The sequence below is a fragment of the Nannobrachium achirus genome (genome assembly GCF_963921795.1).
Source record: "Nannobrachium achirus genome assembly, chromosome: 6".
NCBI lineage: Eukaryota > Metazoa > Chordata > Actinopteri > Myctophiformes > Myctophidae > Nannobrachium > Nannobrachium achirus.
Window position 1 is genome coordinate 8,803,208 of NC_137815.1, and position 72,089 is coordinate 8,875,296.

The following is a 72,089-nucleotide window of genomic DNA, read 5'->3' on the forward strand; positions in this document are numbered from 1 at the left end:
GAAACCAGCTGATCGTCATGGAAACAGCGCTGGTCTCAGGAGAGAGCTGACAGGGGAGGGTGGCATTTTCACCTGTTTTACCCTGAACATAGCTTTTAGAATTAGTGGTGAGTTGAAAGTCACCTGTTGGAGTAAATAAAATGATTAGTGAAACTATTAGTGTTCATTTCAACATTTCAATTAACCTCTTAAGACATTACATACAAAAAATTAAGCGCACACACACACACACACACACACACACACACACACACACACACACACACACACACACACGCGCGCGCAAACACACACACACACACACACACACACACACACACACACATAGAACGCAGAACCTACTGTTTTTTGCAGCCAGCGCCAGGCGCGTAGCCAGCGTTAGGCAGCCCAGGCGACCACCTATATTTAAATTCTATATTTATAAGGTCAAGTATTATACTTAATACTTGGGACTAATTAAGAACCATTATCATAGTTACAATAGACCTACATTTACAGTAGTTTAGGCATTTTGGTTTGACAAGGTTGTGGGCAGAGCAATTTGTCCTTGTTTGTTATTTGACTATTTTTACTTTAATTATAATTAAAGACACTTCATAGTGAATTAGTGATTATAATAAATAGCCTATGTCATGATTGCTAGATCAGATTGTGTTTATAATATAACGCCGGCGTGCCTCCGTCATCTCCACCGAAAACAAGCGCTCCCCCCTTGTTCCATTGTCAAAACCGGGGTGCTGTTTTGATTCACGCGCCACAAACCACTTGAGTTTATCAGCTGGCAGCCATAGTTTGTTGTGACCTAATGACTGTAGAGGTCTTCGGACCTGCCCGAGATCCGAAATTACCCGCGATCCGAACCGCCCCGAGCCGGGTAACGGGGCCGTTTTCGAGCTTTTACCGCGGGGCGGGCCGGGGCCGGGGCCGTCTGCCCCGGTTCCCCGGGTATCTCCTGTTACCCGAGTGGAGCCGAGACAGGCCGAGATTGAAGTGAAAGCGAACGCAACAACTGCACCAAATAGATAACGCCACACGATGGCACTAAAGATGCAGCATGTAATCTGTTGCATTGGTTGTGAGAACTGAGAAGTATAACTCACTCAGTCACAACAACACTGACTGTATCAGTTGGATAAGGATTGTTATTATTATCAAAGATATTAACGTAACGTTTTGGTTAACGGTTTACAATGGAGTTGTCATTGCGTGTTGTCATGCTCTGCAGAGCAAAATGGACACTCAAAGCAGAAAGATATAATGAACAACACATGCGACAGAAAACGATAGCATTAGCATTGGCTAGCCAAAAAGAAGGAATAAAAACATGGATTTATTTGTATTTACAAACTGTCCGCATTGACTTACTGGTCTGGGAAAAGATCATCTTTTGGCGAGAGGCACAGCGCCGCTGACAGCAACAGCAGCACCGTGGCGACGTTAGGTAAGAAATATGTCTGATACAACTCTTAATATAATAACGTTGGCATTCTTTCATTTCGGGGCGACAGGTTCGGGTCTCGGATCTCCCGTTCTGCTCGGGTTTCGGATCCAATTTTTCTAATAACAGGCGGGGCCGTTCGGATCGGATCCATCACGTCTCGGGGCTGATCGGGTAACGGTTCTCAAATTCCAAATGATAGACGGGGCCATATGGGTCCGGGTCCATTTCCCCCGGGTCCTTTTGGGTTCGGGTAGTTCAAATTGGACCCGTGAAGACCTCTAAATGACTGTTCAAACAGTAGTTGTAGTTGTTTTTTTCTTTTTGAGTGAAAACTGCAATTTCTATAACTTTTATTGTTGTATTGTTTCTGTCACAAATGGACAGAATGCTGTTTTAATACTGTTTAAAGGAGCTATAGTCAACTTTTTCTTGAAAAACGGATGCTAAAATAAAAATAATGTTTCGAAAATATTTTATAAAAAATAAGCTTAAGCATATATGTGTTTCTATTCAAAAATTACATAAAATAATGATAAAATAATCATTTTGGTCATTGTCAGACCGACACTTTGTTTACATTCTAGTCTATAGACTAGGATGTAAAAAAAAGTGTCAGCCCTACAATGAAAAAGTTGACTATAGCCTATTTAACTTTAACACGGCTGCGTTCCAAATCTATGGCATGCATTCATGACATTCTTGTCAGATGAAATCTTTCACAGCAGGAACTCATGTTGTCTGTCTTTACTTCCTTCTCACAAAGCAGTTTAACTACATTCACCCAGAGCCTTGTATTAGAGAGTTACGCCAACCCGGGGGCAGAAAACAGTGCTGGTCACATGGTTCATGGAACAGGAAATAGTGACCAACACTCATAGGCCAAATTCCAAACCGTTGACTTAATGACTCACTGACTTAGCCAAAGTCAACGTGCGCGTTCACGTTGGGGCATAAGGGCTTGAGGGTTGTTCCAATGTATAATCGGTAAGTCCGTGAGGGTGCGGGAACGCCCCTTTTTGTTGACTTTCCTTAAGTCCGTACATTTGCAGCCTTTGGCAAAGGAATTACCCACAGTTCATAGCGTTACTAGAGGAATCAGCTGGATCCTCCAAATGTCAATCATTTAAATGTGGAGATGAGTCATGAATCGCGGTTAGAACGTCAACAAGGCAAGCAGTAGTGCTTTCTCACTGTTCTCAAAGGGAGACAGGATGGAAGATAGCCTATATATTTAGTTAGAAATAAGGGGGCACATGATAAGACATATGCAAGGTAAATGCAGAATATGGAAATACAATTTAAAACGAATAACATTATAACCCATAAACAGAAATTAAAATGAATAGATTAATGTATCTAGCCTATTATAATAATAATCAACAATCACATACTTTAAACCAAATACTGTAAATAAGGACAGTAAAGATTTTTAAATGTGATGTAAAGTGTCATCAATAAAACACTCATCTAGCAGTGGTTCTTTCTTTTTTTTTTTTTTTGAATGTTTATCCCACAATTTTGTAACCCATTTTCACCCAGTGCCAATTGCCTCTGTAATCCTAGGCTCTGCTCTCCCTCTGCCGCGCCTGGGGAGACAACGGACTGACCTCATGCTTCCTTCAATGCATGAGTAGTCCAAGTTGTTTCTTTTCACCTGACAGGGGGGATTTCCCCGGGATGGACGTAGCGCGTGGAAGGAACACGTTATTCCAACCAGTTCCTTTCCCCTCCATCAGGCGCCCCGGCTGGCCATTATTGAGACCAGGATTACTGCATGTTTTTGTGAGGGTATCAACCCTAGGAGACACGGGGAGAACATGCAAACTCCACACAGAAAGGCCCTATCACCGACCCCAGCTAAGGGCGTGGGCGCTGAAACCCCGGAGGGAGGAACACGCCCCCAGCACCCACAGCGTCCCCCGGCGGGAATCGAACCCAGGACCTTCTAGTTGTGAGGCGAAAGCAGTGGTTCTTTCTTAACCTTTTCAGGCAACAACCCCCAAAAGAATCATATTTGAACTGGTCAGGAAGCTTTGTATAACACGGTTCTATTGGGAAAATAGCAGATCTACATGCTCACAGCGCCTAACGTTGCGAGGTGTTGTGAGCATGTAGATCTGCTATTTCCACAATTTCTGCCTCTGATATATTTGGACAATGTTTTTAGAAACGTGCAGATACCCTATACACTTCATGTTGGTTTGTTTACTGTTGAGAAAACAATGTCACACATAATCACCTGGGGACCCCTATAAAACCCCCTATAAGACCCCCTATAAAATAATTTACGGACCCCAGGGGGTCCCAACCCACAGGTTGAGAACCAGCTGTACCCTCTAGCTGAGTCCACAGAAGTTCCTTTGCTCACCACTAGGGGGGTGTACCCTCAAGCCCTTACCATGTTGAGTCACCTTAAGTCTGTGAGTTAACAGTCAACAGGGTTTAGGGAGGAGATTGGAATTTGGCGACTCCATGCATTCAGTGAACTTCTGCTTCAGTGCTTTGTCACTGATCACCAATAGAAGGCTATGTAGAAGACCTGACCTGATGAAGTCAATGGAGGTGACGCAACTCTCCTAAAATTTCTATAAGTGACCTGCTTGACTAGTCATTGTGTATGGGTGTCTCTAGATTTACATATAACCTGTATTTGTATTTTTATTGTACATAACATGTTCATGCTTTGTGATATGTAAATGCAACCCAATCGTACCCCGATTAGGTTGCATGTGATGATTGTTTTAACCTATTGTTCATGTGTATGGCTCTTGAATTGATGTAATTGTATTCTATTGGTTTATTAACTAATTGATTGATGACACCCACGGAATATGGCCTATTTAAAGGCTCCAATGCCACTCACATGTAACTTGAGAAAGTTTCGCCTGCTGGGCGAAACATTGTTTTTTGGTTAAATAAAAAGAAAAGACAGGAGAGCATTATATCGTGTGTGGACATTGCCCTTTGTTCATTCATACATTTGGTAATGTGAAATAAGGCTGGGTTTTGTTCAGACCAGACACCTGACTAAAGACCATGGATATTAAATATTGATGATGATAGTTAAATTAAATCATTTAAATGCAATGCAAATGTACGTGACTTTGTTATGGTCTGACCGAAAGTTCCAAGACTACCTGGCTGCAGCCACTAGGGTCCTGTTGAGGTCCACGGGAGACAGGAACCTCAACAAGTGGCAGGAAGTGACCTCACACCTCTTTCTTGCTCTACCCCATGGAGGTTAAGTTTAGGGTTAGGGGTAGAGTTGGGTAGTCTAAAAGATAACATGTACACATAGCGACAATGCGGCTCAAAGGGACTGTAGTGCCTTGGATTGCAAGGCAAAGACGTCACGTGACCTCCACAAGCATGAAGTCACTTGCGCACTGTGAGGTCACTTCCTGCCACTTGTTGAGGTTCCTGTCTCCCGTGGACCTCAACAGGACCCTAGTGTCTGCAGCCAGGTGCTGCTCGAAAGTTCAGGAGATATAGTCTGTCCTTGGGTGCAGGGACGTGCTGGGCCCCTGATTCAGCCCGGGAAAAAAGAGTTGGAGAGGCCCTCATCGCTCTCTATAGCGCTGCTGCTACTCAATGATTTGCCATTTCAGATGATGACAAGTGACAAGCCAGTGGGCCAATTACTGTACATGAGTGTTATGTCGTCGTTGTCGGGTGGAAACCTTGTATGTCCAAAACCGTTTGTTTTGTATTTATCATTTAATTAAACTAGTCAATTAATTAAACTAGTGAAAACAGCCGATCTACAAGCACACAACGCCTCGCACCGCGAGGCGTTGTGTGCTTGTAGATCTGCTGTTTTCACTACTTTTGTGCGACGGCCTTGTATGATGAAGCAGGGCTTTGCTTTGCTTTTTTTCCCCTAATGGCCGGCCTGGACCGGCCGGGAATGAACCGGCCGTTCGGGAGTTGTCCCGCTTTTCCCAATGGCCAGAACTTCCCTGCTTGGGTGTTTATTTTATAATGTGGCCTCCTTTTGAAACATGTTTGGACACCCCTGTACTAGAACAACATTTATTCAACAAATACAATGCTATTTCTCTGTTAACAATCTGAGTTAACAAGTGAGAGAGAGTCACTAAACAGCCACAGCACTGACACAAATGACAGATCATTGGATGAAAGAGATTGACAGGAGCAGGATTATTATTAGATTATATATCGGTGTCTTTGATGTGATCAATCAGAGAATTTGACTCGACAAACTGGAGTGTTATGGTTTTACCCCAAAGGTGATGTCATGGCTATAAAGCTGTCTATATAGCAGAACTCATATATATTTTAATGTCAGTACCTCCAATGCTAGATGTGTTGAAAAAGCACACAAGTGTCCATGTACAAGGATAACAAGACAATAATAAGTTTGTGTGTGATGTACGTTTTAAATTATTTTGATGTGCAGAATACTATTGTTAATTAGCCTATATTGCCTACATTTGAACATACTGTATATTACACAATAGTAGCCAGCTATACTATTTTCAAATGTGTTATACATCAGGCTATGTTTATGTGTTTAGTTTATTCTATAACATACCACTTAATACATGGAAGAAACAATGTACAGTAGACTTTAAGTTAATAGCCTAATGTTTAGGCTCATCAAAGCCAGACCAGAGAGACATCATGTCGCATCACAGCCTCATCCTGATCAGTGGCGTTAGTTCAGCAAAAGCTAGGGTATGGCAAAGTCCTCATGGAAAATAGGCATTACATTTTGTATAACACGGTTCTATTGTGAAAATAGCAGATCTACATGCTAGATCGGCTATTTTCACAATGTCTGAAAAAAACTAGTATTTTCAGTTTTTTTACCCAGGTTTCTACGGTTTCTTGGGCTGGATATGGCAGCCTGGAACGGTTGTTCAAGTGCAGCTAAACTTAGCATGTTAGTAAACGTGCCACAATTAACAATAATGCATTGCACCTGTGCAGCTGACCTGCAGAACCTGGGAATGTACCATTTTGTCAAGCTGGGAAGAATACAAGTCTGGGGAATATAATAATAATACCTTGTTAAAATGACCATTTTGTTAAATTTTGCATTTGTAGTTATTTTACTGTAATTTAACAACATAATAACCAGCACAGATAGACAAAGAGACATTCATGGATTTATATTTAAAAGTAACTTTTATTTTCCCCCCTGGACCCAGGGTATGGCAGCTGCATACCCCTGCCATACCCAATTGACGCCCCTGATCCTGATCAACTGTAACGGGTATGTTAATGGTCCAGTCAGTGCTCCCAGACCCCCCAACAAGACAAAGGCTTCTCAGTTCTCTCAGGTATGAAGTATGCAAACGGATACAGCATAGGTGGACAATAGGAACATCTGCACCGCGATTGGCTATTTTACATGTTAAATGAAATAATTTGAATATTGGTCTTAATGTAAAGCAATACTACTACTAGTAATAATAAAGTATTTATATAGTGCTTTTTAAGAACAAAGTCACAAAGTGCTTGGCAGAAGAATATAGTCCTAAGTAGGCCTACTACATGATGTGAACATGCACAATACATGTAGGCCTATATCATTATCAAACTTTATTTTATCCTTCAACTTCTTGTTTATGCACCCAATGACTGGGAAGAGAAAACAGTGACTGATAATTTTGCCTAAATACATTTATTTTAAGATGATCGATCTGATTAATGTCACATGTCGGTTTCAGACAATGGAGAGATATGGGCATTATAAATAAATAAAAACATGCATTTGGAGTTAATTGTTATCCAATCGGGCAGTAGCCTATAATAGGCTACATTATTTATTAAATGAATACCAAGTGGCATGCTACAACTACAAGCCAGGATATAAAATGATCGTTTTCAGACTCACACGTTTATATAATATTATGTTGTACAAATGAACGTTTTATGCCTACCTATTTTATACTGTTTATACAAAAATGCAGATTTACACGCTAATAGTGCGTCGCATTATGACCCGTTGTAAGCTACTGTAGATCTGCTCTGAGCTTATCCACGGTGGACGAGCTGAGGTCGTTATGTCACTGAGTACCCCCCCCCCCCCCCCCCTCTCCGACCTGAAGTAGGCCTACTTTGCGCATGCCCAAAGTTCTATTCCGAATGAATCCTTTGGTCATGTAAACGACAGTGGAATGAGGGATACTTGTATTCAGGTCCCATGTAAACGTTTGGGTATGAAGCTCTATTCAGAATAAGTTCATTCTGAATGCCATTCTGAAAGAGCATATAAACGCACCCAATGTGTTGCTGATACAACAGCTTGTGGGCTTGTAGATTATCTGAGGTTTTCCACGCGACACCACCATACAATGAAGAATAAATCAGCTTCATTCACACTGAGCTCAGACAGAGTAGACACACAGTGCAGACACACAGAGTAGACACACAGTGCAGACACACAGAGTAGACACACAGTGCAGACACAGAGTAGACACACAGAGCAGACACACAGTGCTTCAGAGTCTGCTTGTCATTAGTTTTACACCAAGCTGTGATGTTGTAATGTAAACAATATGCATGTCAAGCTCTCCTGGATATCACTGCTTGTCTTCTAGAGAAACATGAATGTGCTGAAACATCCTAGCTGTCTGTTTAATCAATTTACACCTACTGTAGCTCTAACATACATATCAGACGAGACACGCCACAAGAGGGTGCTATCAAGTCTCTAAAGCCAGAACAGGGTCGATGAAACACACAGTGTTGTAGAGAGCCATGGTAGAGTTCTCAAATTCTGCCCGAACACGACCATACGTCACCCGATATTTTATAAAACTAGCCCTTACCCGTTCAAAGATATGAGCTCCAAAATGATGTGCAGTGTGTGGGTTATGGGATGTGCACTGTGCACACAGTATATGAGGGATGGAAAGTAACTTTAACTGGTGCTTGCATGATGTAGGAGCATCAATGTAAGAAACCCGTTTCGTTTAATGGCTACAGAGATACTGTTACCCCCCCCCCCCCAGCCCGCCCGCCCACCCGCCTGCACACACACCCGCCTGCCTGCACACACACACACACACACACACACACACACACACAGAGCTGGTTAAACATTTTGCCTCATGCTAGATGCAGAATAGATGTGCCTCATGCTAGATGCAGAATAGATAATAGATACACCATAAAAATGCTAATATACAGCATACGATTTGTGAAAGTGACAAACGGGCTTCACAGTTATGTCAGGTGTGTTCATATGCTAATGGTGATGCGATTTCAGATCAATTGCTCCAGCCACCGAGGAGAAACGCTGTTACAGACAGACAGACACTCAGACATTCGCAAAATTATAGTAGATGTATGCTAAATGGTAGGGCTGGGCCGGGCCTCGGGCTCAATGAAAAAAGAAAAAAATATATATTTTATTATTTTATTGCTTTTACTCTGTGATAGAGTTCTGAAATTCTTCCCAAACCCGACCATACCCGACCTGACGTTTTCGGGCCGGGTAGGGCCTAAAATCTGTGCTAATTACTAGTCGGGTCGGGGCCTCGGGCATGCCCAGTTAGGGCCCAGTTAGGGTCCAGTTAGGCCTTAATTTTCAGGCCCGTTGAGAACTCTAAGCCATGGTTGAATGATAAAGAAAACACTGCATAAATTTTCAAAAGACAATTGAAGAGGCATCTATAAACCAAAAGGTTGTAATAATGCAAATGCATTTTTTCCACAGGTTTCTTTCCCTGTTTTGCATTTCTAATTTCTATGGACAATGGTGCGTATTTTTGCAGAAACTTGCAAATTTCAACAAACCACTCCATTCCCATTGAAAAGCAGAATCCACCTTCATAGACAGATTTAAAAGTCAGAGAAGGTCGTAAAAATAGCAAATAGCTAAAATAAGATCTACAAGATCAATGTTCTGCCAATCCCCTGAAAATCGTCACTTGCAGGACATGTGAAGTTTATAAATGTACATCTGTATCTCCCTCCACCCCAACAGTCCACGGTTCATCATGAAGTAACACACAGTGTTGTGACGCATGGTTTTGTGACTTACCTGGACGTCTGGACTGTGCCATGTTGATCACTACAGTATATAAATAAAAATATACATATTTCAGAATATCGTTTTAGCCATACATCGTATCGTTATTTGCAGTTTTTTCAATTGAAAAGAAAATTGAATTAAAATCCAACCAGACCTGTGCGGGTGTTACTGACTCTACACGACGACAGCCAAAGTTGAAGTGAAAATATTCACCTGAGAAACTCCCAGCCACTGAGGGTTGGCTCAATGCCCAGAATGTAAGGACACACCTTTGACACTTCATACATGGCAAGGGAGGAGTATAATAACTATAAAATAATGCCAACTTAATTATCTTAATAAAAAAAGAACAAACTAAACTACTTCACAAGAACGATGTTGGTGTAGTTTGGAGATTCGACAGGGAATCTATATTTTGTACACACAAATTAACAAGTAAAAAAAAAACGTTGCAATGTTTCCTGGTTTTGAGCAAAGGACATTTTAGAGGAAAGGACGTCATGTGATGCCGGGGATGCGCCATGAGCGGCCATGACACCTCACCATGCTGCGTCTCAAGTCCTTAAATCAATCCTATTTCCTATTTCCTTGCTTGTATGTTAGTCCCTCCCATTGAGGAAATAGAGAAGAGGAGACGTCCCATTGGCCATTTCTGATGACAACATCACAGGTGATAGGCCAACTCCCAGTGGGCGGGACTAACATACAAGGAAATAGGAAACAAGTGAAGGAAATAGGAATTATTTAAGGACTTGAGACGCGGTGATGGGAGCCAAAACTCTCACCGGAAGTACAATGAAACAAATGGTGGATGGACACTATTTATGAACGACTGTATTGTAACCCTATGCTACTGTTTACTGTATACACAGGGCCAGGGGTGCCTTTAGGTAGCTGGCAGGCTGCAGAGGGGTATTATGGGATGTGCTTGGTGTTGTGTTTACTTTATGTTCAGCTAGAGTGAAGTGTGGCCACGCTTTATATGAGAAGTTGTTAAGGATGCTGAAGATAAAACTCTATACGACTGAGACCAATAATATTTGAATATTGCATTATATGACATATTACATTTCATATACTCTTTGTTTAGCGTATTTTCATTTGATTATTTTCACAGAATCAAAGGTGTCATGGTCATGATTCAGCAGGATCCTGGATGGCTTGATTCTAGGCTTACAATAATTGCGACCGTGGGTCGCATTTAATTGCGACCGTAAGGTCGCAGTTTAGTATCAAAACCTCCACCGGCCGTCCGTCACGTCCGTCACGTCACACACGTCACACCTTTGCCCTGCTCATATCTGGGCTCGTTTGTGTATTGTATGACATCACGCCACATCATCGGCTGAGGACTGTGTGATGTCATCATATCTCCATATATGGAGACATAAGTTGCTCATGCCCAAATATGGGCTGGTGAGGTCAGACTTAGTGTGATGCGTAGGTTATCTCCATATATGGAAATTCAACTTCAATGAGTAACCATGGCAAATCACACCGTACACAAATGACCCTTATATAAGACCAGCATTATCTACCGACAGCTGCTATAAGCCAACCCTGGCGATAAGGTCTGAGTCGAAGAAATGCTTCTTTCCTGGCAAGAATTGCCCCTTTATACTGTAGGGCTCGTTTGTGTATTGTATGACATCACGCCACATCATCGGCTGAGGACTGTGTGATGTCATCATATCTCCATATATGGAGACATAAGTTGCTCATGCCCAAATATGGGCTGGTGAGGTCAGACTTAGTGTGATGCGTAGGTTATCTCCATTTATGGAGATTCAACTTCAATGAGTAACCATGGCAAATCACACCGTACACAAATGACCCTTATATAAGACCGGCATTATCTACCGACAGCTGCTATAAGCCAACCCTGGCGATAAGGTCTGAGTCGAAGAAATGCTTCTTTCCTGGCAAGAATTGCCCCTTTATACTGTAGGGCTCGTTTGTGTATTGTATGACATCACGCCACATCATCGGCTGAGGACTGTGTGATGTCATCATATCTCCATATATGGAGACATAAGTTGCTCATGCCCAAATATGGGCTGGTGAGGTCAGACTTAGTGTGATGCGTAGGTTATCTCCATATATGGAGATTCAACTTCAATGAGTAACCATGGCAAACTGTCAACTGCCCGTATGTCTTGATAATTGGTAAAACAAACTTTTGGCCTATTTGTGGAGATAAGCGACCAACGGTCGCTTATCTCCCGATTAGGGAGTCTTACTGGTATGAAAACCTCCAAATCCTGTGCGTCACAGTGCGTGACACCTCATGCGTCACAGTGCGTGACACCTCATGTGTCACAGTGTGACACCTCATGTGTCACAGTGCGTGTCACCTCATGCGTCACAGTGCGTGACACCTCATGCGTCACAGTGCGTGACACCTCATGCGTCACAGTGCGTGACACCTCATGCGTCACAGTGCGTGACACCTCATGCGTCACAGTGCGTGACACCTCATGCGTCACAGTGCGTGACACCTCATGCGTCACAGTGCGTGACACCTCATGCGTCACAGTGCGTGTCACCTCATGCGTCACAGTGCGTGTCACCTCATGCGTCACAGTGCGTGACACCTCATGCGTCACAGTGCGTGACACCTCATGCGTCACAGTGCGTGTCACCTCATGCGTCACAGTGCGTGACACCTCATGCGTCACAGTGCGTGACACCTCATGCGTCACAGTGCGTGACACCTCATGCGTCACAGTGCGTGACACCTCATGCGTCACAGTGCGTGACACCTCCTGTGTCACAGTGCGTGACACCTCATGTGTCATGCGTCACAGTGTGTGACACCTCATGTGTCACAGTGACACCTCATGTGTCACAGTGCGTGACACCTCATCCCAGCTCAGCAGAAGGATATAACTGACCATGTTCTGACATCACAATGATCCAACTTAAACAACCAATCAGGTCCGTGCATCGTTTTGGTCAAAGTTGATCCCATGGCAAAGCGCCAGCGCTCACCCAGCAGTCTGCTGTCACCCATGGCGGATGCGTGCACGCGCCCATGTGCACACGCACATGTGCACAGTGCATACGCTCATGTGCGCGACCTTGCCCTTAGGTCGCTTCTCCCCCTTAGGTGTCTGACTGGCCTTTTTTTTGGCTCTGCTCTGCCCTCTCCCCCACTGTTCTCTAAGCAGCATTCACTACTGTACATGCTTGTTTGTTTTTAATTAGAAGCTGATATGAAACTTGTGAAACTGCATACTTTCATCATAACTTAATTCATAACTTGTATCACTGACACAGGTCTGACCTCTCCCCGGTCCCCAGCCTGATGGGGTCCACAATCACCATCAGACCCATGCGCGCAGGGGGTAGGGGGGGATTAACACCTCCACTTTTTTTGGGTGGGGGGGATATCCCCTCCAGTGTTCAGGTCCAAGAAAAAGCCGCAAATATGATCGATTATACTGTACACACTGAGTAGTTCTCATTTCAAGGCGTATTACTGCCCTCTAGAGGCACAGTCCCACCAGTGCAGTCACAGTGCAGTCGGCAGCTCAGCTCAGCTGTTCTGAATGAGTTTAATTAATGCAACGCGATAGTGACAAGCAGGCAGGCAGTGGCAGAAGGAGACCGTCATTGCAGGTGCTGGACCTGCTGCTGGTGTGTGTAGGCTAGTCTCACATCATTCTCAGTCAAAATGAAACGGTCAAAAAACCAAAAAACGATAACGTCGTTCTTTAAATCAAGCAACAATGTAAGTACCTTTGAACAGATGCATAATGGAAATGCAATTTCGTTTGTCAACACATTTAAGTTACGTTTCCTCTTGTTACTGTGGTTCAATAAAAAGATCTAATATAGACTTAATGAATTCATGTGTATTTCATTTTAAAAATGCCTTGAAATCTGCGTAAAACAACTGTGTAATTCAGCTCAAGTGGAGGGGATATGTCCCCCCCTCCTCGGGGCAAAAGTGGGGGGGATATCACCAAAAGTGGGGGGGATACCCCAAAATTTTTTGCGCGCGCGAATACCTCCCAGATGTGTCCCCTTCACTTTTAAAATGCCTCCTGCGCCCCTGATCAGACCTCAGTTTGCTCTCCTCTGACTAATATAAAGTTTGGAGGCCTTGTGTAACGATGGGGATTCTAACTCAGGTCTCCCACGTGAAAAGTCTAATTGCTACCGTCAGGTCGCAGTTACTATCGAAACCTCCACTGCCTGTCTGTCCGTCAATCAGTCTGTCTGTCACGTCACATCACACTTTTGCCCTACTCATATCTCCGTCATCGTTGCCCCTATCCATGTTAAATTGTCCACACACACTCCTTGTCTGCCAATCCACAACCTCCACCCTTCCAGGGACCCCTGCAGCTCCAGGGACCCCCAGGGACCCCCGCCAAAAAGCAAAAAAACGACCAAATGACACCCCCAAATCGCCTGCTCACCGCATTGCTCTGCCACAGACAAAGAGATGTCTACACACATCTCATCAACATGGATCTCTTCTTTTCTCACATGCCCCTCTTCTATAGCGCCACCATGAGGCCGGTTCTTGCAAAACACATTTACGGACACAGCTCCTACAGATTTTTGCCCTAAAATCACGCAAATCTGTACACGGTATGTCTACACTCATGTCTTCAACATGGATCTGTCCCATATATAGCGCCACCTTCAGGCCGATTTTTTTAAACAAATTTTTGGACACTGCTCCTACACATTTTGTCCTAAAATCACACAAATCGCTACACAGTATGTCTACACTCATCTCATCAACATGGATCTGTCCCATATAGTGCCACCACCAGCGCCACCATTTTTTTAACACATTTATGGACCTAATATCACGCTGCGACCTGACGGTCGCTTATCTCCCGATTAGGGAGTCTTACTGGTATCTTAACTATTATGACTTAAAGATATGTTTTGATGGACTGAGGGAGATACTAGAGTTATGACCTAAAGATATGTTTTGATGGACTGAGGGAGATACTAGAGTTATGACCTAAAGATATGTTTTTATGGACTGAGGGAGATACTAGAGTTATGACCTAAAGATATGTTTTGATGGACTGAGGGAGATACTAGAGTTATGACCTAAAGATATGTTTTATGGACTGAGGGAGATACTAGAGTTATGAGGCCAACAGGCTGTGAGTCACTCTGCTACACATGCATGAAAGAAGCTGTGATTCTGCATTCCTTTAAACCATACATGGGCAACTGGCGGCCCGGGGGCCACATGCGGCCCCTACCTTCACTTAATGCGGCCCGCAGGTTAATACTGGAATACCAATATATTATTGATTTCAGCTGTTACAATTCCAAACATGACCTGCTTTAATAGCTTCAGTCTATATTAGTAGCTTAATGACTAGTATTAAATACATTATTTCTAATGTATGTATTTGTATTTAAGTTCATAAAATTAATATGAGTATATAACTAAATGTGTTTGAAATTAATTCAAAATGTTACATTTCAGGATTCCAATTCAAAAATAACAAAAAATAATTCAGGATTCCAATTCAAAAGAAGCAAAAATAGCCGATCTACAAGCTCAAAACGCATCGCAGTAGATCTGCTATTTTTGCTTCTTTTGTATGAGATACTGAATGACAAAGTAGGACGTAGCAATATGCAATGTGGCCCTCTGAAGTGAAGTTGGAAATATAGTGGCCCTCGCCATCATCAAAGTTGCTCACCCCTGCTTTAAACTCTGTCACACCATCATCTAATCACTGATCATGAACTCATCAACCTTTCTATTATAACCTACTCAACCTTTCTATTGCCATGCTTCAACATACCTTACTTCACAACTATGCAAGGTGTGAGACTTCCTCATCACCATGGAAGATTTATCATCAAGATGTCACCGTAATGGAAAGAAACCACAAACTGTCAAAGCTGCCGTAGCAACAAATAGTTTTGGATTGTTAAGGTAGAACTGGTTGAACTGGATCTCCTTCTGTCCTCAAATGTCCTCTGAATAATAACCATATGATACACACGCACGCACGCACGCACGCGCACACACACACACACACACACACACACACACACACACACACACACACACACACACACACACACACACACACACACACACACACACACACACCCTCTCTCTCTCTCTCTCTCTCTCTACAGCCACTCACCTCTGCACCTAAACAAACCTTTGGCTCATGTAATGTGTGATGGAAGCACTAACTGTCTCTACTCATAAGACCCAATTATTGTAATCCCAAAAAACACAATAGACTTTAGCCATGCCACATGTAGGCCTCCTGGCAGTCTTACAGATGGGGTGCCATGGATTATTATCCAATAAAGTGTACAGAAAGAGTTAAAAATATGTTCACAGTGCCTGGATCGACTATTTTCATAATTTCTGGCTCTAATATTTAATTCATAATATGCTTTCCACTTTGCCCATGTGTCTGTCAACTCCACAGCCAGGTGGAAATTATGTTTGTGTTCTTATTTTAAGGTCAAATGACAGCTCATGTGTATAGTTTTAAAGATAAAGGGGGTGGTTTATATTACCCAGCGGTTCATCTTACCCGGCCGTTCTCCCCCTGTCCAAAAATGTGTTTTGCACTAATCCGCCACCTGGTGGCGCTATAACAGATCCATGTGAAGCATTGGGGGCATAGGTTCTGCTCGGGCACCCAGGCAGTGTGCCACCGTGCCAGAGATTAGCGACCTTAAGTACGGCAACGGCAGATGACAACAGTAACCGGAAATGATCCGCGCTCGATAGATAAACCTGCCGTCGCCGCAGCCGTCTCTACTACGGCAGAAGGTCCCTTCCCACGTAGCGCCTACTCTGTCTGCTGCGTGTACGCGTCGCCATGGGAACCAAAGCGTTCAGTGAAAGGGGTGGGAACCCGTCACCGCCGAGGCTTATTGCATAAAGTAGCAGGAAACCCCGCCTCTTTATTTCTTTTATGGGATTTCAGAACATGAAAATAAATCTGAAATGTAGGCGTGGTTATCTGCCGTTGTGGGAAAAATAGCAGATCTACAAGCTCAAAACGCGTCGCGAAAGCCACGCGTTGTGAGCTTGTATATCGGCTATTTAGCCGAGCTAATAGCCGTAGCAGCAGCAGCTTCTCATGTAAACACGTTGGTTTCGGCTCTGAAAGACACAACGAGATGCCAAGCTGCGTTTCCAAATAAGGCGACTCTCTTGTCAGTACAATGAAACCACGCCCCCCCTTGATACAACTTTATATTAAACAAACGTTAATATTAATTAGATATGCCTACGTCACGTTGCACAAATGGAACACAGTGAGCTAATATAAATATTTATTTTCTACCCTATAACTAGAAGTACACAGAAATAGCTACAGAGACAGCAGAAAGCTCTGAATCCCCAAGCCCATGGGCAAATTGAACCATATCACTGCTCCCTATCACAAGTGACTCATTGATATAATATATATTTATAGAAAAAGTGATTTTGTGTTTCATGGCTCTTTAACTATTTTGACCACTACGGCGATTACGTCATAGCAACCGTAGTCCGCCTGGCGTTGTCGTCCTGAAAAGCATCGAGCTCAAAGGACAACTCCGCCCTAAATCACTTCTAGGCAAAAGTATGGCAGAGTTATGTGGCACCACAGTTTCTGGGCGCATAGTTTTTTACGAATTACGTTGCCATGGTAACACGGATCGGAAAGAAAAGTAATAGCACACCATTCCCGGGCGAGCCGGACATTTTTATATATATATTGCGGGGGTAGCATAAATCGTGCGGCAGTTATTACGTGCCGAAATTTCCCCCATTCTAAGTCAATGGGGTTTTTTGGCGTCGTTTTTTGCGAATTACGTCGCCATGGTAATGCGGATCGGAAAGAAAAGTAATAGCACCCCATTCCCGGCCGAGCCGCACGTTTTGATGTATATATTGCGGGGGTGGCGTAAATTGTGCGGCAGTTATTACGCGCCGAAATTTTGTGGCGACATTACTTACTTAAGTATGGCGGATTACAATAAGTGTTTTGCCATTGCATTGCATGGCAGGCACACTTAATAAGAAAGACTGGTGTGACACATTAGTGTAGTGTATAGTAAGTGAAGGTAGGTAGGTCATTTTTTTTTTTTTTTTTCAAAATTCTGCCCCGATGGGATTCCTTGGGACTTTTTTTCCCCTCACTAAGGACATAATGAGGATACAGAATCAGTTGAGTTTGCTACTATTGCAATTTGTTTTAGGTTTTTTCATATAATGACTGGACTAGATTGTCACTCCCCATCTCTCTCTCCCCATTTCCTGGCAGTCTACTGTTCACTATCAATAAAGACAGAAAAATAAACTATGATTGTCATTGTAATGCTATGTTAAATAATGTACCGTACACTATGAAGACTAAAGTGAAAGAATAGTGATAGTTTAAAAGTAGGGTTAAGTCTAAGTTATTGTCTGTGGTTACATTAAATGTTAAATAGCTCTATATTATGACAGTACTCGTTGCTATGGAGTGTTTAATCAGTAACAGGGGCCTCCCTCCCTGCTCATTATTAAACAGAAAACATATTTTCAGGTCGGAAATACTTGTTACAGTGAATCTTTTTCATATACTTTATTCACATTTCAATACAAGGTGAATACAGTAAACATATCAGAAAAAAGTTACAAAATAGTCCGAAATCATATACAAGATAATGACAATCAACAGAGAATGGTTCACGGTTTAGCTGTTTTGTCCAGAGCTTAGAAAAGAAACAAATGAAGTGAGTGTGTGCGTTGTTCCCCACTCTTGTGTCCTGGAAATGTCTAGAATCAGTAACATGTGGGTGATAGTCTACTTCGAATAAAATGTGGTTGCATTCAAATGCAGTCAAAGTCTACAGTTTATAATGCAAGCATTGGGATTGCAATCATTTATATTATGGCCATGCATGCACTTGGGGCATTTCTCCTTTCAATAGCACGTTTCTTACTCTTTTGGTCTCACCGCTTAACGAATGTCATGCACTGATCTTAACTAGTTCACAGCCAAATCGCCTTCCATCGCCATTTTGAGGAGGGTGAGGCAGCCAGATCGCCAAACGTCGCCTTGGGGATCATTTTCTGATCATTTTGGTATTTTTTTGACATTTTTTGAGCTATAAATGACCTTTCTAGCTTAATTTTAGTCTAAAGTTACATATTCGAAGGAAGTGACATCATCGATGACGTAACCCGGAAGTCGTTCGGCCATAACATAGAATGGGCCTTTTTACAGCATTGAATGTTGACGTTTTTCTTATCAAACTTTACCATTTTTAGACCGATTTTCATTCGGAAAAAAATGGCTGGACTGACAGATTGGTCACTCAAGAGCAAAAACGAGTGTAAATGGCATGCGCACGACGTTCGGATCGTGTTTTATAGCTCCCGTTCGGCGGACCGGGAGACATAATGGCCGCCAATGGGCGCCGCCATTATGGGTCTACTGCTGTCCACTCGCTAGTCCAGACTCTAGGAGATTATCGTTGGGCACACTCTAGTGGATAGTACTAGTACTACATTCTACAACAATATGATCCCTGTTGGGTTAGATTAAAGCTAACTTGGAAATTAATAAAATTCCTGGCAGTATAGGCGCACAAGCCTATTGTAAATGGCTGGGAGAGAGTTTTAAAGGGAATGGCAGCAGATACTCTGATTGGTTTGGTTAAAGTAATACCCAAACACACTCATGACTAATTCAAGGCTGTTTTACCGTGACACACCTTGATGTACAGATTACAGCAACCATAGCAGAAAGATCGCATTGGTCACACCTCCACAAAACCTAGCATTAATTATGATGTCCATAATAGTGCTGTATGAATCCTCTGTATCTTGACCAAGCATTGCCACAAACTCTTGCTAAAGGTGTTGTCATTATAATTTATTTCAAAATGTTCATTAGATTCTATCTTTTTATTGTGATTTTTTTTTAAACTGTACAAGCAGAGTGGTTTTCTCACCCTGTATGAGACCTCATATGTACATTTATAGCTTGCATGTGATTACAGCCTTTACCAAAATCTAGACATGTAAAAGGCTTTCCCCTGTATGAGTTCTCATGTGTGCGTTTAGCTTATAGCTTGCATGTGATTACAGCCTTTACCAAAATCTAGACATGTAAAAGGCTTTCCCCTGTATGAGTTCTCATGTGTGCGTTTAGCTCATCACTTCGACAAAAGGCTTCACCACAAACTGTACAAGTAAAGGGATTGTCTCCTGCATGAGTCCTTGTGTGTTGTTTCAACGTACTACGTTGACCAAAGGCTTTCCTACAAACTGTACAAGTAAAGGGTTTTTCCCCTGTATGAGTCCTTGTGTGTTGTTTCAACGTACTACTTTGACCAAAGGCTTTACCACAAACTGTACAGGTAAAGGGTTTGTCCCCTGTATGAGTCCTCATGTGTGATTGCAGATGACTCATTGTAACAAAGGCTTTACCACAAACTTTGCAAGTAAAGGGTTTTTCCCTTGTATGAGTCCTCATGTGTACTTTTAAATTACCACTATAACCACAGCCTTTACCACATACTGTACAAGTAAAAGGCTTTTCCCCTGAATGAGTCCTTGTGTGTTCTTTTAAATCACGATTGGTACCACAGCCTTTACCACAAATTGTACATAAAAAGGGTTTCTCACCTGTATGAGTCCTTGTGTGTTCTTTTAATTGACAGTTTTGACTAAAAGCTTTGCCACAAACTGTACAATTAAAGGGTTTTTCCCCAGTATGAATCCTCATGTGTGTTTTTAGCGGACCACTTTCACCAAAGCCTTTACCACAAACCATACAAATAAAGGGCTTTTCCCCTGTATGGATTCTCATGTGTACTTTTAGCGTACCACTTCCACGAAAGGCTTTCCCACAAACTGTACAAGTAAAGGGGTTTTCTCCTGTATGAGTCCTCATGTGTACTTTTAACTCACCACTCTGAACACAGCCTTTACCACAAACTGTACAAATAAAGGGCTTTTCCCCTGTATGAGTCCTCATGTGTACTTTTAACTCACCACTATGAACACAGCCTTTACCACAAACTGTACAAATAAAGGGGTTTCCCCCTGTATGAATCCTTGTGTGTACTTTTAGCTTATGACTTTGACTACAGGCTTTCCCACAAACTGTACAAGTAAATGGTTTTTCCCCTGTATGAGTCCTTGTGTGTTCTTTCAACGTACTACTTTGACCAAAAGCTTTACCACAAACTGTACAAGTAAAGGGTTTTTCCCCTGTATGAGTCCTCATGTGTACTTTTAACTCATGCCTTTGACTACAGGCTTTATCACAAACTGTACAAGTAAAGTGCTTTTGCCCTGTATGAACAACTGTGTGCCTCTTCAGACGTGACGGGCGCTTAAAAATTTTGCCACACTCTGTACAACTAAACATTTTCTTCCCTGCGTTGCTGTTTTTGGAGTGAGTTTGTTTTGACAATGGCAGGTCCCTTGACAGGTTGTGGCCTACAGGCAATGTTTGTTCTTCCACATTTTTTGTCTTGTGTAAATCCAGCGTGTTTACAACGGACTGACCTTCTCTGGTCTCTTCCCACTCATCACAGTATTCAGTGACGTCAGATTGAGAACAGTGTGGAGAGAGGAGCTGGTCACCACGAGTTGGTTGTGATGTGCCGCAGTCCTCTACATCAGCCATGTGTTCAGCTGAGGTGCTGGCTACAGCCTCTGTCTCTCTGTTTTCATCATCACCATCACTTTCCAATGCTAGTAATGTCAACGTTGATCCATCAGCCTCCTCTTGTAGTAGCTCCTCATGTTTCTCTTTAATCTGTGGAGGTTGTGGTTCCTCCAGACTGGGACTCCTCTCCTCATGTTCAGGGATAAGCTCCTCTTTACACACAGGGAGGGAAACGAAGTCTAGGGGGGAATAAAAAGATGAAATGAGAGAAAACCCATTAGATGTTTCAATTTTACATTATTTCATGCAGCATTTACTCTTGTTTATAGCTTTGGTGTAGTTCAAACTTCAGTTGTAAAAACATTTTCCATTTCCAAACTAAAGGTCTATTCTCAACGATTGCAAAAAAATGCCATTTGCTGCAAACATTTTATTTACCAACACATGGTTGGAGCATATAGGATGTGTGTGCTCTTCTACTTGTGTTTTACAAGAATGGGCCTCATGGTGGCGCTAGAAGAGGGACATGTGAGAAATGCGGGCTGTGGTTTGGCAGGCAAGGAGTGTGTGTGCAAAGTTTGGCATGGATAGGGGCAACGGTGGCGGAGATATGAGTTGGAGAAAAGTGTGACGTGACTGACAGGCAGACAGACAGACAGCTGGTGGAGGTTTTGATAGTAAACTGCGACCTGATTTTCCTACTCTGTAACAAACCAGTAAGACTCCCTAATCGGGAGATAAGCGACCGTTGGTCAAATAGGCCAAAAATTGTTTTTTCCAAAATCGTCCTGATGGTGGCGCTAGACGTGACAGATCCATGTTGATGAGATAAGTGTAGACATACTGTGTACCGATTCGCGTGATTTTAGGGCAAAATCTGTACGAGCAGTGTCCAAAAATGTGTTTTTCCAAAATCGTCCTGATGTTTTAGGGCAAAATCTGTACGAGCAGTGTCCAAAATTTTTTGAAAAAATTGGCCTGATGGTGGTGCTATATGGGACAGATCCATGTTGATGAGATGAGTGTAGACATACTGTGTACCGATTTGCGTGATTTTAGGGCAAAAGGGCAAAATCTGTAGGAGCAGTGTCCAAAAATGTGTTTTGCAAAAATCTGCCTCATGGTGGCGCTAGAAGAGGGCCATGTGAGATTTGATGGGTGGAGGTTGTGTTTTGGCAGGCAAGGAGTGTGTGTGCAAAATGTGGCATGGATCGGGGCAACGGTTGCAGAGATATGAGCAGGGGAAAAGTGTGACATGTGACTGACTGACTGACTGACAGAGGGACGGAGTGACTTTGATTGAACAGAACTAGAAGGTTTATGAAGAAAGATACTTTTAGAGAGAAAGAAGCAAAATCGTTTTTTGCAAATTATTTTGCAAAAAATATTTTTTTTCACCTCAGTGAAAAAGTTATTTTTTTCCTTCACCTTTATTCACTGCAAGAGCAGCACAGCATTGGTATTTGATGCATCTCCCATGGTAAGCTAACAAGAACTTTTCTCTTTGAGTTTGTGAACCTGAAGGGAAAAGTAATTGTGTTGATAAGGCCTAACAAAAAAAAAACGTTTGTTGGTTTCCGGTTGGCGACCGACCCTATTAAATATGTGCGACCCAGATGATTTTATTGGCATTTGGAGTGAAAATAAAAAAATAAATAAAATAAAGTCAAAATCCGACCGAGTCAATCAAAAACGTCTTACAAAAAATATATTTGGTGCGACCACATTCGCGAAGTCAGGACCTGTCCCCGGTTCCCAAGGCTAAACTAATGTGAGTTACGTTACAACTTGTATTCCTCCAAACACACACAGACACACAAGCACACACACAATCAGGGGACGCGTTGCCACTGACTGGCAGCGGTAGCGATGCTAGCAACGTTAGCAGCCCAGCCACCAGTACAGCTGAGCCCTGTATAGCCACACAGAGAGACGTGAGTTGGAGACGAAACATTTATGACAGCGTGGGATTCATCTGAAAGACTGTACGGCAACAGCGCTTGAGTGAATGCGGACTCCCGTGCGACACTGCATGTTTGCAAGTACGACTGCGTCTCTCTCTCTCGCTCGCTCGTCGAGTTGTGTTCTTTTGTCAAATCTAAGCTGGCAAATCTAACACTTCCTGTAGCCGATCTCTTCAGAATAAGATATGTTGCGCTAGCAGCAATAAGACTTCCAGATTTCTCATTGCAATAAGACTTCCAGACGGTGGTCGACTTCTTAATCTCTTCAGAATAAGAGTATCCTAAAATAAATTGAAATATGATTTAATTTGCATGATTCATTAAAACTGTAAATTAAACATTAAAATTAAATTAAAAAATACGTTTTAAATGATTCATTAAAACTGTAAATTAAACATTCAAATTAAATAAAAAAAATATGTTTTTGTGTCAAAACCAAACCATTTTGGAACCGAAATAGGAACCGTTAGGATCCGGAACCAATAAGCAGAACCGGAATCGTAAAAATACAAACGATACCCATCTCTGATACAGCACTTTACTTTGGTACTTTACTTAGAGTTGAATTAAAACTCAAAAGTATTCAACCAGTGACAGTGTGTGGACATTCTATTCAAAGTTTTCAATTGTTTATTGTTTGTTGTTTTCAGACACTATTTTGTAAGTGCAGTGTACATGAACCATTTAATGATTTAGAAATTGGTAACTCAGGAAAACAGAATATATTAAAAAAGAACCATATCGATCATTGCCATAGGAAAAAAAAAAAAAAAAACTACCTACCCATCCTTCCCATGAGGAAATACAATAAAATTCCTTGCTACCCATCATGCCCACAAAAAAATAAAAATAAAATCAAATAAATTCCCTACCTACTCAGCCCTAAAATGACAGCCAACCGGAAACCAAAGTTTTTTAAGGTTAGGACAGGATAGTTGTTACCAGTTTGGAGCAGCTGCCGCCTGGAAGTCGCTTTTCAGGGCCTTTTTAAAGCACGTTAGGGATTTGCACTCCTTTAAGGCCTTCAGTAGGGCGTTCCACATTTTAGTGGTATAGCAGGAGAACAAATTTGACCCTTAGGACCATAATTGCTTCGTTAGGGTCCTGTCCGTGGAATAGGATGTCACTAGTAGGCCGGTGTCTGAACTGTTCACAGCCAATGATAGCATAACATAATGAGCATTAGTTAGGACCAAGTATATGAACAAAAAAGGGTGTAAATTGGTAAAGTGGTCCTTTAATATTGTAGTGTTTATTCTATAGTAGAGAACTTGCACAAAGGTAAGGCAATTAATACATTGTTGGGTCTATAGGGAAAACATAATGTAAGTGCTTCCTTGGTTAAAACATTGTTTTTATGTGCCATCATTCTTTCACATTTGATTGTTGTTTCCCCACATAACCCTTCCCTGGTAAGATAATTGGTAAATCAACTTGTGTAACAATGTATTCTGGCAATGTTCTCCCCCTTTGGGTAGATGTGAAATGTCTAATCGTTAATAAGTGCATTGTTAACAATTTGTTGATAAGACACGGTTTAGTTGTTGTTAAAGGGTTTATGAATGTTTATAGATGACTGTTCCTACTTTAAACCAAGTACCTGCAAAATGCCTATTAACGTGTTAATAACTGCACCGTTAACACTGTGTTAATGTTAATTAGACATTGTTTAGTTGTTGTTAAAGCGTTTATAAATGTTTATAGATGACGTTCACACTTTAAACCAACTACCTGCAAAATGCCTATCAACGCGTTAATAAGTGCATTGTTAACAATTTGTTAATGTTAACTCATACAGTGCCAAACGACTTTTAGATCAACATTCTTACTATGGACTTCCCTGCCAGACGACTTAAATCGACATTTACTTAGAAAAAAAACAAAAAAACAAATATTTTAATTTATTTTTGATTTTTTTGGGGACCCCATTAAATCTAGTAAACATGATTTCAATCGCGATTTTGCATGTTCCACCCCCATACAACGCCATCTTTCATACAGTCAGCCATCTTTGTTTACATAACATGTAAAACATAATGGCTATTATCTCAAGAATGCCTGAACGGATTTCCAATCTTTTTTTTTGTTTGAAAGCTGTGAATTATTAATTACAACAATTATTAACTGTTAATAAATGTTTATTAACAGGACCTTAGTTTAAAGTGCTACCAGGTGTTTTAGCATCTCTCGCAGTTCGTAGAGAGCAACATTGCATAGTTTTGGTTTAGTTACTGTAAGTTTAGGAATAAGTTTACATACCTATCCTGTACAACTTTACAACAGGTTGCATCGTTGCATCAAACAGTCCACGTCCATGGTCCGTCTCTCGCTGTTCCTCTGACAACGTTGAATATGTTTGGGCGGCCATCTCTCTAGACTCTGTTGACCTCTCCCTGTGGTGCTCTGTGGAAATCAACAGTAGAAAGAACATTTGGTTATTCAGCAATCGTATATTATCCCATGACGTAATCAAATCAAACGAACCCTTCTGAGGTGTCCTGGGCCTAATTCAACAAAACACCCAAGATGAAGGGCGCCCACCTGATGACCCAAATGAAACCCTTAACACATTGAATGCCAAGGTTTCTGGAAATCAGTCAATAGCACCAGCCACCATTGACTCCCCATTCATTTTGAGACCATACATAACTTTACTTTTTTGAAGTATTATATGAACAGCGAACACATGCAGATAAACTTTAGGGTGTATTCTTTCATGTTGCAAAGAATTGAGTTCAAAGAATGTTCTTTTTTGAATATATGTGCATGTGAAAAAAAAAAAAAAAACGCTCATAAACCTTTCCTCTCAAATGAGGTTCTGAGATAATCGCATTTTAAGTTTATTTTATGTACAGAACTGTTTGTACTGTGTCAATCTCAACCATAGACTGTAGAAAAATATGGACGGCGCGACGCCATTGCTTTCTATGCAGCGAAAATGAGTTTTTTTTCTCCCTTGTATGGGTGTCGCCATCATTGTTTGAATGGTACCCAAGGAATCATAAGGAAAGCTATTGGCTGCCAACGGTCACGTGCAACCGCAGAGATACATGGGAGAATGTGTTGAGCTCTGCCGAAAATATAGCAGACGAAGAAGAAAACGTGGACCACCCACAAGCCAGCCAGCGAAAAACAAATCCAGTATGGCTGACACAGACGGACCGCAGTGACAGTAAATGTCCGAATAACTTTTTAATTTTGCCACGGAGATTTGAGCACCGAACGTTTGTACTCTGGAGTAGCCGCTGCAGCCGCCGCTAACCAAGCCTGGGTTCCCGAGGCTACCGCTAACCTGACCGGGCCGTCTAGGACTCTGTACCCCGCATTGGAAGCCTTGTTGAGGACTCCACTTTTGAAAGTGCCTGTGCAGTTCCGCTGGGTCTTATAATAATCCAGTTGTCCACTAGCCCCATATAGAACCTCACCCGTCGCTGCATACTGTTGTGTCTCGAGGTTCTATATGGGGCTAGTTGTCCACTAGACTTTTCACAAAGCAAAGAGGCATTCGTCCAGAGAAATATGCATGTGTTTATTCATATTTATTAACAGGGATTTGTGATGTTTATAGGACTGAAGTTGCATTCATAGTTCATAGTTGCATTCATAGTTCTCAGTCACACCTCTTAACAAAAGCTGTCAACAATGTGACACCTATGTTAACAATGCGATTAATGTAGGAATGGATGCAATATGCATATGAATTGTCCATTGTGACTACAGTCTGTGATTGTGACATGCTAAGTAGCCTACAGTAGAAGAGAAGCTGGATTCATGAATGGATTCATGAACTAATTATTAGGCCTGTCACGATTTACTAAACCCACGATTCGATTCAAATCACGATTCAAGGTTGACGATTCACGATGTGAAGATTTATTCACGATTTTTTCAACAAATTTATTTTCCAGAGAAATTACCCAAAAAAATCCACAATTCTTACAATTCCAGTATTTCTTTTGCTTTTAACAATACGGTTTTCTCTTATGCTCTTTTCAATACAGTAGAACTATCAAATGACAAAAAAACAACAACAATTAGTCAATTAGATTTCAGTTCTCTTGTCTTCTCTTACAAGGAATCCTGTATATTTTTTTTTACAACACTGTGTTGTGTTCTCTTATCCTATACACGGTAGCAAATAGCAAATGAAGGAAAAGTGTAAACTTGTCAAATCCTGTTGTTTTAAACAATACTCCTAAACTCTTTTCAATACTGTATCAAAGAATGCCTTTTTCCTGTGGTACATAGCAAGCCAACTGTACTGTAAGCCACAAGCCAGGCACAAACTAAGGCATAACAACAACTCTTACCCTCTTTTCAAAATCAATACTGCATCAAAGTCAAGACCTATAGTATTTCGGAGGTAGATAAGTTGGCCAACTCAGGCATACTTACTTTCTTTATCTTAACATAAATGAAATACAAATGTAAAACAAATTCCTAATACAAAGAATAACTTAAAATATATTGTCTTAGCAAAAATAAAATGAATTTAAAAACATCCCAGATAAAATAAATAAATTATAAATAAATAAAATTAAATACAATCTCAAATAAACACAATAAACGTTAACCCCCCCCCCCCCTCCTTGCTACTTGAGTTTACAGGTCCTCTTTCTTTTTCTTTTTCTTTTCCATGTTTTTTTTTTTAGGAATACCAGCATATCTACATTCTCAGGCAACAGGCAAGATCTCTGAGCATTCACAATATCCCCTGCTGTTGAAAAGACCCTTTCACTGGGGACAGAGGTGGCTGGTATAGAGAGGAAGGCTTTTGCTACAGGGGCAAGCAGTGGGTAATGCTTTGCATTATCCTTCCACCACTTGAGTGGGCATTTGTTGAGGTCAATGCTTGCTTCATGTGTGTACTTATCCATTTCCCTGTCAATGTCACTGATGGACGGTGCTGCTGCTGGTTCAGTGTTAGTGAAAGTCCCTCCAAGGAGCTCTTCCAGGGCTGTCTTCTTGGGTGGAGGTCCTTCCCGCTCAGGTAGTGCTGCTGTGCCTGTGCGGTCTGCAGGTGTGGGGCCGCTGGTACCTGCTACCACCTCATCTGCTGCCCTGGTGGTCTGTAAATAGCAGAAAGAGGAAAAAAAGGAAGAAAAAATAGAGAAAGAAAAGAGGGTCTCATTGATTAATTGTTATAGAAACAACTTGCTACAGTTGCTAGACCTACTGTATATCAGCCAGGCATTTAGAAAAAAATAATATTAGACTAAGATCATAAACCACCAAATAACCAATGAAGAAAATAACTATATATTATATTAACATTATTTTTCAGTATTAGAAATAAATAAATTGTTGAGTTAATACCTGGGTGGAAAACTGCACAGCTTTCTCCTTCAGCCTGTGGTACACAGCCTGGCGCTCTTCTTCTGCTTCATCTAGATGAGCCAGGGTGAGGAATCTGGGGTCTAATGCAGTGTACTCCAGCAGCTTGTCATGCTCATCTCTGTATCTGCTGGACAGGTTGGTGAAGATGGCTCTCTTCATGTTGGCCATGATGGGTGAGTCTCCTTCTCTGGGAGACATGCTTTTCTCAATATTACCCTTTAAGGGTGCAATGAGAGACACAGTTGGGCTGTTTTCATCAGACATCACTTTGGTGGCTATTTTCAGAGGTTTCAGAAGCTCCACAACGTCATAGGCATCTCGTATGTCTGCGTTGCTCAACGTATCTAGATCACCAGCATTTTTTCGGACAGACTCGGTGAGGAGAGTTGCAGCGATAGCAGGTTGTTGTTCCAGGTATCTTTCAAGTATTTCCAGACTGCTGTTCCATCGCGTTGTGACGTCGATGACGAGCTTGTTTTGAGGGATACCCAGGGCTTTCTGTTTTGTTGTGAAGATGGCATTTGTATGAGGGCTGCGGTGGAAGAACGCTGCAACACGGACCCAATAAGCGGAGGGCAGCATTCACTTTCAAACCCGCCTGCGATGCCAAGTTTAAAGTGTGGGCGAAACATTTGATATGGGGAGCCAAGCCGACCTCCCTCACTGCAACGTTCATATTACTCGCGTTGTCCGTAACAATGGCAATGTTACGATTAGGCCTCTCCAGCTTCCATTCTGTCACAGCTGCACTCAGGACTTCACCTATGTTGTGACCAGTGTGCGATTCTAACATAGCGCGAAGGGTTATCTAAACCACTGAGGCGCTCGATAACTTTATCTTTTACTTCCCTGTAAAGCGCTGGCAATACTTTGTCTGTAAAGTGCGCACGGGACGGGAGGATGTATTGAGGCTCCAGCGTTTTCATCAGTAGCTTAAACCCCTCATTTTCAACAACCGAGACTGGTCTCATGTCCATGGCTATGAATATACCAATGGCCCTCCCTGGCTCTAGCACTCCCCTGGGGGAGGGGGTGTCCATAGGGTAGGGTGGTCTGCCCTTTAGGTAAACGTTTCTCTTTAGCTGTACCTGGAGGGGTTGTTGTTGACTGAAGCTTTTCTTTAAGATGGCGGGATACATGCTGGGACATGTTGCTTGTATTCTGTTTGTAGGGAACCAACTTTTTGCAATGTTTGCATATTGTGTTCTTCTTGTCAACTATCTTTTCTCCGTTATTATTTACCGTCTTAGGGAAGCCAAAATATTTCCACACATCGGACTTGAATTTGCTTGGCGCCTCCTCAATTTCAATCTCCATGAATTCAACTTCATCATCATCATCCTCCTCCTCCCAGTCACTTGGTTCACTTTCCACCTCCACCATGACTCGCGCTTTTCTTTTTCTTTTCTCGCTGTCTGTGTTCGCCTTTGCTTGTACAACTAACGCGCTTCTGTCTGAGATCTGCAACAATCAACACCGTGGCCCACAACAACGCACACATGCAGCACCCGCCTTCCTGCTGTGGCTGCGTGTGACGTAAAACGTTGAACACGCAGTGACGTGAGACGTTGAAGACAGAATGGAGTTTAAGTCGAGGGCGACCTCTAGTGGTCGAATCGCGATTCGTTTTAAAAAAAAAACGATTTTCACCGTCCCCCAATAAAATCGATTTAAATCGATTTTTTCGTAAATCGTGACAGGCCTACTAATTATTGAGCTGACATGCAGTATCGTGGGTTAATTATTCCTACATATTAAAGAGGTTATTTCAATCAGTGATCGTAAATGCGCGTGATTCATGTAATTTTTGTTTGAGTTTTTTTTTACAGTAGTACATCATTCAGCCTATTCCTCCTCTTTGATTCAGTCAATTTCATTCTGGTTTATATTTTGGAAATAAAATGTGAGATCAACCTATGTCTATTTGTGTGCGTTCCTATGCAAATTTGTGTGACATTTGTATGTGTGAGTGAATGTTGTATGTGTGAGACTGTTCTATTGACAATTATACTGTAGCCTCAGTGTTATTTTCAAATGTTTTAATTAATACCATTTGGTGAGGCTAAATGTTGAGTGTTTCTTTTTAGTTTTATATTCTATTATAGGCTATACCACTTTATATACGAGTGGTTACTTGGGAGAAATACATTATTACCTAATAGCCGTTCTAAACCTACAAAAAGCCAGATAATTGCCATAACATCACGTCGCCGAAGCCTGCTATGACCAACTTCAAATTCCAAAAGTGCTCCCGACCGAGATCTCCCATCCTGGCTCCAACAACAGGTATATGAGGTATGGCAATTATACAGGATAGCAGGACATGCAACTTCATATAAAAAGTGCTGTTTTCAGTTTCCAAAATGTTACATGAAATATTTGATAAATGGTCTGAAGTAGGCCTAATGTAAAGTAAGTCTGTGGTAGGCATATATGACAAATTATCAAGAATGCCATATGCCAATGTTAAAGAAGAGGAGTTTATAAAATAATATAGGCGTCCCTTGGCTTAGAACATAGGCTATTTTGGCTGTAAGTGGCCACTGATAATCTGTTGGCTGGTGTCGATGTGTTTATGTAGGGCTATAGCTTAATGGCATGCCATACTTGCACAAATCATGACGAGAAAAAAATAAATATGCATTGTTTTGGTGGCATTATATATATGCTTGTTACACAATCGGGCAGTAGGTAGCCTTCATAATAAATAAATACCAAGTCGTGTATTTGTTACTGATATGCCTATAAGAGTAACATTGTAGGCGTATTAACAAAAACGATGTTTTAACATTTATATAATTATAGAGAATATATGTGTGTTTATGTCCTCACTCATTTTAATAGCTCTGGATTAAGCGTCTGCTAAATGTACATTGTAACCTGGGTTTGTATAATAGTTTTATTTTGTAAAAATGTTTACACGCCATTGTACAAAGAAAACCGATCTAGCTAACAGTGCGTCGCATTACGACGAGTTGTTAGATCTGCTCTGCTCTGGGTAACTAGTTGTATTGTGCATCAGTGCATGCAGGCTGGCCGCATATCAGTTTCATCAGAAGTCGGCCCCGCCCCCACCCTGCAACTTTATCATTTATTTTAAAATACATTGGACCAAATTTCGACAAAACGCATATGATGGTGATTGAAAGGCTAGAGATAACTAGCGATAGGAACCATAAAGTATTCATGAAAATGTTAATTAAGGTTAGAACACGAAAGGGGAAAGTGAATGGGATCCAATGGAGGATAATTCTTTTTGGTACCTCGAGGGGGGAAAACAGCGCAACTAGCGGCCAATCATAGGAACGTGTTTGCTTCAGATAAAATCCTGGCAACGACACGCCTGATCTCAACATGGCACATATCTGAATAATCTGTAGGATGTTTACTTTACTGTTGAGCAAACAGTAAGTCAAAATATTATTCGCCTGTGGAGTTATGGGCATATCTATAGGGTTAGGGTTAATCAAAATAGTACTGTGTTATGTGGTACTTTCAGCATTTCAAAGGTTAAAACTCTGTTATTAGTCCATGAGCTAGACCAAATGTGAGGGACACCTAAGGTGAATAAATCTCTTTTGTATAAGTTTGTTTATAGGGTCCATATAAGTACTTTGAAACATGATAGCCTTTTCAAATAGGTAGCTTTAATAGTTTTTTGGGACAATCATTGTTTTCCCATTAACTCGCATTATAAGCAGAGTAGAATTTTGTGCAGTTTATTGTATCTGGTATATGTAACATTTAAGATCGATTCACACTTATAATCACACACACACACACACACACACACACACACACACACGGAGCACTCCCAAACCCTCATAGATCTCATCGTAACCACAGACAAATCAAAAGTCAACGCTAGCGGGGCTATTGTATGCGGTCTTAGTGATCATTACACGATCTACTGTACGCGTAAAATACACAAACCCAAGGCTAGTGGCCACAAAACAGTTGTAGCTAGAAGCCTCAAAAACTACTCCAGTGAGGCTTTAAATCACACACTAGCGAATACAGACCTTTCCTCAGAACTGCAGTGTACAGATGTCGAAGGAGCATGGTGTGGTTTTAAAAGCAAATTGACAGATGCTCTAGACGATGTGGCTCCCTTGCAAACCACCAGGGTTAAAGCCCGCCAAGAGCCATGGTATAACTCAGATATTGTCGAATCAGCTAAACTCAGAGACAAAAAGTAAGATGAAAAACTAAAGTGCTGCAAAAAGCTTAGGAAAAAATTCAACCCTGACCTCAATATCCAAATCAAGCATCTTACTGCTCAGTGCAAGAAGCTTAGAAACCAGATGACCGCCCTAATTAGATCCGCCCAAAAAAACTACATCGATGACAAAATCGACAAATACAAAAACAAACCACGAGACCTATGGAAGTTGCTTAACAACCAATTAGGCTTAAAACCTAAAACCATATGCCACAGCATAAACATCAAAACGGACGCCGCTCTCATTTCTGACAAATGTGAAGTGGCTACCCATCTTAACAAAACCTTTACCACCATGGCCCGTTCACTGGTTGAAAGACTGGTCGCCCCATCTGGGCGGTATGGTGTAAAATTTGTTAAGAAATTCTACAATAAACTGGGCGTCAGAAAAGACAGTTTTAAACTTGCCACAGAGACAACTGATGAAGTGTTTAAAAAACTGAGCGCCCTACCTCAACACAAGGCCACTGGCCTTGATAAAATTCCAGCTAGATTTCTCAGAGATTCAGCCGCCACCATTGCTCCAATCATTACCCACATAATTAACCTTTCCATCGAACAGGGTCATGTCCCACAGGACTTCAAACTAGCAAAAGTAATCCCCCTGCATAAAAAAGGTAGCAACTAGACCCTGGAAACTACCGTCCCGTTTCCATTCTTAGCTCCATATCCAAAGTCATGGAGAAAATAGTCTACGAACAGATTGCAAGATATCTCGATGAGAATAATCTGATTTACGAGTTCCAATCTGGATTCAGAAAATCTCATTCCACTGACACATGCCTTCTCTATTTGACTGACCAAATCAAACGCAAAGCGGATGACGGCAAATATAGCGGCATGGTCATGATGGACCTCCAGAAGGCATTTGACACCGTAAATCATTCTATTCTGATTGAGAAACTAAAAGCCATCGGTCTTGACAGCGCAGCAGTGAGTTGGATGTAGTCTTACCTGGTGGGGAGGGAACAGGTGGTGGAGATTAACGGTAGCCTGTCCCCCCCCCCCCCCCCCCCTCCCAGTAAGCTGTGGTGTTCCTCAAGGTAGCATACTGAGACCTCTGTTGTTCCTAATATACGTGAACGACATGGCATCTGCTTGTGACTGCAACCTGTTCCTGTTCGCGGATGACTCGGCTCTCCTAGTCTCGGGCAAGGACCACTTGCAGGTTGAAAAGACACTTAACTCTGAACTAAGTAAGATCTGCACATGGCTTAACGACAACAAATTATCAATTCACCTGAGTCCATCCTCTTTGGATCAAATCATAACCTCAAAAAAGTCGATAACTTCACAATCAAAGTGGGTGACAAGGTCATAACACGAAAAAACGAAATCTCTTACTTAGGATGCATCCTTGAAGCTAATCTTTCCAGTGAAAAGATGACTTCTAAAGTAATAAATAAAATCAACCAACAAACTCGTTTCCTACAGAGGATCGCCCCGATGGTCAATTTCAACACACTGAAGACCATAGCTGGTGCAATAATCCAGCCCCTCTTTAAAATTGCCCTGAAAAACCACTTACAGGCAGCAGCCGTTCGCAACTGGTAAAAATTAACCTAGCCCAACCCTACCCTCCCCTGCCCCTTCTTTGTATATACTGTTTGTTAAGTGTGCCTGCCATGCAACGCAATGGCAAAACACTTATTGTAATCCGCCATACTTAAGTCAGTCAGTCAGTCAGTCAGTCATGTTCTTGCAAATTTCGGCACGTAATAAGTGCCGCACAATTTACACCACCGCCACAATATATACATCAAAACGTGCGGCTCGGCCGTGAATGGGGTGCTATTACTTTTCTTTACGATCCGCGGTACCATTGCGACGTAATTCGCAAAAAACGACGCCAAAAAACCCCATTGACTTAGAATGGGGGAAATTTCTGCACGTAATAACTGCCGCACGATTTACGCCACCCCCGCAATATATACATCAAAATGTGCGGCTCGGCCGGGAATTGTGTGCTATTACTTTTCTTTCCGATCCGCGTTACCATGGCAACGTAATTCGTAAAAAACTATTTGCAAAAACCCCATTGACTTAGAATGGGGGACTCCGAAAAAACCCCAGAAACTTTGGCGCAACATAACTCTGCCATACTTTTGCCTAGCAACATGATTTAATTTAAACTTTAAAATGCACACACAACTTTGGTCTTTTTCTGGCCAATAGGGATGAGCTGTATTTGATTAAGCCCCGCCCCCTCTGTATTCCTATTGGCTGGGTTTTAAACAGCCACTACTCCAGTTCACAGCATGGTACCGTCTTGAAACTTGGTGTCTGGACTTAAACGGCCAATAGGGACTTATTACTTAAGCCCCGCCCCCTCTTAAGCCCCGCCCCTATCTTCCTATTGGCTTAGCTTTAAACAGCTTTATCTCCAGTTTGCAGCATGGTACCGTCTCGAAACTCGCTGTGTGTACTTACATGGCAAATAGGAATGATCTGTAATTGCTTAAGCCCCGCCCCCTCTGTCTTCCTATTGGCCCTTCGCCAAAGTGCCCTTCGCCAAACAGGAAGTGCCTCTACATCTCATGAACCGTTTGTCGTACAGATGCGTGGATGGTTTCATATGACTTGATTAAGAGTCCTTGACCTTAATTGGGGCCTATTTTGCCAAACAGGAAGTGCCCCTCACCAAACAGGAAGTGACCCTTTACCTCGTGAACCGTTTGTCGTACAGACGCGTGGATGGCATCAAATGACTTGATTAAGAGTCCTTAACCTTAATTGGGGCCTATTTCGCCAAACAGGAAGTGCCCCTCACCAAACAGGAAGTGACCCTTGATCTCGTGAACCGTTTGTCGTACAGACGCGCGGGTTGCGTCAAATGACAAGATTAAGAGTCCTTAACCTTAATTGGGGCCTATTTCGCCGTACAGGAAGTGCCCCTCACCAAACAGGAAGTGACCCTTGATCTCGTGAACCGTTTGTCGCACGGACGCGCGGGTTGCGTCAAATGACAAGATTAAGAGTCCTTAACCTTAATTGGGGCCTATTTCACCAAACAGGAAGTGCCCCTCACCAGACAGGAAGTGACCCTTGATCTCGTGAACCGTTTGTCGTACAGACGCGCGGGTTGCGTCAAATGACAAGATTAAGAGTCCTTAACCTTAATTGGGGCCTATTTCGCCAAACAGGAAGTGCCCCTCACTAAACAGGAAGTGACCCTTTATCTCGTGAACCGTTTGTCGTGCAGACACGTGGGTGGTGTGAAATGACTTGATTAAGAGTCCTTAACCTTAATTGGGGCCTATTTCGGCAAACAGGAAGTGCCCCTCACCAAACAGGAAGTGACCCTTTATCTCGTGAACCGTTTGTTGTACAGACGCGTGGGTGGAGCCATATGACTTGGTTAAGAGTCCTTAACCTTAATTGGGGCCTATTTCACCAAACAGGAAGTGCCCCTCACCAAACAGGAAGTGACCCTATATCTCGTGAATTGTTTGTCGTACAGACGCGTGGGGGGCATCAAATGACTTGATTGAGAGTCCTTAACCTTAATTTGGGCCTATTTCGCCAAACAGGAACTGCCCCTCTCCAAACAGGAAGTGACCGTTTATCTCTTGAACCGTTTGTCGTACAGACATGTGGGTGGTTTCATATGAAGAACCATAATTTTAAAGCTTATGCAAAAAATGCTAATTTAAAAAAATGTAACGCTAATGCTAACACCAACCACTACACAAGGTTGCACAGACTTAGCGAGCTGCAGGCACACTTAAAATTTCTTAGAAATTTTCTTTTCTAGTTTAGACTTACTGTCTTCTTTTTAGTTTTTCTTTACATATCTACTGCATAGTACTGTGTTCTATTTGTCTGTCATTCAATGTTATATGAGATACTTCAATGGTTTCCAGTGGAAATAAGCTTAGTCTTTTCATGGATCTCCTTTTAGTAGACCTTGTACCAGTGAACTGTACCGTCATGAAACTGTACCTTTTCCTATGCAAACTTCTAATAAAGTCTTCAATCAATCAATCAAACAAACACACAAAGGCTATGACATATAAAAGGATGTTACAAAAATATATAAATATGTCGGCCTATAATAACAATAATTTGCATATTTAGCAATGTATTACCTAAACTAGGAAACTACTATCACTTTGCTTCTTCTTAACTTAGAAAGTTGATCTAAATGAAATTCTTATCTTGCCATAACTACATTATTAAATCTTTTGTCATTAAGCATATTTGCATAAACTATGAAATAATCGGGCTGAAACCCAGAAATATCTATGTATACATATATATGTTTTGCTTTTAGTTTATTGAGAAGGATCTTACAGTCTATGTCAGTTTAGATGTCCATAAAATGATATCTTGTCATAAGTCACCAAGGTGACAGGTCACCTTGATGACTTTAAACCTGGGACAAGCCTTGAAGGTATCAAACCCTACTATGCACAAGACATGGTCTTTATTCATGCTCACAACTGAAGCTGAGGATGCCCAGGTTGTGGACAACATGCCAACAGATGACCTGTCACCTTCTTGGGTGACAGGTCAAAGAGGCCAAAGTTGGAGTAATGTGTCACCTAGTAATGTGGACCTAGTTAACAGTCTTGCTGTAGTGTTTTGGATGAATTGAAGGCGATCTATGGAAGTTTTATTGAGGCAGGTGAGAACTGAGTTGCAATAGTCAAGGTGGGAGGACACAGAGGCAAGGATAATCATTTCTAGGTCTGAATGAACAATCAACCAACCTAAGTTTTGCAATATTCCTAAGGTGGGAAAAGAAAACAGGTGCGTGTTAGAGATTTTATGTGTGAATCGAGGTTCATGGCCTGAAAAAAAAGAATTGACCCCAAGGAAGGTCTGGAAGACTGATAAGCTTGGACCTGGCTCTGTAGGAACACACACAGCAACTAGAGATGGGTGGACAGCACTGAGGGCTGCTGGCAACACAATAGATGGAAGGTAGTTGGCTTGATGAAGCCTGGAATGAGGTACATATACCATACTGTACGCTATATGGTCCCACCACAATAAGGCTTATCCTTGAAGCAAAGCACAAGAAGAGGGCCCTGGAAGCACACAGGAAAACAGTCCAAGCAATGTTTGACCTCTATGTGTAAGAACATGCAGACTAGTCAGCACAGCTAGTTGACAGCACAGCTAGTTGATAGAACAGGCAGACTAGTCAGCACAGCTAGTTGACAGAAGATGTCAACCACCATCAAGAGGTGGAAAATGAGCAGGCCTTGCTAGCACAACAAAGTCCTTGAGGAAGAAAAAATCCAGTAATCCTAAATTCCCTCTACACCTTGGGGAACTTCACCTTTCTTCTCTAGTGCAAGTACTTATTTGCTCATGACAAGCAGACATACCGTATGGCATACCATACCAATAATTCAGCAATGGACATTTCACTTTTAATAAGACTTAGATGACATTCTGTGCCACTGGGTAGATTAATGCACTTGAGCACAATCACATGTCACTGGAGGCCGTGTGGACATTATTCAGAGGAGAGAGCAAGGTCATGACATACTCAAAAGGTTGTCCAACCAGAAGAGGACTGAATGGTAATGTTTTGACATCCATGATCTCCCATTTTCCATGAAGTAGCTAGGCCACATGGAGAAGTGGTACAAAACTTCAGCTTGAGTCCACTGACACTGATATGTTTGTTCTTTCAATTAAATTATACCATCAGCTATGCAATCTGGTGTTGGAAACAAGAAATGTACTGTATAATTCTCCTAGAAACAATAGTGCAGGTACTGTAGTTGGTGCAGTGAAACCTAATCAGTGAGAGGTGGAGGCAGATGTAGAAACTTATAGCATAATATACTGAAAGTATAATATGGAGTTTGATTATGTTAATTGATTTACCACTTCCTTCGTTGAGTCCCCGTTCTACACTCTAAAAACAAAAACTAGGCTCTACTCAATTTTATTGGTGAAACATTTTTACACTCAAAAATATTGAGTAAATATTACTGTTATGAAATCAGGTAGATGATACTCAATTAATTTGAGTAAAAGTAACCAAAACTTTTACGTACTTATTAACAACTAAAATTGAGTACAATGACCTAAAGAAATTGAGTAGATATAATTAAATTATTCAGTCAATGCCACAAAAGACTACAAGTAAATACATTGAAATATTAAGTAGATCTAATTGAATATTAGAGTATGATTTAACAAAACAAATATGTCACATTTACTTTATTCATTTACTTTTATTGATTTAATTCATATAGTACCATTTACCCCTTTCATTTACTTTACCTTTTACTCCAGGAGTACATGATGTCAAATGAATACACATGAAATAATTATGCAGATAATTATGTTTTTAATCAACTAATTTTGACCAGTGTAACACCACATCAAGTATGAACATTCAACATACTTTAGTATGTAAATGACATGCAACAATGCCTGCAAAAACAATATGTTTAAAGATAATGATCAGGAAAGGGGTATCCCTGACACTTTTAAAATTCTGTTTACTAAAGAGCAGTGTGTGTTCACAATACTGTATACCTCTAATTGAACTGTGCATACTGTAAGTAAGCAGTCTGTCAAACATTATGCACCATAAGAACAATGAGCCCATCAAATGAACAGTAAGTCATAACCACAAAATACATTAAAGACAGTCAGAGGCCATTTGGCATGAAAGAAAATCACAACTTGGAATATGAAATAATAAATAAGCATTTACAGTAGCTCAACATTTAAACATATTGACTATGCACACGTGTAATGTCTATATGCTAAACTGACCTGTTTGCATTATGACTCGAATGCACCAGAAACAAACACTTTACATTAACTAATTACTATCAGCAACAAATACCATTGCAAAAATGCTGTTTTGAAAATAAATCCACTTTCAGTAGGTTATACCCACTTTCTGAGAGCATCTTGCTGAACAGTAGTCGGCAAGCAGACATTTTTTCAGTCTCTGAACTTTGTCTGAAAGGTGTCCAGGATCCAACTCAACTAGTACTTTTTGGAACATCTCAAGACCATATCTGAGGTTCTTGGGGTATCTCAGATTAAAGGCACAGAACAGTCCCAACAGATAGCAGCAGACCCCCAAGATTGTTGAGGGCAGTGATGCCCTTAATCACAATACCTACATCAGTAGGTTCATTCATTGAGTCCTCTTGGTTCTGCAGCAGGTAGATCTTCATCTTCATCATCACCTCCTCTGTCAACTTCTCTTCTACTCTGACAGGTGCACCAGCAGCTTCCTTCCTGCACACATTGTGAAGATAATTGTTTAGAGCTCACTTTCAGGCTAAATGTTACAAGACACACAGATAGTCCATGGGCCAGACGGGTTGTCGGTATCAAAAAGGTGGCAAAGGTTACCATGCATTTTTGAAAAGCTCTATATCTGTAGATTATATTTTGGTATGATAACCCTTTCTTAGACCCAGCTAAATTGGTGTTATCAGCCGCTGGAGTTGGTGTCCCATTAACTTTACATTACAGGGAAAATAAGCAAAAAAATTATCTGCTTTTAGTAGCATAAGAGGGGTGTCAGGGGTCAAACTAGGGGTTTGTCATGATGCTGAATCCATTGCAAGCATCTGTTTTGCACAAACAACATTCCTTGGGCTAAAAAGACTATGGTTTAGTGATGAAAAGTGATGAGTCATCACTTTTGTGGGGGCTGTTTTAGCCCCAGGAATGTTTTTCGTGCTAAACAGATGCTTGCAATGGATTCAGCATCATGAAAACCCCCTAGTTTGACCCCTCTTATGCTACTTAAAGCAGATTAATTTTTTGCTTTTTTTCCCTGTAATGTAAAGTTAATGGGACCAACTCTAGCGGCTGATAACACCAATTTAGCTGGGTCTAAGAAAGGGTTATCATACCAAAATATAATCTACAGATATAGAGCTTTTCAAAAATGCATGGTAACCTTTGCCACCTTTTTGATACCGACAACCCGTCTGGCCCATGGACTAAGACACACATTGAGCAATCCTAGCTGTCTCCACACATGCAGCCCTGGGCATAATCTTGAATCAGTTGGACCAGACATGCAACGGATGCAACAGCCATTCAGCCAATGTCACAACCTCATTCTCTGGACATCACTATGCTGTTCCTTTGCATGTGATGGTCTCATCCACGATGACATTAAAACGTCAAAACATTTATTTTACTAACTTGAAAGTCCTTGATCTTGACACTATCTTCTTCCAGATGGTCGATGAGACATCGGATGATGACCTCTCGTGTTCGTTGATTGGGGATTCCTCTCTGCAGAATAGAAAAATAATTATTTGAACAATAAAGAAAAAGTATGACTGCACTTTCATAACTAACATAAACTTTGGCAATACAATTGTTTCCACAACCCAGTTTTAGCAACGGAAGCTGGGAGACTGTCCTTAGTAGCTATTAAGACATACATTTAGAAATGAATAATCAGGAGAGAGAGAGTTGCAGGGGATAAAGATGAGTTTAGCATAAATTAATATAGTAATTATTGTCATTAGCCAGGTGAAATATAATTAAAGCAGTTAGAGTAAATGAAAGTTTCATACCTGAAGTACAATACTCATTTGTGCCCAAACTGCCCTTCTTGGACTGGAACATGGACAGTAGTTTGGGGGTATAGAAGTCCAACATTGCCATACATTTTGGCTCAAGATTCAGTGTGGTGATCATCCTGAACTTTGCACTAACCTGGAAGACAGAGATGAGGGGAAGAGAGTAAAAAAGAAGACATGTAGATAATAATGTAGGCCTATACCTGTGCATTTTATCTTCATTGTACACACCATTGTATGCAGCTGTGCATAGCTTGTAATAAATGCAAAAAGTCACAATGACTAGAGGGCTTGCACATTCCTCTCACTGTAACCTTAACTAGCTGCAAACCTTTGTAAAGAACATAAGTTATACCCAATACATTTGTGTAGCCTATATGCACAAAGATACAGTAAATCTACTTACCAATATTTGCAAACACTCTCCAGGTTTCTTGTTGAAGAAGATGTGTGCTGCTGCTGTTTGTTGACAGAATGTTCCAGTAGAACTTTCCCATGAACCCTTGTGTACAATTTTGAATCTTAGTCATATCTACTCAATTGTTTAAGTTGTTGTGAGAGATGAAAGATTATTAAGTTGGAATGAATAATAATTAAGGGTCTTTTTAAATTGATCCATATAAGTACTCCATACTCAAATATTATGAAGGAAAATTACCAAAACAAATTGAGTATAATTCATGAATAAAATCAGTTGGTCAAATACTAATTTATTCTCATGAAATTAACTCAAATAATATATGTACATCTAACTCAAAAAGAACAGTTGGATTTTTACTCATTTTGTTTGGTGTGACCTACTCAAACAATCACATACATGATATTCAGTGATTTTATTGAGTAAATATAACTTTTTCTAATAGTGCTATTTACTCGGTCACAGAATTCTTTCTTAGAGTGTATACGTTGTGCGCTCCTTTTTCACTCTACACCAAATCTTTTCAATACCAGTTAAGACTCCCTATATAGCTGTTCACATCGTGTCACAATGTGAGATGTTGTGAGCTTGTAGAGGGGAGCGCTGTTTCTACATGTCATCTTTTCGACACCCAACTCTAACCCTTACCCTAACCTCCGTGGGGTGAGTCGATAACCCTCCGGTCGAAATGATGGTAGTTCGAAAGAGTGAGATTTTACTCTTGTAGAGATGCCATTTGTTGAATGTTTACCCTGTGCTAGACACTATTTACAACGAGGTACAGCTTGTAAGCATCTTGCATTCGGGCATTCGTGGAATGAGCACCACAGCCAAACGTGTGGGTAGCGCCGACCCAAAATGAGCTAACATTCGGTCCATTATGTCTCCCCTTTAATTATGCCAAATGGTATTCTGTTTGATATCATTGTTATCGTTGATTTGTCGCCTTTACAACGAGGTACAGCTTGTAAGGATCTGGCATTCGTGGAATGAGCAACATAACCAAACGTTTGGGTAGTGCCCCTCCAAACATCAAAGTCAAAATGGCCTGGCAGGCCTGCAATACTGTTCTTTTGGTGTTCATCTTTGGTTGCTTGGGGCATTGAATGATTGCACTCTCCCACAGTAATAAGGTAAATAAAAAACACATGTTGACCATTTTTTAACTTTTACACATTTTTAGACTTAACTTTGTTAATTTTAAGCTCAGTGTCAGTCTAGCCCAAAACTGTAAATGCCAGCAGAAAAGTATTGCAAGCCATTTTGGCAAACTTTTGTCTGGCACTACCCACACATTTGGCTGTGTAGCTCATGCCTTACAAACTGTACTTTGTTGTAAAGGTGACGAATCAACGATAAAAATGATATAAAAGACAATACTAATTGGTATTATCAAAGGGGAGATATAATGGACCGAAGTCAAGTTTCCTTTGTTTTTGTGCTGAGTTTATGCTCGAGCTTGATACTTTTAGACAAACATGCCCACTATTGAGTCCTATGAACATTATGGATTGAACGGTATCCATTGATATAAAGACTGAGTGGTAATGCAGGTAAATCTATGTAGGCCGCCTTACAGAACAAAATGTTACAAGGTGCTGTGCAATTAAAAAAAATGATAATAAAACAAGAACATCATTTTTAAAAGTCATCGACTAACTCATCCAGTCATTCCAGAGTCAAGCTATTATAGGCTACCACAGCAAAAACCTGATCACCTTTAGAGAATGGCCCCTTTATTCATATGAGTCAGAAAAGGTAGCATTTAAAGTATTCAATCAAACTGATACTGATTCTATGTCATTTTGACTCTGCATGCACCCATGGTACACTAACAGCTAGCACTTATAAGGCATTAAAACAAACATCTTCAGACCTCTCAAAACCATAGACTGTAAAAAAAAAAGTACGCTTTTTTTGGCCGTTGTAAGGGTGACGCCATCATTGTGTAAATATCAATGTTCATTGGTATAAATGGTGCCATCTCGAATGCTATTGGCTGCCAACGGTCATGTGGAACCGCAGGGATACATGGGACATTGTCTTGAGCTTGCTGAAAATAAAGCACACAAAGAAGTATGATATCATCAAAAGCCTATGATCACAAGCCCCTCCTACAGCATACGCTGCTAAAACATCAAATATAACAACAATATTTTCACAAAATGCATAGCATGGTGATTGAAACGAGGCTTTAAACTAGCGACAGGAACCATAAAGTATTCATGACAGTGTTTATTAAGGTAAGAAAATGAAATGTAAAAGTTCGGGGGAAATGGATGGAATCCTATGGAGAACATGTTGCTTCTAGCGGCCGGCCAATCATAGGAACTTTCAGTTTTGTGTTGCTTCATTTTAAATCGGGACATCTACACCCCTGCTCAAAACAAACTCCTGAATACAAACAAAGGTGTAGGCCTAGGGCGCACCACAGACATCTACGTGAAACATCTTCTCCATATCGTCTGAGAATGGCCACTGGGGGCGCTGTACTAATGCATTGTCAATGGGAGGTTGCTTGGTGTTTTGTCGTTGCCGTTTCTCTTTGCCAAAAGACAGGCTGTGGTTGAGCTTGAGACACGGCAACGACAAAACACCAAACAACCTTCCATTGACAATGCATTAGTACGGCGCCCCCAGTGGCCATTCTCAGCCGATACAGAGAAGATGTTTCACGCATATGTGTGAGTCCAGCCTAAAAGGCTCCAAAACATGTGCAAAAGTTGTTTACAAAACTGCAGTGTGATGTTGTGTATGTCACTAATTAGCCCTGATGGACTTCAACCTGGTATTTGCACTTTCTCCATTTACAGACCGTACATCTACTTAAACGTTCAGATTTCAATTATAGTGTTTACTCCATGACCACAGATGGTACAGTTCACTTCGGGCCCACAGAAGTAGACCAATCTTCCGTATTGTTCAATAAAGAGCATTTTAATCTGTTCGGTGGCCATTTCCTTGGATAGTTATAATGTATCAGAGTGCAGTACACCTCCCCAACCGATGGCAAAATCTCAATATTTCGATTGATTGATTGATTGATTGAAGACTTTATTAGAAGTTTGCATAGGAAAAGGTACAGTTTCATGACGGTACAGTTCACTGGTACAATGTCTACTAAAAGGAGATCCATGAAAAGACTAAGCTTATTTCCACAGGAAACCATTTAAGTATCTCATATAACATTGAATGACAGACGAATAGAACACAGTACTATGCAGTAGATATGTAAAGAAAAGAAAAATGAGAGAACAAAAAAAAGAGTCTAAACAGTAAGTAAGTAAGTATATACAAAGAAGGGGCAGGGGAGGGTAGGGTTGGGCTAGGTTAGTTTTCTTTACCAGTTGCTAACGGCTGCTGCCTGTAAGTGTTTTTTCAGGGCAATTTTAAAGGATGCTAGTGATCCACACTCCTTTATGGCCTTGTTTTTAGGCCTGTCCTCTAAAAATCGACGCGTCGCTTTAAGCCCCGGGAATCGACGCCAATTGTTTGAGTCGAGGAGTCGAAAATATATATTTTTTTATCAGGTGAGTTAGCCTACTACTGCAGCTCACTGCTGCTGGACTGGTGTCATGTACTTCCAATTGAGAGAAGTAGCAATTGGCGAACAGTTATTTATTGTCTCGCACCAGCGTAGGGGTGAAAGTGAGACGGAACGGCCAGAACCGCCGCATCGTTAAAACATTAACGGGACGGTGTTCCGTTAAGAGGAGAAGCACGCTGTCAAAATCCCATATTAAATAACCTGCCACAGCACAAACGCACGTCCACGAAGTAATTAAACAATCTACTAAAGTCAAATTAACATACACAAGTGTAGGCTACTAGTTACATTTTCTAATTAAAGTGCTTCTGAATTGTTCCAGTGTTGTAAGTAATCCATGATGATGTTTGTTTCGGTGTGTTTGCGTCCATGACATGTCCACACTGACTGCTGGCTCTAGCTGGGAGCTGTGCCTCCCGCTGTTTATGATCCGTTTCTGAAATGAATCCGTTCTCGACACTGACTCATTACTCTGTCAGTGATCGGTGTCCCCCGACTGCGGACTGGATCCCATCGTTCATTTAAAAGAGCCGTTCAAGAGAGCGGAATCGTTCGCGAATGTCTCATCTCTACTGCACGGCAGTGCACCGAGACAGGGCAGAGTTGAACAGCGGAGATGTTTTATTTGTTTTAACGGTGTGTTGTACATTGCTATGCAGATAACGTTTGTGCTCGCGCACCGATATCACCGAAAACACAGTGTATTCAATTCATCTTAATGTATTATTGTGTTATGTTGATGTGGACGTTTAAAGCAACACTTTTTTTTCCTTTTTTTTTTACACAAAGTAGACGATTCGTCGACGCGTCGGAATGAACCCCTCGACTCGAATTGACTTCAAAAATCCCGAGTCGAGGACAGCCCTACTTGTTTTATGGCCTGTTGTTTTTTTCGATGTCCCAGTACTAGTCCGGTTATAGGGTTAGGTTTAATGTTAGGGTTTAGGCTTTGGGTTAGCATACACCAGGTTAGCATTAATCTGCATCGACAGGTTAGAGTTCACTCGCGTCCGCACTCCGCAGTTATCCTCGGACTACTGGGACCTCGAAACAACCCCAACCGATAGGGTCGTGTAGTTGAAACATATGGAGGAAATACAACGTAAATTACCACCATTCAGATTAAAATCATTTTTCTTGTACAATACTGAAGATATGTTTACTTGTACCCACAGGCATCTGTGGAAATGGAATAAGCACTTTATATTTGAAATTGAGCGTCTGAGACAGGTATTTTTGTTGTGTACGTACGTTGTGTAACATACATAGGCCTACCTGCAGTGTGTAGTGTGGTGTTGTGTGTGTAACAGACATACCTGCAGTGTGTAGTGTAGTTTGGTGTGTGTAACAGACATACCTGCAGTGTGAAGTGAAGTGTGGTGTTGTGTGTGTAACAGACATACCTGCAGTGTGTAGTGAAGTGTGGTGTGTGTGTAACAGACATACCTGCAGTGTGTAGTGTGGTGTTGTGTGTGTAACAGACATACCTGCAGTGTGTAGTGTGGTGTTGTGTAGTGTCTCCATCTCTCTCTGGAAGAGGCTGCACATGACCTCTGCGGCCGCACGGAGGCGCTCCAACACAAACACTCTGACATCGAGCTTCACGTGACAAACATCAACACTTTGTTGCTTTTCCAAAATAGGGACAGAATAGTACATCTTCGTCCCGGTCCAAGTGAACACAGCGGAGCGCTGCTTGCCCCCCGACAACCACCGTTATGCTTAGGTTCGTTGGTAAACGCCAGGTCGCGTCCCAAAACCACCATGAAACACCAACAGTTCCTTTGTTGTGGAAACGCCACGCGAGAACATGCGCGAGAAACATTCTACTTCCGGAAGATCCGGCTTCCGGATCAACGGATCCAGGCGCTGTTGCTTTAATGCCTTTCGCCCCCTGGTGGAGGAGACAGACAGACAGACAGACAGACAGACAGACAGACAGACAGACAGACAGACAGACAGACAGACAGACAGACAAACAGATAGACAGACACAATAGAGTCTCAGAGAGACAGACAGACAGACAGACAGACAGACAGATTCACTAGTGAGGATACAACAGCAGTGAAAACACAGAAAAATGTGCATGGGGAGGAATCCATTGGCATAACATTAGGGAGAACAATAGAAAAATAAAGAAATGCATTGATTGAATGAATGAAGACTTTATTAGAAGTTTCATGACAGTGTTCTGTGTTCTATTCGTCTGTCATTCAATGTTATGAGATACTTAAATGGTTTCCTGTGGAAATAAGCTTAGTCTTTTCTAGGATCTCCTTTTAGTAGACCTTGTACCAGTGAACTGTACCGTCATGAACCTGTACCTTTTCCTATGCAAACTTCTAATAAAGTCTTCAATCATTCAATCAGTACAGTTCACTGGTTCAACTAAAAAGAGATCCTAGAAAGCACTTGCACAGGAAACCATTAAAGTATTGAATGACAGACGGATAGAACAGTACTATGCAGTTGATATAGTCAGGAAAAAAATTAAATAAAAAAGTGCAAAAAATATATACAGTAGTAATTACAAAGAAGGGCCAGTTTGTTTTTCTCTACAAAATAAAACTCGGAAAAGGCCAAATTCCCATGTTTTGCTTTTAAACCTAAAATGAAAAACAGAAAACAGGACCATAGACCGTTTTTCTAAATGTCTGCATTGGAAATCGGGTGGAACAAAGTAGCAGAGCAGTGTTAATTTTCATTGGTTCTCATTCTGTCGGGACAGTGAATTGACAATTGAAGGACTTTTAAGACCTTTTTTAATACAAAAAAAAAGAAAAAGAAAAAAAGAACAATCATCCAAAGTAGTCAATAAACTATGGTATACAAACTGGTAAACTGCAGAAATTGTGAAAATGGCAGATTGTTTTTATCTGTGGAGCTGAGTCGAACTAGATGTAATGTCTACATTCCAAGTGCTTATCAGGGTGGGGGTCCCCAGTTCAACTATGAATATGTTGGGGGGTCATGGCCTGAAAAGGTTGAGAACCACTGGACTAAACTAAACAGTGGTTCTCAAATTTCCAGGACGCCCAAATTGACACTCTTATTAGCCCATGTTATTTTTTTTTTGTGTGCCACGGACACACAGAAGATATTTATGTAAAAAAACAAATAAAAACATCCAAAATTGTTGTCTTAAAAAATGTAAAAAGAGAAGATGTACAAGCTCGGAGCGTAGCGCTTAGTGAAATGCTGTGAGCTAGCCTGATTTCAGACTCAGCTATCCGCTCTGAGAGTGGGCGCCTGGGCAGGGGCTTGTAGATCTGCAATTCTTGATAGCCAACGTATGAATGGATAAAGTGGTTAGAATGCCTATGATGGGCCTGGGCTGCTAGTGTAGCGGTCCAGGAACCACACTGCTAATTCAGCCTGACAGCGTGTCGCAGGTTTGAGTCCCGATGACCTTTGATGAGTGTCACTCCCCATCTCTCTCTCCCCATTTCCTGTCAGTCTACTGTTCACTATCAATGAAGACAGGAACAAAAACATCATGATTGTCATTGTGATGCCATGTTAAATAAATAATGTACTGTGTCATAATAGCTTTAAGTACACAATGAAGACTAAAATGAAAGAATAGTGATAGTTTAAGATTTGGGTTAAGTCTATGAGTTATTGTCTGTGGTTAAATTAAATGTTAAATATCTCTCTAGTATGACAGTACTCATTGCTATGGAGTGTTTAATCAGTAAAAGGGGTCTCCCTCCCTGTCTCTCCAGCTCTTTATTAAACAGAAAACGTATTTTCAGGTCGGAAATACTTGTAACAGTGAAACTTTTAGATACACTATTCACAGTTCTATACAAGGTGTACAGCAAAGAAGGGGGAGAAAAAAACTACAAAACAGTCAGAAATCATGTACAAGATAATGACAATCAACAGAAAATGGTTCACGGCTTAGCCGTTTGTCCAGAGCTTAGAAGAGAAACAAATGGAGTGAGTGCGTGCGTTGTTCCCCCCTCTTATGTCCTGGAAATAGGACAGTCTAGAATCAGTAACATGTGGGTGATAGCCTACTTCAAATCAAATCCCTACTACTAATTCAGAGCGATTATTTTTCGATTATTCCGCGATAGAATCACATTTACACTGCTTCTAAAGACTCCACCTTTTGCACAAAAATCGCGCATTTTTACCCGAATGTTCTTAGCTGCTTCTCCTGAAGCTATGGTATTTGCACGATGTACACTTTGTACAAAAGTAATGTGTAAGTTTACTGACCATATCTTTCCCGGAAGTTCTCCTACGCTGTTTTTAGGTGATTCACACATCCAGCATAGAGGTTAATGTTGTACTTGGATCCATTCCACGCGCAATGTAAGTAGTGGGAGAGGGGTAGCCTATATTCCAGCTCACTGTCTCCCTCCCTCCCTCCCTCCCTCTCCCTCTCCCTCTCTCTCGGAGGAAGGGGGGGGGGGGGGGGGCAGTCTCGCTGCGTCGCTGCTTGAGGCTTGAAGCAAACTGTAACCTGATACTTTCGTGACGACGAGACACACGTGTGTTTGTGTATTCCGTTAATAACAAGCATGGTACGTTGGTAGCGATACTTTTGTACTTTTACTTGAGACCTGAAGTTGGGAAGTGTTACCGAATATGTGTCGTGTTTCTATGCGAGTCTAGAACGTAACTCGACAAGTGTTATCCTTATGCATAGATTAAAAGCTGCCATTTCATTTGCCTTGATGTTGAAAGTGAACACGTAACGTGTGAAATCAGTGGTGGACATTTTAGACTGAAGTAAAAGTATCAATGAGCAGAGTGAGACCAGCACAACAGAACAGAGTAGCTCAAACGGGACCAATAGTTTGTCAATAGACAGTGTCCACTCTTGCTGTAGCCTCGCGTAACCCATGAGTCCCTGCATGGGCTATAGTGCGCACACATGACAGATTTGGTGAGAGGCTGATAGCCTATTCATTCACTTCACCTATATACCCAGACAGTACAGCGACATAACGCCGATACCTACTCAACCTCTGTAACAAAAGAGGTTTGCTCATTGGGATGATGCATTTGCGACGTCGCTTGCCACACGGCACGGATATTTTTAAATTTTCAACATGTTACACCCATAGAGTTATAATAAGTAGGTTACACCACGGACAACCGCTTTTCACTTGCGTCGCGTGTGTGAGTGAGTGAATGAGTGAGTGTGAGTGTGCGTTCATGCCTCGGAGATAGAGAGAGCACAGATACAGACAGCGTCTATAAAGCTGCGTGAGTATGATGTTTTAAGCATTGTTTCCCAAGTACTGTGTGGGTCTCGACCCACGGGTGGCTCGCGAAATGGGACTGTGTGTGTGTGCCAATGTTGTGTATTGTAACTGCGTCTTCTCTTGCAAACAGTGCTAAACTCTTCAATCAATCAATCAGTCTAGATACAACAACCTCGCAAATTTGCCTACAGCCCCCCCCACCCCTACACCACTCAAAAGTCCTCAATTCAACATATAGGCTACGTCAGTAAAAGTACAAAAGTATTGACTGTCAGCCCAGACTACACTGGACACCTTACACAATTGTTCCTGTTTCCTGAGTTATTGGTGTCCGACCAAGTGTGCCTTTTTGTTCATGATAGATATTGACAATAAGGTATTGAAAACATTTTAATCTGAATTAAAACCTAAACCCTTATGTTGATCAAATACTATAGAGCAGTCCTGCCTGAGCGCCCCTAAACCCCTTATGTTGATCAAATATAGAGCAGTCCTGCCTGAGCGCCCCTAAACCCCTTATGTTGATCAAATATAGAGCAGTCCTGCCTGAGCGCCCACAGGGCGCGAAGCCTTTCTAGTGTCTAGAATCAGTAACATGTGGGTGATAGCCTACTTCAAATCAAATGTCTAGAATCAGTAACATGTGGGTGATAGCCTACTTCAAATCAAATGTCTAGAATCAGTAACATGTGGGTGATAGCCTACTTCAAATCAAATGTAGGCAAAGGCTACAGTGTATAATGCAAACATTGGGATTGTAAACATTTATATTATGGCCATGCATGCACATTTCTCCTTTCAATAGCATGTTTCTTACTCTTTTGGTCTAACCGCTTAACGCATGTCTTGCACTGATCTTAAAGGGAATGGCAGCAGATACTCTGATTGGTTTGATTAAAGTAATTCACACCCAACACACCCATGACTAATGCAGGGCAGTTTTACCGTGACTCAGCTTGATGTGCATATTACAGCAACCATAGATTGATTGATTGATTGATTGAAGAATTTATTAGAAGTTTGCAATAGAAAAAAGTACAGTTTCATGACAGTAAAAATCACTGGTACAAGGTCAACTAAAAGGAGATCCTAGAAAGCCGAAGCTTATTTCCACAGGAACCACACTTTAAGTATCTCATAACATTGAAAGACAGACGGATAGAACATAGTACTTTATCTAGGATAATATCAGTTTCAAAAGCATAACATTAAATACAAATGCGGAAAAAAGGGTGGGGGAGCATGGGGGCTTAGTCTATTTACAAGTCACGGGTAGCAGCCGCCTGAAGGTGACTTTTCATACCAATTTTGAAGGAGGCTAGGGATTTGCTCTCCTTTAAGGCTTGTGGAAGGGCGTTCCACATGTAGCAAAATATAGTAGATAGCATACCATAGCATACCATAGTAGCAAACAAACAAACAAAACAAAGCCTTTACCACAAACTGTACAAGCAGAGTGCTTCCCCCCCCCCCCCCCCTTGTATGAGACCTTGTATGTACGTCTATAGCTTGCATTTGATTACAGCCTTAAACCTAAAAACTAGATAAGTGAAATGCTTTCCCCTGTATGAGTTCTCAAGTGTGCTTTTAGCTCATCACTTCGACTAAAGGCTTTAACTACAACATTTACAAATAAAGGCATTTTAACCTGTATGAGTCCTCATGTGTCTTTTTAGATGACCACTGTGAACACTAGCCTAGTAAACTGACTCCTCCCATCTTCAGTTCGAATCTGCAGAGGAGTCTAGCCTCCAAGCAACACAAGCCATTCGGGCGGAAGCAAGCGCTCTTCCTCGCCAATCAGCATTCGAGCTCAGGAGCTCTGTGATTGACAGTGCGCTTTGGCCAATCAGGGAATTCTATGACGTCGCTTTGGTGCGGAAGCGATCTGTTTGTTTTTCTCTGCAGTCTGCAGTCACCGTTAACACAGTAGCTTTTTTGATACACTCGGACTGAACGACCTGCAAAAAACACTCTCCCGTTTTTCTCTATGGATGTTTTTCTTCAGATGAAAGGCAACTGCAACAACGTTTAATTTCGAAAGGTACAGTAGACTAATAATATGTATGGCTTTGCAATCTCGGTTCTCTTGCTAATGTTTTCGGTCTGAAAATGATTTAATGGGACAGACTGTGCTAACATAGGTAGCCTAGCTATTCTCCTGTGTACTCGTTGTATTTTTGTGGAAGGAACTAATCATATCATTTTTTGCACTCACCATAGCTTTGGCTTAATCTAAACCATTTCCATATAGAGACAGTCATTCTGGCAGGAATATCGCCTGTGACTTGTGCTGTTTGTCCTTAAATATTTCTGTAACATACATCTAGCCCTGAAGCATGGTCACTCATGACCGTCATGTTTCAGGGCTACTTTATATCAAACCTAGTTTTTAAGCCACTATACTGTTTGCATAATGGTGGATGTTCAGTTTCTGTTGTTGAATACTAATTGATTGGGCAATAGGTCCTGACACATCTGTGATCTAAATGCACGTATTCACAACTTAAATCACACCGAGAACTAGGCTACAAGTTAAATTTAAAAGACCATTGTCTGTTATTTTTGTTGTGATTGGGCCGTTCTTTGTAGATGAAAATACATGAATTGACCCATACAACTAATTAAATGTATCCTTTAGCAATGTAAAACATTTGTGATAGAATTGTAACTTTTGTGATACATCATTACCAAAACATTTGTGATAGAATTGTAACTTTTGTGATACATCATTACCAAAAACGTATGACAATCAATCTTGTCTCTTTCTCCTCTAGGAAATGGAAGCTGGCGGATGACTGCATCAATGGACAGAGTTTGATCCACACATGCATTGGCTGTCATCAACACGTTTATTGACAATATTTGTATGGTCTCAATAAAATAATAAATACAATTACAGAAATCAATTATAGGAATCATTCGTTCCTCTTAGGAATACACAGAGATGATGTCTACTTTCTAATTTCATAAGAAGTTGACTGTATCTTTGCTTTAGTGTCATTTATTAAACACTTTTTTTATAATATCACAGTATTAGAGGAAAAGAACATCAACACAGTAGTCAGTCTTCTAAAGAAATTATTCTGTTTTGTTTAATTAATTTTCTCAGTTATATCTAAAGTATTCATCACTTTTCTGCTACTTCTCTTCAGCATGTACATGTACAAACCAGTATACATTGTATACACTTATTATCTGAATACCCACTGATGGACTGTAAACATGTGTAAATATGCTGCTAACCTTATATCATGGTTGACAAGGTTTAAATGATTATTTTGATCAGCTGAAAATTAAATGTATATGTAATGATCCTGTAGTGTTTACTACACAATTACTTTGTCCTCGGCGTGTGAAACATTTACATTAGAGGAACCATAACTATTTAAAAGAAATGCAATAAGGGAGATGTTGCACGGAGGTCTGGAGTCTTCAAGTACAGCAAGAGGATGAGCCAAGATGGATGACAGACAGCAAGGAGATGTATGCTCTCTCCAGTTCCATGTATTGGTGTTGACCTGTTAGAAAATAAATAACAATGGGTGTTGTTACTCTTAAGGCAAAACCATTTTCTTAGATCGGTCATGTTGGCAGGCATTTCACCTGTTGCTTAGGCTTTGTTATTCGTGTCCTTTATATCAATCTATAACAAACCATTATATAATTATAACCATTATAGATTTTTAAACCACTGCTGTGTTTATATTGGTGGACAATGGACATACAGTAAGTAGCCTCGTAAATAGACATACAGTTTCTGTTGAGCAGTAAAGGAGTTGCATAAAACACAGTGGTTGATATAATGACTAGTTAGTTATTTTACATTGATAAAAATAGAAAAGGAAACCCGCACACTCTGCTCCAAATGACGAGCGTTTATTGACGACATTTCGAGCTACAAGCTCTTCATCTGGTCTGGATGAAGAGCTTGTAGCTCGAAACGTTGTCAATAAATATTCAGTCATTTGGAGCAGAGTGTGCGGGTTTCCTTTTCTATTGTGATATTTCTCACCCAGCACCTCATTAAGAGATGTGCGTAATATTTTTCTACTTTTGATCACATTGATACAAATGACATGGTTAACAAAACGAAGTATACACAGGGAAGTTAGCAATATTAGCATTGCTAGATTCCATTAGCCACATCTTGTTGTAAAATGCAAAAGACATAACCTCAGCAAGGCAAAAGATCGCAAAGTTACTGTCTCTTGACTATACCTTTTGAAATGATGTTGCCTTGGTTTCATCTGGAGAAGTCCATGGGTCCATGCCGGTCAAACAATATAAACATTAAAACGAAATGGAGGCGCAGGAGGGAGAAAGCAGTCCGTCAGCGTCTTCTTGCAAATATATCCGGCTAAACTAAGCAGACAAACACCAGGCGTCCCTGATTGGCTGAAGGGGTTGTCTGTCAACGCTCTACTCCCGCCCATGCTCCCGCCCAGCCCAATCGCTCTGACACTGCTGGAGGCCAGTCTCTCCTGCTCGCATTCGAATGAAGGCAGGAAGGGAGACTGGTTTACGAGGCTATGTGAACACAGCCTTTACCACAAACTGTACAAGTAAAGGGCTTTTCCCCTGTATGAGTCATTGTGTGTTTTTAAATGAACACTTTGACCAAAGCCTTTACCACAAACAGTACAAGTAAAGGGCTTTTCCCCTGTATGAGTCCTTGTGTGTTCTTTTAAATCACGATTGGTACCACAGCCTTTACCACAAACTGTACAAGTAAAGGGCTTTTCCCCTGTAGGAGTCCTCGTGTGTGTTTTTAAATGAGCACTTTGACCAAAGCCTTTGCCACAAACAGTACAAGTAAAGGGTTTTTCCCCTGTATGAGTCCTCATGTGTTTTTTTAAATCACCACTATGGCCACAGCATTTACCACAAAATGTACAAGTAAGGGGCTTTTCCCCTGTATGAGTCCTCATGTGTTCTTTTAAATGACCACTATGACCACAGCCTTTGCCACAAACTGTACAAGTAAAAGGCTTTTCCCCTGTATGAACAACTGTGTGCCTCTTCAGATCTGACGGGTGCTTAAACATTTTGCCACACTCTGTACAACTAAACATTTTCTTCCCTGCGTAACTGTTTTTGGAGTGTGTTTGTTTTGACAATGGCAGGTCTCTTGACAGCTTGTGACCTACAGACAATGTTTGTTCTTCCACATTTTTTGTCTTGTGTGAATCCAGCGTGTTTACAACCGACTGACCTTCCCTGGCCTCCTCCTGCTCATCACGGTCTTCAGTGACGTCAGATTGAGAACAGTGTGGAGAGAGAAGCTGGTCACCACTAGTTGGTTGTGATGTTCCACAGTCCTCTACATCAGCTTGTGTTTTCAAGTGTTCAGTTGAGGTGCTGGCTACAGCCTCTGTCTCTCTGTTTTCATTATCACCTTCACTTTTCACTGCTAGTAATGTCAACATTGATCCATCAGCCTCCTCTTGTAGTAGCTCCTCCTGTTCCTCTTTAATCGGTGGAGGTTGTGGTTCCTCCAGACTGGGACTCCTCTCCTGATGTTCAGGGATAAGCTCCTCTTTACACACAGGGAGGGAAACAAAGTCTGGGGCGGGGAATAAATAGATGAAATGAGAGAAAACACATCATTAGTTTGAATGTTACATTATTTCATGCAGCATTTCATCTGTTTTATATCTTTGGTAGTTGGAAAAACTTCAGCTGTAAAAACATTTTCCATTTCCAAACTAAAGGTCTATTCTCAATTATTACAAATAAATGCCATTTGCTACAAACATTCTAATTTACCAACACATGGTTGGGGCATAAAGGATGTGTGTGCTCTTCTAAAAGTGGGGAGGGAGAGAGAGAGAGAGAGAGAGAGAGAGAGAGAGAGAGAGAGAGAGAGAGAGAGAGAGAGAGAGAGAGAGAGAGAGAGAGAGAGAGAGCGAGCGAGCGAGCATGAAACATACTTTTGTCCAGGTGGTTTTCAGGTTCCTGTTTAACAGAAACACTCCAACTCATCTTCACCTTCAGGCTGGACTCTGCACACTGGTCTGCAATTAAGGAATACAATAAGGACTTTAATAATAAGGACTGTGATATGACATGAGTAAGGACTTACTACAGTGCTCTACGATTCATAACTGCTGATGGTTTTCACACCCGTCCTTGTGTATTTATATGAAAAAAGTGTGTTGGCATCTCTCGCAGTTCTTAGAAAGCAACATTGCATAGTTTTACTTTAGTTACTGTATGTTCATGAATAAGGTTTGGTTTAGACCTAGTTTTACTAAGGTTAAGTTTAGGAATAAGTGTACATACCTATCCTGTACAACTTTACAACAGGTTGCATCGTTGCATCAAACAGTCCACATCCCTTGTCCGTCTCTGGCTGTTCCTGTGACAACGTTGAATATGTTTGGGAGGCCATCTCTCTAGACTCTGTAGACGTCTCCCTGTGGTGCTCTGTGGAAATCAACAGTAGAAAGAACATTTGGTTATCATTCAGCAATCGCATATTATACCATGACGTAATCAAATCAAACGAACCCTTCTGAGGTGTCCTGGGCCTAATTCAACAAAACACCCAAGATGAAGGGCGCCCACCTGATGACCCCAATGAAGCCCTTACCTCCTTCCACCCAACCCTGTGATGACCTTATCATCCCCACCCATGGTTCTCAAAGCATAGACAAGGATTGCAACACCTTGTCCCAGTCAGGTATGTGGTCAGGTGCAAGCTTGGCTCAGGGAGGAGGACGCCTCTGCCATGCAGAGTCCACTGCACTTTGGGTATTGACATCATATGCTCTGTTTTTAAAACTTCAAACTCAACATCTGGGACATTGTGAACATCTAGATTGGCTATCTTTGCTACTATAGGTCAAGAGTTTGGGCCACTAAGGAGCACTCACACGTCTGTCGCACCGCCAATCCAACTGATATGCCCATACATATCTGTCTGTCCTTGTTCCTTTTCTCTCCACATCTGGACAGCCCATATGGGCGACTGGGCGTGCCCCCTCTTTTGCCCATATATTGAGCTGACTTTTTTTTTTCTCTCTTTTCATTTTTTTTGCCTGATGCCATGCCCATGAAAACACAATTGAGATTAGATAACAAACTCCTTATAGGTTCATGGCTGAGTCATGGTGACATGAGAGAGCTTGTAGATCTGCTCCTCTTCAATGCCATGCGATCAGTGTTGCCAGATTGTGCAAGAGGAGTAAGCAACCAGGTCCTTAAAACAAGCCTTCGGCTCGTTCCTGTAGCAAGACTGTCGTGCCAGATAACCGTGATAATGCACACCCTCTCATGTAACATTGCTTAAATATACTATACAGCAAATTGGATCATAGTTCGGGGAAATGGTTGAAATCCTAGGGAGAACATCTAGCGAGCAAATAGCGGCCAATCATTGGAACTTTCAGTTCTGCGTTACTTCATTTTAAATCGGGACACCTACAGCCCTGCTCAAATGCTATGTTCTGTATGTCACTAACTAGCCCTGATGAACTTCAACCTGGTATGTGCACTTTCTCCATTTACAGACCATATATCTACATAAACAATCATACATCTACATAAACAATCAGATTTCAAATATAGTATTTACTCCATGACCACAGATGGTACAGTTCACTTCAGGCCCGCAGAAGTAGACCAATCTTCCGTATTGTTCAATAAAGAGCATTTTCATTCGTTCAGTGGCCATTTCCTTGCATAGTTACAATGTATCAGAGTGCAGTACACCTCCCAACCGATGGCAAAATCTAAATATTTTGATGGCCTGTTTTTCTTTTCGAGGTCCCAGTACTAGTGCGGTTAGGGTTAGGGTCAGGTTTAATGTTAGGGTTTAGGCTTTGGGTTAGCATTCACCAGGTTAGCATTCACCTAGGTCATGGATGGGCAAGTGGCGGCCCGCGGGCCGCATGCGGCCCTCGCCGTCACTCAGTGCGGCCCTCGGCCGATATCCGAATATTGATAAATTATTATTGCTTTCAGCCTTTGCAAACATACAATTTTCCATGAGAAATTTTCATTACAACAGTCTACCAGCAGAGCGCGCTCTTGCCGCTGACAAGGGCTCCTTAGATCAGAGTGCCTTAGATTACACGACGTCATGACGCAGCCAGAACGTAACCGGACGTAACCTAACCTGACGCCTAAACGCTGAGTCACGCAGTGCTGCTGAGCTGGCCCGCGACCGCGAGGAGGGAAAAATAAACATGTGTGCAGCAAAAAGGAAGATTGACCAGGAGAACCGTACATTTCAGCCAAGATGGGAAATGGATTATCTTTTTACAGAATTCAAAGGCAAGCCTATGTGTTTGGTGTGCCTACAGATGCAATCTTCCATGAAGGTTTACAACTTAAATCGCCATTATAACACCACCAAAGACCACAAAGACAAATATGAGAAATACACTGGAGCTGCCAGATCTGCTATTGTCGCTGACCTGAAAGCTAAAGTAAAAAAACAACAGGACCTTTTTGCCAAAGCTACAACTGTACAGGAGTCCTGTCTCAAAGCATCTTATGAGGTTTCACTTGATCTTGCTAAAAATATAAAAACATTGTCAGACGGTGAAACGGTGAAGCGATGCGCAATTCTGATGGCTAAATCTTTTGGAAATGAGGACATGGCAGCGAACTTTGAATCCGTGCCTCTCTCCCGTCGTACAGTAACGCGTAGAATATTTGACATCCAGAATCACGTCGAGGGGAAGATAAAACAAGCCCTGAATGACTGCAAATACTTCTCCTTGGCATTGGATGAAAGTACAGATGTGACAGATGTCAGTCAGCTTCTTATCTACGCGAGAGCCATTAACAGTTCATTTGGAGTACACGAGGAGCTGCTTAAACTGGCCTCTTTGCATGGCACAACAAGGGGTGTGGATGTTTTTAACGCAGTTCAAAGTGCTGTACAAGAATATGGGGGGTTTGATAAGCTGTCAGCTGTTGTTACCGACGGTGCCCCATCAATGCAAGGCAGACGCACAGGATTCGCTGGGCTTCTACGGCAGAGCGGCGTTGAGTGTCCGATCCTGCACTGCATTATACATCAGGTACGTTTGGTTACATAAGCCAGTGGTTCTTAAAGTGGTGTCCGCCTGTCTAGGGACCCCCAGGGGTCCTTGAGGGAGTTCCAGGGTGTCCCCAGCTAATTGATATAGTAACCAAATGGACCCTTATTGGGCATGTAACTCCGAGTGTACCATGGGTCCATTTGTTCATTCAGAGTTAAATTAACATTGATTTTACAATATAAATTGGGGTCTCAGATAGAGAAATATCATTTAATAGGGCTCCGTTGCCTAATGCATGACAAACCGGGGGTTCTTGAAATTAAAATGGTTGAGAATCACTGCTAGAGCCATAAAATATATTCTCCTATGGGGGTCCCCGACATTATGAGGGTCGCAGCAGGCTATTACAGTACAATTTGGGGTCCTTGACACGAACAAGTGTGAGAACCAGTGACATAAGCTAATACATTTGCAATTTCGAGTGTAGTCAAATTATATGCGAGAGTAGTTATTCATACTCCATCTCTTATTTTGTTTTTATCTGGTATAGGAGGCCCTCTGTGCCAAGCGTCTGGACTTCAGCCATGTTATGGAGGTGGTTACCAAAGTTACCAATTTAATTCGTGGAGGAGCGAATAGGTCACTGAACCACAGAAAGTTTCTCTCTTTTTTGGAAGAGATGGATACGGCTTATGGCGACTTGCTGCTTCACACAGACGTCAGGTGGCTGAGCCGTGGAAAGTGCCTGGAGAGGTTTTTTGCACTGCGTAATGAAATCCCCACATTCCTGGAGGAACAGATCACGAGCGATACAAGCGCATACTGCACTAAACTCAGAGATGCTGAGTTTCTCTGTGATATGGCCTTCCTCACGGATATCACTGGGCACCTTAATGGCCTCAATACGCAGCTGCAGGGGAAAAATCAAACCGTATCAGATCTCTATGCTCACATGGACGGATTTCGGAATAAACTTTCCCTTTTCGCACATGGCTTTTCATCTGACCGCCCGATGTTGACCCACTTTACTGCATGCGAAGAGATGCGCACAGATGCCCCCGAATGTGAGGAAGTATTCGGAAAGTACAGAAGCGACATTGAAACTCTGCAACAGCAATTTAATGAGCGCTTTCAAGATTTCCACGGTATGCAGTCACGGATAGCGCTGTTTGCCGCGCCCCTCACAGCCAACGTCGTAGATCAGCCCCCAGCGTTGCAGCTTGAACTGTGCGAACTACAGTCTGATCCATTTTTTCAAGAGAAGAAAAACGAGACGGGAATTTCGTTTTGGAAACTGCTACCTGAGTCCCGCTTTCCACTCCTCAGGGACTTTGCTCTTTCAATGGCCAGTATGTTTGGAAGCACATACATCTGTGAGAGCAACTTCTCCAACATGAAGCACATTAAGTCAAAGGAGAGAAACAGGCTGTCAGATGAAACTTTGTTCCATCTGATGCAGATCGGATGCACAAACATTGAAGTTGACATTCCTTCTATTGTGCGCCAACAGGAGAGACCACAAGTGTCTCATTAAAAGACTATCCATGAATCCGCTGTGGGTGAGGGTAAATGACTGATGATGATAATACATGAGGTTTGATAAATATATCAGAAAGGGAGCCATGTAGAAATGCACTAAAATGTATAGACCTATCACTTGGATATGCTGTTTACTTGTAGTGTTCAGATAACACTATTACACTGAAAAGCATGATTGTATATGAAGCACTGAAGAATATCCTGTTCTGGTTAAGCAGCAGGCTAAAGTTTTGATTTAATGGTGTTGGCTGTATTTGAGGTAACAGTATTATAGGCCTACTACTGAAATGCTGCTTTGTGTTCAACAAAAGCATTAAATGCAATTTTGTTTATTTCTGTTGGCTATATTTGAGGTAACAGTATTATAGGCCTACAAGTGAAATGCTGCTTTGTTTTTGTTGAGCTTTATGTTCATACAGTTGAGTAGCATATTATTTTCATAGAAGCCTTATTAATTGTAATTCTTTTGTTCATTTTTGTATATATTTAATGTTACAGCAATACTCTGAAAGGCATAGCACTCAGGAATGTCAAGTTTTGTTGAACAGTACAGCTATATTTAAGTTCCTAAAGCTGATAGAAGCATTACTAAATGCATTTGAAATGAAATAGAAGCATTACTAAATGCATTTGAAATGAAATAAAAACAAAGTTACTATGAATAATATTTGTTAATATCCCTTATTTATCACATCTGTGACTATTATGAGCTATTTGAGTTGATGTCGCGATTGGGCGACTGTGCTGATAAACCATGTGGCCCCCCAGAGTGAGTTTGGAAATTTAGTGGCCCTCACCCTCTTCAAAGTTGCCCATCCCTGACCTAGGTGATAGCTTGAAAACTACGCCGCGGTGATGACTTATCAACGCAGACTGTACTCTGCCCCTAAGAGCGCTCAACTTCAGTCAAAATAAACAAAACTACTCACCAAACCAAAGATAGTTTTATGGTGTGTAAAGTCTATTCTCCACGGTGGTGAGCCCCTCAGCAGTGAGCACCCCACCCAATCTGCAAAATACCGCCGCTTATTTCCGTGTTGTGAACCATTGTATCTGCGGTTAGTCTGGGATCACTTCACTTTTCGAGGTTTGATCCGGTCCGGAGAGGAAACCACTTTACGTCATGTTGTAGTACTCAAAGGACTACAATTTTCCGGAACTATCAAACCGGATTCAGTTTTAACCCAAAATAATTCCCCTGTGCTCAAAGACATACTTTTAGGGCCTACCTAATAAACTCCTTGATGCGGAGTAGTTTTGCTTTTGAAAAATGTATTTGGTATATGCATCTTTTAGTCCAACTGTTAGCGACCGCCGAGACTACACTACTAGGCTACTCAAGCATTTTAATAGGGATTGGGTAAACAAACGGGGGGAACCAAATCAAAGCGACGCCGCTTCTTCTAGTGGTTTCCGCGCTTTAGGTGGAAACCAAACGGCCTGTTGTGAACGAACACCAGGCTTTCTCTCAGAAAGCCTGGTGGGCAAGGTTAACCTGCGGTGGCCGCTAGGTGGCTCGAGGTGGGTGCGTTTTATTTCATGACAAAAATAATGTATTTTACAGAGTAGGTGGGGTGCTGAGGGGCTCACCACCGCAGAGAATAGACTTTTAACAACGCAAAACTACCTTTGGTTTGGTGAGTAGTGAAGTAGTTTTGTTTATTTGCCGACGGGTCTGTCAGAGCGTCACTGGAGGTGACGCGATGGACCAGAGCTATTTGAAATCGAGCATCCGAGACAGTATGTTTGTGTAACAGACGTACCTGCAGTGTGTAGTGGCGTGTATGGCTGCGAGATCTGGGGTCCCCTTGCCAACCAAGAATTTGAAAAATGGGACAAACACCAAACTGAGACTCTGCATGCAGAACTCTGCAAATCTATACTCCACACCCAACGGAAAACAACAAACAATGCTTGCAGGGCAGAATTAGGACGATACCCACTCATTATAAAAGTTAAAAAGAGAGCACTTAAATTCTATAATCACCTAAAAGAAAGCAACCCAGACACGCTCCATAACATAGCCCTCAACCATAGTGAAAACCTACATGGTTGCCCCCTCAGTCAGCTGGTCCAGGGACTCTGTGCACAAACAGAAGCCCAACTACCAAACGGGAAACACTCTAGACCAAACCAGATTATAAGAAAACAAAAAGAAAGCTACCTAACATACTGGAACGAGACAACCCAAAGCCAAAGCAAAATGGAATGCTATCTGGCACTAAAAAGAGAATATACGTTAGCAGAATATCTGAGCACAGTAAAAGACCCAAAACTTAGGAAAGCCTTGGCTAGGTACAGACTCAGCGAACACAGCCTTGCAATAGAGAAAGGCCGGCACAGACAGACCCCACTCCCAAGGGAAGATAGGCTATGTACACACTGCACACAAAATGTGGTAGAAACAGAGCTACACTTTCTAATAGGGATGTTCCTAGCAACTAATTTCACTGACGTGTACACGACAATTTTGTAAACGAATAATCGACTAGTCGAAAAAAAAAGAAAAAAAAAATTATTATTGTAATTTCACACAGAAAATAGCCAAAACTGAGCACTTCGATCTATTAGGGCAAACCTCGTTTGAAAAAAGTATCAAGAGTATATAAAAGCCTTTTAAAATGTTATATAATATTGAAATCTTGCTCAAATTTATCAATTACGTCATTGCGTGAATCTGGGTCAGATCAATAATTAGCGCATCAGTCTCAGCTTGGTCGCTACAACAGCTGATGTCTGTCTGACTAGTAACTGAGCAACAGCTCTGTTCTCTTCAAAGTTAGCTACATAATGGTATTCCATACTCAGCCAATGTATGATTAAGCATTCTCCTTGGCTTGTTCTCACCTCAAAATATGTATTAATTCATGGACCGGATCACAGATGCAGCGTGCAGGCGAGTGATTCACATCCAGTATCTTTAAGATACACGTCGCTTAATTGCCATTAATTTACTTGCGCAGCGGACAGCCTGCCTGATGTGTGGCTGCGTGCAGTCATGCACACTCACTGCAGGTCAGTGCGACCACTGCAGCGCGCAACAGTCAGTCAGACTGTGACACAGACAGTCATGCTCCGCAAATCAACCAAGGGATTGCTTAATTTGCTTGTTAAAAAGTAACATTTTATTAAGACAAGACAGTAATATGGGCGCAGAGTGTAAATGTTTAATAAAGTTAATATCTCAATAATTAAAAATATATTTAATAGAATAATCGAATTGTATTTTCAAAACGAATAGTGGTTTACAAACCGTGTACACGGATAACCGAATACACGCGCACATCCCTACTTTCTAACCACCTGCCCACTATACCAAGACATTAGAGACGCATACTTCCCACAGATTACACACACCCGAAGTGAGTTTGAAAACTCGACCAATGATGAAAAACTCCCATATCTACTGGGAGAAATACAACAATGCGCAAACACACTCATTTGAATTGAAAAATTGAATTGTGTAGTGTGGTGTTGTGTGTGCAACAGACATACCTGCAGTGTGTAGTGTGGTGTTGTGTGTGTAACAGACATACCTGCAGTGTGTAGTGTGGTGTTGTGTGTGTAACAGACATACCTGCAGTGTGTAGTGTGGTGTTGTGTGTGTAACAGACATACCTGCAGTGTGTAGTGTGGTGTTGTGTGTGTAGACATACCTGCAGTGTGTAGTGTGGTGTTGTGTAGTGTCTACATCTCTCTCTGGAAGAGGCTGCACATGACCTCTGCGGCCGCACGGAGGCGCTCCAACACAAACACTCTGACATCGAGCTTCACGCAACAAACATCAACACTTTGTTGCTTTTCCAAAACACACAATATCTCCTCTCCCACCGACGTCATGTGTTCATTTATCTTCAGCCGTACAGACTCCATTTGAAGCGTTTTAACTCCTTTTAATATGAGAAGCTTTTCACCACGCGCTGTGTCCCAACCACCATGAAACACCAACACTGAGTGAGACACCGCCGCCGAGCGAGCTAAAGCGAGCGAGTCTCCGTGTCGAGCGTTGCGAAGTCCGCCAGAGTTCTGTCCTGATAGGGACAGAATAGTGCATCTTCGTCCCCCCGACTTTCGGCACCTCCGCGCGGTCCAAGTGAACACAGCGGAGCGCTGCTTGCCCCCCGGCAACCACCGTTATGCTTAGGTTCGTTGGTAAACGCCAGGCCTCGTCCCAAAACCACCATGAAACACCAACAGTTCCTTTGTTGTGGAAACGCCACACCAGAAACATTCTACTTCCGGAAGATCCGGCATCCGGATCAACGTGTTCAACGCAGGCGCAATAATGGATCAAGGCACTGTTGCTTTAATGCCTTTCGCCCCCCGGTGGAGGAGATGTGTAACTGTCACTGAATGACAGACAGACAGACAGACAGACAGACAGACAGACAGACAGACAGACAGTAGCAGTGACAACACAGAAATGTGTGGGCGAGGAAAATAGAAAAGAGGGTAAATAGAAGGGGAAAAAATGGCATAACAAAATGTTTGTAACAAAGTGTAATAGACAACGCCACCCTTTAGTCGGCTGAGTTAAAGGGAACTCAATATAACCAGTACACTCTTAAGTTTCCCCTCAGGGTGTCAAATGAATGACCAAGAAACAGTGTATAAAATAATAGTACAATGGTACTGATCTTTATTTAATACAAAAGTTATTTTAAGAGAGCATTAGAACAAGTAGCTGAGTAATCTTTAAAATAGCACATAGTATGAACAATATCTTGACTGTGGGAACCTGGGCGGTCCAGAGGACCCAGGACAAAATCAGTAGCCTACAACCAGTGGAACAGGCTAGATGTAATTCAGCATAAAGTTTGTCAACAGTCAGACTCAGTTGGGAAGCAGCCAATAAACAAAATAGAATAAGCAATTAAATCAAAAATAACAAATCATAATGCTAAACAAAAGGGACAGTTAACAATGAGGGCAGCGGCAGACCCAACGCCTTGGCAATCTGTAATTTAAATATAAAATATCAGTTTCCATACTATATTATAATGTTCCTTAAATGTATATGATTACCAGTGTTGGGTAGCGTTACTTTTTTTAGTAATATATACTGATTACATATTACCTTGATTTTAAAGTAATACATTTCGTTACATATTACCCCCCACTTTATTATCCTAGATAAAGTACTATGTTCTATCCGTCTGTCTTTCAATGTTATATGAGATACTTAAAGTGTGGTTCCTGTGGAAATAAGCCTCGGCTTTCTAGGATCTCCTTTTAGTTGACCTTTTACCAGTGATTTGTACTGTCATGAAACTGTACTTTTTTCTATTGCAAACTTCTAATAAATTCTTCAATCAATCAATCAAACCCGAGTAGGAGTAATATATTAATATTACTTTACTTATTACTTTTTGGTAAAAAAAAAAAAAAAAAAAAAAAAAAAAAAACGCTCAAATTGAACAAATAATTATCTAGATATTTTATTATTTTATTTTATATTTTATTGTCTGTTTTTTCATATGAAACACAATAGACCTATACCTTCTTAAATGTGGCCTATAATGACATGACAAGTTTGACAACAAGACACAAACCTGAGTAACTCAGTTAACATTTTGGACAAAAGAGCACATTTTACATCAAGCTGCCCAGATGTCCAGTATCCCTGTACATTGACACCCAGTTGCTATACAACGAAAATGATCGGATTTATCAGATTAGAACAATAATTCCATACATCCGGACATGCTTTGTGTGACACTGCTGCGTGCTGCTGGGGTGTTCAGTGTTTCTGACGTTACGTTATGTGAGTGATAGCTCTTGTTTTGGGCATGTTTTATCTGACAGCCCGTGCGTCAGAGAAAACATCCACCAAAGCAGCCTACAGTCAACCTGCTGAATGCTGTCAAACCAGGCATTTGATAGTTCTCAGTAATGCATTCATTTTAGCTTTTCTATTCAGTTGTTGATGTTGTGGAATTTAGTAGCTAACTAGGCTAATAATCACTCTAAACACCTGGGCGCGCTGACTCGCTGTGCGCAATGGTTTCCAGGCACTCCACCACACAGTGGCTCAGGCATGTGCACGCATAGACATCAAAGGGGGCTTGAGCCCCTGCCCCTTTATCCATCTCTAAAAAGTGCCCTCTTCAGACCATGAATGCATTTTTTTACTATGGTAAAAGATATGCAAACGCCCTCTTTCCATACCATAACTGAAAGCCTCTATCAGAGTCCAGGGTGAAGAGCTATTCACTTCACAGCTTTATAGTTTCCTAGCTATCACCTAGGCTTTGTTATGTATATTTAGGTGATAGCTAGAAAACTACACCGAGGTGAAGTGAATAGCTCTTCAACCTGGACTCGGTTAGAGCCTTTAGAGGCTGAAGGCTGCATTCATTGTCCACCAAAAGGCCCTTTTAGAAATGTCAGCCCCTGCCTCTCTAACATTCTCTGCACGTCCCTGCGTATCAGTGCCGTTCTGTGCGGGGCAGCAGCAGCGCAGCAGAAACAAAACTTGAGAGGAAGGTTGAAAGCTTAGGCACAGGAGGTAGGCTATGGATCCCACGACAAAAATCCGTACCATATTGGCTCAAAACGGGACGACGGGACCCTGGTTGGTAACGCGGAAAGTAATGCGGAAAGTAATGCAGTAAATAAGTTATCATTACTGCATTATATTACAGATGTTTTTTTTTAGTATAGGGCGTTATATTAGTCATTACCGCATTTCGGTAATATATTAGTAATATGCGTTATATTAGTAATGCGCGTTACCCAACACTGATGATTACTACGTTGCCATGCGTTGCGCCTACCTGCTACTATGGTCCATTTAACATACCACCAGCAGCTCACAGCCATTGCCAAGCCCTACAGCAGTACAGAAAACGTCCCATTATTTGGATGCTATTTACAAACACAATATCAAGTAGTTTAAATTGCCCAACAATAAAATCTAAAGTTAAGAACACAAATGTTTGCATACCCGATCTCTTTCCCCAGCCGTGAGTGTACGTGACAGCAAGTGCAGCAAACAATCACCGTACCGTATACAGCTGGTAAAACCCCCCCTTTTAAACTAATCAATGTGATCGGCTGCAGCTGTGCACTGACGTTGGCTGTGAGGTGACGCTGGCTGGGAGGTCCCACAGGTAGCCAGATAAGTCGACCTCTTTCAAAGTCGACCCAGACTCTTTTCCCAACGGGTCTGTGGCGATTTGACTAAAATCAAATCTGTGCTTCTGGGGGTCCCTGGAACAAAAAGGTTAGCAATAGGGGTCCATCCGTGGAACAAACTATTTTGAGATGGGGGTCCACGGCCAAAAATACATTTTGGGGGTCCTTAACCACTGATAGGCACATTCTACAAATGTCTTCTAAATCATAACAATTTTCTGAAAAAAACTTATGTGGCCATCAGTGTTTCTCAAACTTTGTAATGTGAAGGACCCCCAGAATGATATGTATTTGGCTACGGACCCCCATCACAAAATATTTTGTTCCAGGGACCCCCAGAAGCAAATATTTGATTTTTGTCTATTCTGCATCTAGCTAAGGCCTCAGACCCGTTGGGAAACGAGTTTGGGGTCGACTTTGAAAGAGGTCGACTTTTCTGGCATTCGTCCCACAGGCTACATGTTGTTTTCTTATTTAAAAATATTCACCTATTTTAACCCACCTTTCTCCACAGACTCCCCGCAGTCAGTCAAGAGTTCAGAGTTTGATGTGGAATTGTGTGCAGGATGTAAATTCGCATACAATAGGGGGAGCGATACACAACATTATACTTTATTAACAGTAAACATAGGTACAGGTATTCAAATGCAACTCGACTTAAGATGTAACAAAGGATGCTATTGCTATAGATGTGGATCATAGATTATAGTATGCCCTCAAAAAAGTCTAGAACACACCACTGCATATTTGCTACAAGTCGTAATAACTAAACAGTACAGTAAGCAGACTTTACAGGGGCCAGTTACAAATTGCCGTCTATAGTTGCTCAATTCAATTGCAATTCAATTCAAATAGCTTTATTGGCATGAATGTAACAATTGCATTATTACCAAAGCATTGAATATATAGGGGAGAACGGGGTAAGAGGAACCGCAGGGTAAGATGAACCACCCCCTTTATCTTTAAAACTATACACATGAGTTGACATTTGACCTTAAAATAAGAACACAAACATCATTTCCACCTGGCTGTGGAGTTGACAGACACATGGGCAAAGTGGAAAGCATATTTCTACCCCAAAAAGCGTTTTTTTGCTGGTCGAAGTATTTTTTTTTACTTTTGTGGTATAATGATTTTTATGTTAAAGCAAATGTACCCAGGTCTAAACGTATATATCATGCATGTTGGTGATATCCCAATGTATAAAACTATGTGAATCATTTAGCTAAATATGAGCCTTAAGCTAGCCAGGTTTTGTCAAAATGGTGGCCATGGGGCAAGATGAACCACATGCCTTGGGGTAAGTTGAACTATGTGAATCACCATTCACATTTTTTATTAGGTCTTTTCTACTCAAATTATGCTGAATGATCTTTCATTTTGATGAATACACTAATTTAAGAGAAGTTTTTAATATTATATTAATAATTGCAAATATTAAAAGGTTCTGAATAAAAAACTTTATTTAATTGGTTTAATAGTTTTTCTTACAGTTTAAATAACTGTAAGAAAGGAAATAAGACTATTTGCAAAAGGGGAAAAAATTAAAATATTTCTGATAAGTAAATACATTCTTTTGTTTGAGTTTAAACTGTTAAAGCTTAGAATATCACGTGGGCCAACTTACCCCTTTACCTGGATCTGGGGCAAGTTGAACCACATGACCAAGTCATATTTTTATGGTCCTTTGTCATAGACACTTAATTATAATGTCAAATGATAGCAGACATCCTGAAATATGTCTAGATGTTTTGAATTTACTGCCATCTCACTTTTTCTTGCTTCCAGGGCAACATAAGCAAAAAGTGGTTCATCTTACCCCGTTCTCCCCTATGTGTCAAGATATATTCAGTGTCAAGATAATAAAGGTGATACACCATGCATTTAAAAAGTATTTATGTCATATTGTTTATGTCCCAAAAACGTTTTTCAAAAGGTTTGAGGCTAAATTACCACTCCTGAATAAAGAGCCTCTCTCATTTTTTTAATGCATTTCAGCTGCAGTACCACCTTTGGCCTGAACTGCGCCACCCACCCCAAAATCTTTTTGAAAAAAACAAAAAAAAAAAAAAATCACTTGAAAAAAAAAATAATAAAAATATATTTTTTTTCTTTTGGAAAAAAAATTTTTTCTCTTCAAAAACGGCCGATGATGACATCATCATCGGCAGTAAATCTGGATAGCCTGTTTTGAGAACCCGTGGGATACTTTTAACCTTCGCCTTCTCAAAACCAGAGAAAGACACAACGCTCAGAAATGGGACTTTGTGAGGATAGAAGGTGCTAGTGGGACCCCCAAAAAAGGTTTTAAAATAGGAAAAGTGAAATTTCATGGTGTATCACCTTTAAGTGTCCCTCAGTTTGTGACATGCAGTCACATATTGTGCTGCAGGTCTCTAAATAGAATGTCTTGTTTGTCTTTGTCATCTAGGACTCAATGTCTTATCTTATTATATTTGTCACATTTTAATAGAAAGTGCATCTCAGTCTCCACCTCGATCAGCTTTGACCTCAAACGTTTTGTTCTGGAGGCAGATAGGACTTCTTGTGTCATTTTTTATTTGTTTGACGGTTTTGACAAGGAATTCCACATTTGTGTGGCATAGCAGTAGAACACATTTAAACCTAATCTTCCATGGGTTGAACCATATTGGCGGAGCTCTCTCTGGTGCTGTGTCTGAGTTGTTTGACCCCCCACAAAAGTTGATCTGTGACCCACAAATGGGTCCCGACCCACTATTTGGGAAACAGTCTACTCTACCCTAGCCTGAGCCATCTGAGTGATCCCGGCCTATGATAATGATCAGGGGTTATGTCAGTTCTAGGTGTGAGACCAAGCAGTAGCCTGACCCATTTTATTTTTATTTTTTTTATTCCTGACAAAAACATTTTCAGATCTGTATCTTTGCGGCCAAATATATATCAATCAAAAGAAGCGGCTTGGTCTCCTCGTGCATTGAAGGAAGTACGAGCTCAGTCTGTTGTTCTTTCCAGGTTGACAGAGAGAGAGTAGCTCCCAGTATTACAGCTTATAGGCATTGGCGCTGAGTGGAATAATGTTGGTTTTTATTATGTGGTTGGGACAGTGAAGTGACAATTTAAGGACTTTTATGACCTTCGTAATACAAAAGAAGAAAAACTGAGGAAAATACAAACAACAAAAAAAGAAAGAAAGAGAAAAAAAGACTGTTACTGTATGAAAAGTAGTCAACACACTATGAACGGTGTGTGATGTGTGACATGAGGAAAAGGTTATTTGCATTATTCTGTATGCAGACTATGCACTTACTTGCACTGTAGTTATTATGGGTAGGATAGTAGTGTTCACTATTGTTATTTTGGGTAGGCCTAAGTACACAACTTCCACAGTTAGAGGTGAACCATGCATTTGATTGAACATGGTGATATACACAAACATAAAATACCTGTAGCGGTGAAACCTATTTTTATATAATTTATTAGAAGTTCACTTGAGGAAAAAAGAAGAGAAAAAAAAAACACTGGAAAGTACAGTTCAATACAAGGTGGAACGAGGATTTTAACCCAACAAAGCACTATGGCTTGCTTCCATTGGGGTCCTTTGTACTCAATTCATTGAAACCTTAAATGACAATACTATGCAAAACAAAAACAGTCAGATTTCATAAACCAAACATATGTAGAGCAAACAAATCAAAAATAAAAATAAACGTATAAGAAAGTCAGAAATTATATACAAAAACACATTTTTTTCATGGTTTAGATGTTGTTCCAGAGCTTAGAAGAGAATATACAAAAACTTTTTTTTTCATGGTTTAGATGTTGTTCGAGAGCTTAGAAGAGAATAATGAAGTGAGTGAGTGTGTGTATTCCCTTCCTCCCTCTAATGTCCTGAAATGTCTGGAGTCGGGAGGCTCCAAACTCTCTTAATTCTCAACAAATCTCTATGATGCAGATTTTCCTATAATTGTCAGACATGAGTTTCAATTCCTTGTGTCAATTGTGTTTACCATTGAGCTGTTAGTCTGTATGAATACAATGAATATAACACCTAAGTGCAGCTGAAGAGTTAATAATTCACACTACGCAGTAGCACTAACACAATCTCTGCCAAAGAAAAACCTTTG